Below are 72089 nucleotides of genomic sequence, written 5' to 3'. Positions count from 1 at the left end.
AACAGCACACAAAAGAAAAAAAAGAGGCAGTGGGCAGCCTAGCAGAAGAGCAGAGTTCTCCCACTAGACACAAGGGATGAGGCACAGGCAGAAGCCTGTGGGTGGAGGAGGGCCTTGAACTTCTGACCGAGGTCAGAGTTCAAGTCAGAATGGGCTTCCACTTACTGGTGGAGCTAAGCGGAGGCAGAGCAGTTCACTGACCAGGTCAGTGAGGTTGCTCTTCCTACTGCGCAGCAGCTGCTATTAAGTAGGGAGGGGGAGAGGAGAGGACAGCTGGGAGGCGGTAGCAGGAACGTCACAAAAAAGGGGGGCGGGGCCACAGGGGCAGCAGCGGCGGGGAGAATGAGAGCGAGGAGGAGGTGGGCCGTAGGGGCAGCAGCGGTGGGGAGAGTGAGAGAGAGGAGAGAGAGAGAGATGCGAGAATGAGAGGAGTGAGGAGAAAAACAAGGAAAAGATAGAAGAAAGCACCGAAAGCAAAAGGTACAAGCCTGCGGGTGGAGGAGGGCCTCGAACTTCTGACCTAGGTCAGAGTTCAAGTCAGAATGGGCTTCCACTTACTGGTGGAGCTATGTGGAGGCAGAGCAGTTCACTGACCAGGTCAGTGAGGTTGCTCTTACTACCGCGCAGCAGCTGCTATTAAGTAGGGAGGGGGAGAGGAGAGGACAGGTGGGAGGCGGGAGCAGGAACGTCACAAAAAAGGGGGGCGGGGCCACAGGGGTAGCAGCGGCGGGGAGAATGAGAGCGAGGAGGGGGTGGGCAGTAGGGGCAGCAGCGGTGGGGAGAGTGAGAGAGAGGAGAGAGAGAGAGATGCGAGAATGAGAGGAGTGAGGAGAAAAACAAGGTAAAGATAGAGGAAAGTGCCGAAAGCAAAAGGTACAAGCCTGTGGGTGGAGGAGGCCCTCGAACTTCTGACCTAGGTCAGAGTTCAAGTCAGAATGGGCTTCCACTTACTGGTGGAGCAATGTGAAGGCAGAGCAGGTCAGTGAGGATGCTCTGCACTGCACTCTGTGCCACTCAACTACACTCTCCACTGCACTCTATGCCACTCAACTCCACACAATGCCACTCTATGGCACTCTACATCACTTTAGTTTATGCCACTCTACGCCACTCCGCTTCACAACACTCTACTCTACAACACCTCACTTTATGCATTCCACTCTGCTCTATGCCTCCCAACACCGCTCTACTCCACGCCACTCTACTGCAGTCCACTCTATACCATTCTTCTCTACTCCACTTTACTCTACGCCACTCTACACCACTCCACTCTACAACACCTTACTCCATACCACTCTATTCCACTCTACGTCACTTTACCCCATGCCACTCTACTCTACACCACTCTACACCACTCCGCTTCACAACACTCTACTCTACAACACCTCACTCTATGCCATTCCACACTGCTCTATGCCTCTCAACACCGCTCTACTCCACGCCACTCTACTGCAGTCCACTCTATTCCATTCTTCTCTACTCCACTTTACTCTACACCACTCCACTCTACGTCACTTTACTCCATGCCACTCTTTTCCACTCTACGTCACTTTACCCCATGCCACTCCATTCCACTCTATGTCACTCAACACAACTCTACACCACTTTATGCCACTCTAGTCTATGCCATGCTACTCTATGCTACTTTACTCTACACTACTTCACTCTATGCCACTCCATTCCACTAAATGCCACTCTACACCAGCTGAGTCTTACATGACACTCTACGTCACTCCATTGAACTCTTTGCCACTCTACTCCACTCCACTCTTTGCCACTCTACTCTATGTCATTCCACCATACTTTACTCCATTCCACTTAATGCCACTCTACTCTATGCCACTCCAATGTACTCCACACCATTCCTTTCTACGCCACTACACTCTACATTACTCCACTCTACACAATTCCACTCTAGGCACTCTAAACCACTTTGCTTTATGCCTCTCTACTGTACACCACTCCACTCTACTCTATGCCACTCAACACTACGTCACTCCATCTACCCCAGTCCACTGTATGCCACCCCACTCTACGCTATGCCTCTCAACACCACTCTACTCTATGCCACTCTACTCCACAACACTTTACTCCACGTCACTCTATGCCACTCCACTATATGACACTTTACTCTATGCCACTCCATTCCGCTCTACGTCACTCTATGCCACTCTGTGCCGCTCTACTTTAAGGTGCTCCAGTCTATGCCACTCAATCTATTTCACTCTACTCTACTCAACTCTATGCCATTCTACTCTTTGCCACTTGTAAATGAGTGTGGGTGTACTTAACCAGGAGAGTATTGGCGCTCTGGGTAATAGGGAAAAGTAATATGTTGGTATTTAAACCAACTTAGGGTGCACCCTTGAAAAGCCCCCACCCCTGGGTCTTATGATGTGCTAAGCACTCGTGAAAGCCAACAACTACAAGAGGCACTCCATTGATATTTATATAACTGTGTTGCGATATTTTAGAAATGAAAATAACATACTCCTGAATAAAGAATCCTCATATACATAGATTGTAAGTTGCTAACAAAAAAAACAATACATGTATAATTTATATATCAATGTCCTTTTTTGATATTCTTTGCCACTCTACTGTACAGCACTTTACTGCATGCCACTCCACCCTACATAACTCCACTATATGCTACTCTACACCACTCCACTCCATGCCACTTTAAGCCACTCCACTCTATTTCACTCTACTCCAGTCTCCTCCACGCCACTCTCCTTTATGCCACTCCAATTCATGCCATGCCTTAACTTTTAGCCATGCTGAACAGCCACACTGCAATACAATATGGATAAAAGACTTTCGCAAAAGCAATAGCTCTCACATAGGTGAGTCCTAGTGGATTTGCCATTTCTTCTTTTATTTAAATTTTTTTTGCATTTTTTAGCTTAACACATATTTGTATTTTGAGGGAACTGATGCAAAAAGGTATGCCACCACCACAAGAAGCAAAAAAGGCTCACTCCCATCTGCTCAGTTGATAAGCATTGACTGTAGACATATGACTAACTAATGCAATCTAACTTGTGTAAGTAGATGCCAGTTAACCCCTAGAGCCTTCATTATGCAGAAAACTAATAGGAACTGTGTCTCATTTTCCATATAAATCTTCGGATCACAGCTACTCCAGCTAGGTGTTTATTTTTCTCAGCACAATGAAATTCAAATTTAATCAGTTTAGATTTTATCAGCACACAAATCAAATCTCTCTAGTGGATGCCTTGCTGTTCAACATTCCTGACAATGCCACTGTAAGAATCCTACCTTCCCTGCTAACCGGGTTGTAAAGTGCTTGTGCTTCCCCTTTAAACATGGTAGAATTTCTATATTTCTAGCTGGTATAGGTAACATATCTATAAAGCCCTAGAATATGGTACAAAGTGTATCAAGGACATGTAAGATAAATGCCACTAGTGGACTACAGCACCAATTGTGCCATTCACTACAGTGACAGTGTAAAACATGATTTCAGGCCAACCAGTGTAGCCTGACTGTAGCAGTGTAAACATTTGAATTCGACCTGTCAAAATAGAACTCTCATTTCCAAATTCCTTTGTTGTTTTTTTTCTCTCAGGATAAAAAAAATACATTATATATGATCCTCAAGTACAGTGCTGGAGCGGGACAAGGTCACAAGTTCAGGCCAACTGCGAAAGAGCGCGTGATGGATACAGGCTCATATTCCTCCTGCTGGGGGTTTAGGTCTGTGTGACGTTGCTGTGTAAGGCTTTGCATTACTCAGCTTCGGATCTGATGAAACTTTCAGCTGGGCAGCCGGGCTTTGCAAGGCTCTGTGTCACTCTGCAATGCTTTTGATGGAGCTTTTAGCTGGGCGACACGGTTTTGCGGGACTTCACGTCACTCAGCGTTGGATCTGATGTAGGCTTCAGGTGGGATCTGCATGGTGTGGCTCTGCAAGGCTTCACATTGCTAGGTGTCGGATCTGGAGAAGGTTGCTGCTGCTCGACGAGGTTCTGCAATGTGTTCCGTCGCTAGGCATCTGTTCTGGTGAAACTTTCAGTTCCGCATGGTATAGGGCCCTGTGTCACATCGATTTGAATCTGATTAAGCCTTCAGCTATGCAGGGAGGAGTACACTCCAATGCCAGGCAAAGGTCCAGGGGGCAACTCTTGGGGATCAGGACTCACTCCAGCAGAGACCAGCAGCACAGCCTAGGCAGGCCAAGTAGGAAAGCTGATAGGCAGTTGCAGGGAGGCCTCACTTGATGGTCAGTCGGGCAGTTGCAGGGAAACCTCTGGAAGCTTTATGGGTCCTAGTAGCTGAAGCAGGAAGTCAGCTGACTGACCATGGGAGTATCTGTCATATCAGAGCAGCTGTGTATAAGCCCTCTTATTACCAACTTTTTAAAATATAAATAACTTCAACTAAAGTGGTATTTCAATCTTGCCTCATACTATTGTCTGTTTTTTGCATCATTCCACTTTTTATGAAGTGTATGCATTGCAATTCATGAGGGAGTATATTATATATACTCATTTCATATTACATTATCTCATAGTTGCATTATATACAGAAAGCAATATTTTTTTGTTTTATTTCCTTTAATGCAGCAGACTTAGTTAGTGTTTAGTCAAGACCAAAAGCCCAGGCCAAACCTACTGGATTTGTCAATGCATGATGATTGTGTGATTTTGGTGGGACCCTAGTCACAAGCACATCATGGTGTGCTTATTTATTTTTCCTGGTAGACAATTTCATGGCGCCACATGTATGTGTTGTATGTGTTGTATGTGTTGTTTTCTTGGTCCCCTAGTTTATATTCCTAAGCAGACTTGGGGGGTCATTACAACCCTGGCGGACGGTGTTAAAGGTGCGGTAATACCGCAAACAGGCCGGCAGACAAAAAAAGGGAATTATGACCGTGGCGGAAACCGCCAACATAGACAGCCACTTTAACACTCCGACCGCCACAGCGGTACAGACAAGCAGCGCAGCGGTCACCACCAACAGACAGGTGGAGGACAATGTACCGCCCATAGTATCACAACCCGCCAATCCGCCACCTTTTCCGGGGCGGATTCTCCGTGGATAAAAACACGGTGGAAACAGTTACTGCTATGTGAAAACGCTCACCTGAACACATCCCACGAGAAAGGAGGATAGCATGGAGCCGGAACTCCAAATCCTACCGGCCCTTGTATTCCTACTCATTTACGAAGACCAACGCCTGCGCCGGCGACGACAACGGTGAGTACTGCACCTATGACATAGGGGAGGGGGGAGGCAAAAGTTAGGGGGACACACACGCAACACCCCCACCCCCACCCCACCCTCGCATATTACAACACACACACCAATGCATTCACAAAAATCACAGTAACAACCCACAACCCCCCCGGAAGAATGCAAAGACAAAACGAAATCAGTCCAAACATTGTAATGTAGCAATATACATGTCTCAAAAATATACAGATATATTAGAAAATCATACAAAAGTATATGCATTCCGAGAAGTAGTTCAGATATGCACATAGAAATGTCCGTGTACCACTAGTCCAAAAATGCATGGGCGAGGCCCACAATAGATACCTGTCCACAAACGGAGAGAACACTGCCGGGGCATCAGATCGAAATACTACAGGCACCTCAGGGGGAAGGGAAGGGGGGGCACCTCAGCAGGAGGAGTGCAAAGCCAGATCCACGACGGGGCTCCATGCCCATTGATGTATCCAGAGGAGTGCAAAGCCACAGTCTCTCAAGTCTCTACAGTGGGTGGCTTGCCCACTGTTCAATCCTGGGGAGTGCAAAGCCAATGTCTCTCAAGTCTCTATAGTGGGTGGGTTGCCCACTCTTCCATCCTGGGGAGTGCAAAGCCACAGTCTCTCAAGACTCTATAGTGGGTGGGTTGCCCACTGTTCCATCCTGGGGAGTGCAAAGCCACAGTCTCTCAAGTCTCTACAGTGGGTGGTTTGCCCACTGTTCCATCCTGGGGAGTGCAAAGCCACAGTCTCTCAAGTCTCTACAGTGGGTGGTTTGCCCACTGTTCCATCCTGGGGAGTGCAAAGCCGCAGTCTCTCAAGTCTCTACAGTGGGTGGGTTGCCCACTGTTCAATCCTGTGTAGTGCAAAGCCACAGTTTCCAAAGTAGATAACAGCCTTCACTGGTTCTGGAGGGGGACTGGTGCCCAGACTGGATTAGTCTCTCCGTGGAAGTTCCTGTCCCGTCACTGTCCCACCTGCACATGGGATAACGATGCTTGATGTGGCGGCCTTTTCATTCTTTCCCGGTGCATGCCCTGTTCAGCGGTGCTTTGCCATGGCGGTCTCTGGACTGTTCAGCGGTGCTTTGCCATGGCGGTTCTGGACTGTTCAGCGGTGCTTTGCCATGTCGGTTCTGGACTGTTCAGCGGTGCTTTGCCATGGCTGTGCATGCCCTGTTCACCAGTGCTTTGCCATGGCGGTCTCTGGACTGTTCAGCGGTGCTTTGCCATGGCGGTTCTGGACTGTTCAGCGGTGCTTTGCCATGGCGGTTCTGGACTCTTCAGCAGTGCTTTGCCATGGCGGTGCATGCCCTGTTCAGCGGTGCTTTGCCATGGCGGTCTCTGGACTGTTCAGCAGTGCTTAGCCATGGCGGTTCTGCACTGTTCAGCGGTGCTTTGCCATGGCGGTTCTGGACTGTGCATTGGTGTGTGGCATGACGTTCTCTGGACTGGGCATTGGTGTGTGGCATGACGTTCTCTGGACTGGGCATTGGTGTGTGGCATGACGTTCCCTCATTGCCCAGTGGGGCTGTGGCAGCTGGGGCCCTCCTGGGCACTGACTCCGGCGGTGGTCTCCTGACCAGTGACGATACTTGGGCCCTCCTGGGCACTGACTCCGGCGGTGGTCTCCTGACCAGTGACGATAATTGGTCCCTCCTGGGCACTGACTCCGGCGGTGGCGGTGGTCATCTGACCAGTGACGATACTTGGGCCCTCCTGGGCACTGACTCCGGCGGTGGCCTCCTGACCAGTGACGATACTTGGGCCCTCCTGGGCAATGACTCCGGCGGTGGCGGTGGTCTCCTGACCAGTGACAATACTTGGGCCCTCCTGGGCAATGACTCTGGCGGTGGTCTCCTGACCAGTGACGACGGTGCTGGCGGTGGCGTCCCGACCGCCGGGAAGGATGCCGCCCTTCTCCGCCGTGCTGCTCACACTAGGCTGTGCAGACTTCCTCTGGCCCTTCCCCACCTTTGGAGGAGTCACAGGTGACTCTGCAATCCCCCTGGAACCCCTGTGAGTTGTTTTGCCTCCAGGAGTCGTCACAGGGTCCCGTCGGCCATTTTCCAATTTCAGAGCCTTTACAGGGGGTGGGCTGTCAGTGCCTTGGCTCCGGGTCACACTGCCTGCCCTGGTGGCCGGTGCACTCCACACACCTTGAACAGGCACCACTGGTTTTGGAGGCTTTTTGGCTGAGGCGCTACGACGGGACTGATGAATTGGAGGGGGGGGGCAAAAATGTCAACTTTACACAGGGACAGTTTCTGACGAACACTGGGGTCGGTAGTTGGAGGGGGTCTGGGAGTGGAGGAAGAGGAGGTGGTTGTAGGAGGTGTCACTTTAGGTGTTTTGGGTGCAGGTACTGGAGGCTGTCGTGAGGTGGATGGATGTTGGGTGTGTGGGTGCCCGCGTTTGTGTACTTTGGGAGGGGGCGTCACAGACACACTGGGAGAGGACACAGGGGAAGTGTAAATGGGAGTGGAGGTGGTGAGTGCAGGTGAGCGGGGTGTGGTGCTGGGTGTACTGCTGCAAGTCCTAGTGCCTGTAGATGTAGTACATGCAGGTGAGAGTGTAGACGACACTGGGAGGGAGGAGGGAGACGACGAGGAGGGGGACACAGTGGAGGCAGTGGATGTTGCTGTGTCTGCACGTGGGTGATGCTTGCGTGTGTGCCTGTGGGTTGTGTGGTGCCTATGTTTGCCTGAGCTACTTTTGTGTGTTGAGGTGTGTGCATGCTGGTCTGTAGGTGTGCTTGGGATAGGCTGGGATACAGGGGATTGGGTCTGGGTGGAGGAGGTTGGAGGGGGGAGGCTAGACACAGGGACAATGTCTGCCATCAGTGCTGAGGCCAGAGATTGCAGGGTTCGCTGAAGGGCAGCCTGACCAGAATGAATGCCCTCCAGGAATGCATTACTGTGTTGCAACTCCCTTTCTACACCCTGGATGGCATTCACAATGGTAGACTGCCCAACAGTGAGTGACCTAAGGAGGTCAATGGCCTCCTCACTGAGGGCAGCAGGGGTGACTGGGGCAGGGCCTGGGGTGACTGGGGCAGGGCCTGAGGTGCCTGGGGCAAAGGTGATGCCCACCCTCCTGGGTGAGCGGGCACGGGGCGAACGCTGAGGGGCTGCTGGGAGGGCGGTGCTGGTAGGGGAGGTGGCGGCTGTACCTGTAGAAGTGGGGTGCACAGATGGTGCCGCCACCACAAGGGAGCTCCCATCGTCGGACGAGTCCGTGTCGCTGGTTGCTGATCCGGTGGCCGACGTGAAGCTCCTCTCGCCCTCCGTCCCACTGGTGCATTCTGAGTCCGTGGTGTGGCCCTCCATGGCCATGTGGGATGCAGCTCCCTCGTGCTCCGGTGCCACTGTACCTCCGCCTGATGATGCTGATGAACAAAAGAACAGGGAGAGCACAAAAGGGCGGGGGGACAGAAGAAAGACAGGTTGAGTGCATGGCATACCGCAACCGTTGGCGGACAATACAGACACAGCAGCCCCCTGCACTACGCCGTGCTCCTGGCCTCTACAGATGCAATTCCTGGGATCTGGCCTACATGGCTATGGTGGACATCTGCACACATGGATGCCACAGGGGCATCTATACCTGTACTTGGCACTCTACTGAGGTGGGATAGGGTGCCACATGGCCTGCATTACGGAGGGGCCTAGCCTACGTATTTCTGCCTGGCCTAGGTACACCCACAGGCCTCCTCCCCCACCCAGACCCCTCCACTGCGCGCAAAGTCAGCAGAATGAGAGTGTACTCACCCCCTTGTGTCTGCTGTGATGCCCTCAGCGCCCATCCAACTCAGGGTAGGCCACCGCCAGGATCCTGAACATCAGGGGGGTCATGGAGCGACGGGCACCTCTCCCACGTTGGGAGGCCATCCCCAGCTGAGCCTCCGCCGTCTTCTTGCTCCAGTGGCGAATGTCCTCCCATCGTTTACGGCAGTGGGTGCCCGTCTCTGGTGGACCCCCAGGGTCCGGACGTCCTTGGTGATGGCACGCCAAATGTCCTTCTTCTGGTGGGCGCTGACCTACATGACATGCACAAGGGAAGAAGAGAAGTCATTAACAACCGCACCGTCAATGTGCGTGGCCCCCCTCCCTACCCTAGCCATGTGGCACATACATTCACATGCATTAATGTTGCCTGAACTCGGCCCCCTTCCCTCTTCCAACCAGCCCTCTCCACCCAGGTCTAGCCCATACAACGTGCTCCCTGCGTACTAACCTGTTGGTCTGGAGGACCGTAGAGTAGCGTGTACTGGGGGAGGACGCCGTCTACCAGTTTCTCCAACTCCTGAGCAGTGAAGGCAGGGGCCCTTTCCCCAGACGCAGCAGCCATCGTCACTTCCAGACTGAGGTCACAGCAGCACTTGCAGTGTAAGTCCTCTCCTGTCGAAGATCAGGTATCTAGTGATTGAACAGATAGAAAATGGCGGTGACGTCCGCGGCGGTGACGTCCGCGGCGGCGCGTATCATCACCGCCGGCGCACTTCCTCATTGGCTCCTGGGACCCATAGGGTCCAATGTTAACCAATGCAGCATTGTGCCGCAGTCTACGACCGCCTACTGCGACGGTGTGCAACACCAACGCAGTTACCCCACAATCCCATTGTCCCAGTTTAGAGGTCAGGCAGCCGCCATTTCAGGGGCCCACATGGCTCCATTTACTTCTGCGTCACACATAGCTAGGCCTACACTCAACACACATACAGGAAGGGTTTTGCATTTGGTGTCGTGTTCTGTGTAACTGTGGGTACATACCTGGAAATTAGTTGACTCGATCCTCGCTGTTGTCCTTCCTAGGCGCCGTCAGCTGGGACATTTGAGAAGATGGCGGAATCCTCCGGTGTACCGACCGCTGGTGGACCTGTTGACAATGGAAGAGTGACATTTAATCGTCACCTACAGGTTTGACCGTGCCACCATCCCGGAACTATGTACCCAGTTGGAGCTAGACCTGATGTCACCAATCCGCCATCCCACTGGAATCCCCCCTGACGTTCAGGTGCTGTCAGTGCTCCATTTCCTTGCTAGTGGGTCTTTTCAGACAACAGTGGCCATGGCATCAGGGATGTCCCAGCCTATGTTTTCCAACGTGTTGTCCAGAGTGTTGGCTGCCCTGCTGAAACACGTAAGGAGATACATAATTTTCCCTGAGGTTGAAGATTTGGCTACAGTTAAAGGTGACTTCTATGCCCTTGGACATATCCCCAACGTCATAGGTGCTATTGATGGGACCCATGTAGCTCTGGTCCCCCCCCCCCCCACAGGAGTGAACAGGTGTACAGGAACCGGAAGAGTTATCATTCCATGAATGTACAGATGGTCTGTTTGGCAGACCAGTACATCTCGCAGGTAAATGCAATGTTCCCTGGCTCTGTGCATGACGCCTACATCCTGCGGAATAGCAGCATCCCTGATATGATGGGTCAACTCCAGAGGCACTGTGTGTAGCTATTAGGGGACTCTGGTTACCCCAACCTGTCCTAGCTATTGACCCCAGTGAGGAATCCCAGGACCAGGGCAGAGGAACGCTACAATGAGGCCCATGGGCGGACTAGGAGGGTGATCGAACGCACCTTCGGCCTCCTGAAGGCCAGGTTCAGGTGCCTCCATATGACAGGTGGTTCCCTATTCTACTCACCGAAGAAGGTGTGCCAGATCATCATCGCCTGCTCGATGCTTCACAATCTTGCTTTGCGACGCCAGGTGCCTTTTCTGCAGGAGGATGGTCCAGATGACGGTGTTGTGGCAGCTGTGGAGCCTGTGGACAGTGATGAGGAGGAAGCTGAGGAAGAAGACAACGACAACAGGGAGTCAGTCATACAGCAATATTTCCACTGATACACAGGTGAGAACATTTTCATTTTTAACATTACATTCACTGTCACACGTCTTACTCTATCCTGTGTGTAATTTACTGGGATTATTTGGTAACTGAGTTGTTCCTTTCCATTACGGTTTCACAGGTGTGGTTACCAATGTGTGTCATCTGCATGCATCCTTCAAGGACATGTGATGTGTGACATTGGTATGTTGCCTTAACAACTAAAAAAGCATTTTGACACTGTCATTGATAATACATTTGTACAAAATCATAGACTGACTCCAGATTGTTTTGTGGTTCAAGGGTGTTTATTTAAGTGCTCAAAAATGATAGGGGGGTAGTTAAATGGTGATGGGTGATGGTGGAGGAATGTCCATGGCAGAGTCCAGTCTATTAGTCTCACAGGTGCACAGCCCATCTGGGCATAGGAAGTGGAGCTGGGGCAGTTAAAGTATCAACAGGGTAACAAAGTGGGACGGTGGGGGGACAATCAGGCTGGTCTCATTTCCTGGCGGGGGTCTTGCCATCTTGCTCTGTCCTGTTCCTGGATCTCAGGGACCGCTTGCGTGGTGGTTGTCCGTCTGCAGGGGGTGGGGTGCTGGTGTGGTGGTCCTGTGGTGGGGCGTCCTGTCCACTAGCGCCGTCGGAGGTGGTGGGCACTTCATCGTCCTGGCTAGTGTCAGGGGCCCCTTGGAGTGCCACAGTGTCCCTCAAGGTCTGCTGTATGTCCTTCAGCACCCCTACGATGGTGCCCAAGGCGGAGCTGATGGTCCTGAGCTCCTCCCTGAAGCCCAAATACTGTTCCTCCTGCAGGCGCAGGGTCTCCTGAAACTTGACCAGGACCGTCGCCATCGTCTCCTCGGAGTGGTGGTATGCTCCCATGATGGAGGAGAGGGCCTCGTGGAGAGTGGGTTCCCTTGGCCTGTCCGCCCCCTGTCGCACAGCAGCCCTCCCAGTTCCCCTGTGTTCAAGTGCCTCCGTCCCCTGGACCGTGTGCCCACTACCACTGCCCCCAGGTCCCTGTTGTTGTTGGGGTGGTGGGTTATCCTGGGTTCCCTGTAGTGGTGGACACACAGCTGATTGACCTGTCCTGGGTAGGGAGGTTTGGGCCCGCTGGGTGGGTGCTGTGCTGGTGTTACCAGAGGGTGGAAGGTCAGTGTTGGTCTGTGCCTGTGCAAGGGGAACCAACTGTCCCGAGGCCCACGATGGTCCGGGCTGGTCATCAGGCTCCAGTAGGGCAGAGCTGCTATCGCAACTGTGGGCCTCTTCTGTGGGTGGAGTGGAGATGTCTGGACCCTCCGGTGTGGTGACGGTCCTTCGTGATCCTGCAGGGGCATAAGAGCATGATTATTGCATCTGTGTGTGTCATGGTGTGCAATGGGTGGGTGTTTGTGTACCCCAGTGCTAGCATTCCTGTGTGGGGGCTTGTGTGATGATGGTTAGGGGGTTGTTCTGGGTATGTGCAGTGAGCATGCTTTGATGAGTGGTGACCATGCTCAGTTGTGTCATGCAGGGCTTGGTGTTGGGATGTGTGGTTTGTGTTATTAGTACATTAGTGAGGAGTTGGAGTGATAGGGGAGGGTGTGAGGGTGGAGGTGTGTGATAGCATGCAGGTAGGGTGGGGGATATGATAGTTAAGATTTGACCTACCAGTGTCCATTCCTCCACCGACTCCTCCGAGGCCCTCTGGATGCATGATGGTCAAGACTTGCTCCTCCCATGTTGTTAGTTGTGGGGGAGGAGGTGGGGGTCCGTCGCCAGTCCGCTGTACCGCGATGTTGTGCCTGGAGACCGCTGAACGCACCTTCCCCCGTAGGTCGTTCCACCTCTTCCTGATGTCCTCCCGATTTCTTGGGTGTTGTCCCACAGCGTTGACCCTGTCCACGATTCTGCACCATAGCTCCATCTTCCTGGCTATGGATGTGTGCTGCACCTGTGAGCCAAATAGCTGTGGCTCTACCCGTACGATTTCCTCCACCATGACCCTGAGCTCCTCTTCGGAAAAGCGGGGGTGTCTTTGGCATGCCATGGGGTGGTGTGTGTGATGTGTGGGGTGGTGTATGTGGTGATGTGTAGTGGTGTGTGGTGTTTTGTGCGTGGATGTTGTGTGGGTGATGGTGTTGTGTGCCTCTGTGTGGTGGGATTGTCTAATCAGTGCTGTCTCTCTGGCCTTCTTTCAGAATTTTTGGTCGTAGGGGTTTGTGGGTGATGTGGGTGGGTGTTTTATATTGTGTTGGGTGTGTGGGAGTGGTGTTTGTATGTGTATCAGGTGTATGTATTTTGAATTGTCCAATGTGGCGGTGTTTTGGAGATGTGTGTGTATTTTGAGCGCGTACCGCCAATGGAATACCGCGGTTAAAAAGACCGCTGCGTGGATTCGTGGGTCATAATAGCATGGGCCTGTTTCTGTTGGTGTGGAGGTTTTGTTTTAGCCATTTTACCACTGACCTTTGGTGTGGCGGACTTGTGTGGGTGACTGAATTTCGGCGGGTTCCGAAATGTGGGTCATAATAGCTGTGGCGGACTTCCGCGGCGGTGTATTGGCGGTCTTCTTCACGGCGGTAAGTGGCTTTTACCGCCAATGTTGTAATGACCCCCTTAATGCCATTGACAGATCAATAAGAGTTTCCTTGAAGAGATATTATTTAAACATTCCATTGAGCTCTAGAACATTCTCACAAAAATTACATTTACAAATATATCAGATTAACTGTATGTCATGCCCATCATCTCATCATATATTTAAAAAGTATCCTTTCAAATTACTTCTTCCAATAAAAAGCTCCAAATCAGGAATATCCAATTTTATGATTTTTACATTTTCATTTAAAAATTTAAGATGTGCATGTGATTTGCAAAACCAGTGAAGATTAATTATCTTCCATTTTTATGAGGATACCAGGTCTTGAGAACAACCATATATATAGTAATTGTCTAAAGCCAACAAGTGTTTCGCAGGAACACTCTGTTTCTTCAGGGCCGCAACACAAATTAAAAAGACTACATAAACTTACAAACAATAAACATGTAAAAACTGATGAAGAAAAAATGAAACATGTAATGGGAAAAGTAAAAAATATGAACAAATCACAAAGCATACACAATTCAACATAGCACTTTCAAAGAAGTGCACATTTGACTGCAAGAAATCTCTGAATTTAATGTGGTTCTAACTCTTCTAGCCACATATTTGCCCTCTCAAATTGTTTCATTTTTAAAGTTTAATGTTACAAAATCATTTGAAGAACTATTCAATCTGCCATTAGCTCTAACTCTCTTAGCACTGAGAAAAGGAGCCACGCTTTAACATTATCTTAAATTAGCTGAGGATATCTAAATGTGACATCATTATTGTCTGAAGATAAAAAAAATAAATTTTGTCCTATTAAATGAAAAGACTCCACTTAACTTGTGTGTTTTCCATCTGTGAATATTTGGATAAACATACCAGCGAGTGGATCCCCCTCTTAAATCAAGGATGTTTATATTTTTAGCATTTCAGAAACACTGTAGACAATTAGAATATATGGCTGATCTCAGGGCCTGGTATCCTCATCAAAGTAGAAGATTATTAATCAAACTTCATGTATCTTGCACTTGGCAGTGGGATTTTCTGGTAATTTGGGTGAGAAATGTAAGGAAACCAATAAAATGCATGTATAATTAAAAGCCCACTTTAATCGTAAAGTCACACTTTTCTTCACAATTCTGAAAATGACACTTTTAGAAAGTTGGCATTTTCCCAACCGTTTAGAGCCTGCAGCCTGTTCCTGGGTCACATGACTAGGTGTAGCTGGCAGATAGTTCTTGTGTATTGCTCCCAGGTAGTGAGAAAAAGAGAAGCTGGGTTTGGCAGGATAGCCCTTTCTGACTTAATGAGGGGGTGCAGCTGTCACCTACCTCAAATGCACATCACAAAGGCTCTGCCTGAGCATTCTCACAAAGGGTTTGACACTGGTCTTCTGTGACCCCAGACAAGCTGGGGCCAGGGTGGGGAGGCAGGAAATTCCAAGCACCCCTGGGGGTGTAAGCCTCTAGAAGTTTCTCCTGCTTCAAAGTGGGCACCAGATAAAAACATTGAACCTCAGACCCCAGCTGTTCAGTACACATCTGGGCCAGTGGAAGACTCAGAAGGACTGCTGTGCTGCTATGCTGCAAGAAGGACTGCCATTCTGCTGCCCTGCTGCCCTGCTGCCCTCCTGCTTGACCGGGAATGCCTGATCCCAGGACAACCAGAGTGACTCCAAGGGCTAGTTGGATGGCCATGATACGAAGCCTCAGGGACAGTACACGCTTCTTCCATCTTCAATTCAGCACATGGACGCTGTCAGCTGTGATTTATCCCCTTTCCAGTGATGCCACCCTAGACCTGGACCTTTGGAAGTGGGCCTGAAGGTGCTCTGCTGGCCCAACTGTGGACCCAGCAGAACCAACGCATCGCCTCCATGAAACTTATCAGGGCACCTGCTCAACACATCAACTCATCAGACTCTGCAATACTATTGATGCGTGATGCTCCCCGGGTGCAGGGCTTCGCATCGCTGCCTGCAGCCTTCCAGGAACTGCCACTGCACAAAGCATCCTCACCTTAGGCCTAAGCATCGCAAGCCACTCATCTACAGCATCCTCAATTATGATGCAGGACTGCGAATAGCAATCCCTGCAGCTTCTTCGGAACCCAGCCAGTGCACAACGCAGCTAGGTGCAGGACTTTGCATCCCAAGCAACCCATCGTAGCATCCTCAACAGTGACCCAGGACCTCACATCGCAACTTTGCAGCGCCTAGGAATCACCTCTGCATGACACATGAATCACTTCTCCTTGGCATGGGACTCCACATTGCTCCACAACCAAGATTTAAGGTACTTTTGTTCAGAGGGCTTAGATTGGTCCCTGTAGCTAGCCAGCCCACACTCCATCATGGTCAGGCTGAACTTGTGACTTTATCCCGATCCGGTGTGACCAAATATCCCCAGCTGTCATTTTGTGCTTTTTGGTGCTATTTTCACTTAAATCTTGAAAATTGCATATGTCCGTTTTTACCATTTCTAATTAAGTTGTTTTGGTCTTAAATTATTTATTAAATTTTACACTATTTTTCTACATTGGTGTGGGATTTTTCTTGTGTTGTATTTTCACTTTATTACTGTTTGAAGTGCTGCATAAATACTTTACACATTGCCTCTAATTCATGCCTAATTGCTTTTGGTTAATTTAGAATATGCTTGTGTTTCACCCTGACAAACATTTTAGTCCCGGCCTGAGAAGGGTTTCAGCCTCCTCACCCAACAATACAGTTTCCTACAGTGCCTCCGCCATGCACATTGTTGTAATCAATGATACAATTTCAGATGTTGCAGTGATGTTATCAATGAATTCATAGAACATGTCATGAGCGATTAAATATGGGAGGTACTTAGCAGTGCATGGCAACGGTTTGAGCTATAGTTACATTAGGGCACAATTTATAGTTAATTGGGATAACTATGACTTGTGATTTTCAGTGGTTTTGTTCCTTCTAAATTGGAGTGTTTTAACTAACATTTTCACCTAACTATATAACCTTACATTAACCCACTAACCTTTGATTTTTTCAGCAAATTTCTACAGCTTATCTTGAAGTAAGTTACTGGCATTATATACAATGCAGGCCTGTTTATTTTGTCAATGAACCATTGCAATGTCTTACAATAAACATTTAAATAAAACATTTATTATCAAATCAGCATTAATGTTAATGTTTCTTTTATACTCCCTAAGCCACATAACGCAACCATAAAACCAATCACAAGGAGATCCTGCATTCCCAAACTGAAGCGCAACAGCTCTAGCCTTGGGAATGCTTAAAACAAATTTAAAACAAATTTAAAACTATTTAATGTAGCCAGTGTAAAGCCTAATCAAGCAGAATAGATTCCAACAAGCATCTGCATAGGGTGAAGTGGGTTGTGGATGAAGAACTGCTTGCCCTGTAGGGCCAGTGAGGTGGAGGCCGCTCAAGAAATGTAGCAGTTGTTGCTACATATACTTTGTTGTAAAAGCTGGGGAGCCAAGTAGGATCTGGAGTCGTGGGTCAGCTTTATAGAAGAAAATAAGTAAATGGGATAATGTGTGTGCCCAGTCCAGACTACATAAACAATTCCAAATGAACACTGATGGCCTATCCCCATTCCAGTGGATGTCTGGTGTGGAGGATTCCCTGGGCAAAACTCACAACATTCACAATGGCACAAAAGAGGAATGCAGTAGCTGCTTGCTCCTCAGGGTGTAGACGTGGGCCTACGCTCAGGCCATCTAATAGGTACGAGTTCTTAGTTTTGGCCCGCACACATGATTAGGAGTGCTCTGAGCCTGATCCAAAACAATCCGCTCCACTCCCATAAGCCCCATTCCAATCCTCTCCACTCCAATCCAATCTACCTCACCCCAGTCCATTCCATCAATCCCACTCCAATCCAACCCATTCCACTCCAATCCAATCCATCCCACTCCAGCCCACCACACCCCAATTCAATCCACCCCACCCCATTTCAATCCACCGAACTCCAATCCATCCCACACCAATCCAATTCACCCCACTCTAATCCAATTCACCCCACTTCAATCCAATCCACCCCAATCTAATCCACCCCACACCAGTCCAATCCACCCCACCCAATCCACACACCCTTATCCAATCATCCCCAATACAATACAATCCACCCCACTCAATCAATCCACCCCACTCAGTCCAGTCAACCAAACTCAATCCAATCCACCTCAACCCACTCCAATCCACCTCATTCTGGTCCAATGCACTCCAATCTGATCCACCCCAATCCAATACATCCCACTCCAGTCCACCCCAATCCAATCTACCCCACTCAATCCAATTCACAGTGTGCCAATTCATTCTAACACACCTCAATGGAATCCACTCCACTCCAATCATCCAAGAACAATCCACCCTACGCCAATCCAACCCACCACACTTCAATCTAATCAACATCACACCAATCTACCCCATGCCAATCCAATCCACTCAAATCCAATCAACTCACCCCACTACAATCCAATCCACCCAAATCCAATCAACCCACCCCACTACAATCCAATCCATCGCACCCCACTGCGATCTATCCATCTCCAGCCTGCCACATCACATCACAATTCAATCCACCCCACCCCATTGCAATCCATCATTCGCCAATCCAATCCACCCCACTCTAATCCATCCCACTCCACTTCAAGCCCATTCACTTCAACCCACCCCATTCCGCTCCACAACACTCAACTTCAATCCACCCACTCTACCCTAATCTACCCCACTCCAGTCCAGTTCACCCCACTCCAATCCAATACATCCAATCCACCCAGCTCCAATACAATCCACCCCATTCCAGTCCAATCAAATCCAATTCACTCCAATCCAATCCACCACACTGAAATCCAATCCAGCCCACTCTAATCCAATCCACCCCACCCAATCCAATCCACCTCACCCCAGTCCTACCACTCCACTCCAATCCAACTACCCCACACCTATCTAATCCACGTCACCCCACTCCACCCCAATCCAATCCACCCCACTTCCTCCAATCCAAACCGCCCCACTCTTTCAACCCACTTCAAACCACTCCACCCTATTGCACCCAACTCCACAACAAAACTCTAAAATACTCGAACAAATCCACTCGATGACACTCTAATCTCCACTCCACTCTATGGCACTCCAAGACACTAATTATTGATGATAGTACTTCCTTTGTGACAGAAAGCATCTGGTATTTCATGACCCATTTGGCAGTATTTAATTATCTATATTGGCAGCAGCTTTCAGAGACATGCTAACCACAATCTGTAAATGATCCAAGGACATTCCTGATTACAAGCCGAGATTATGTGAACCACTTAAAAAATTAATGAATGTGTAGCCAATTTCATAGGGAAATTGATATAAAACTGTTACTGTTTGACCTATTATTTTAAATCGTTCATGGGAGGGAAAGCACCCAATTACAACAGGAAAGGGTTATACTTTCTTGGCATGCCATAAAAATATTGAAAATGTCATACGCTTCACATTTATCTGAAAACAGTTCTTAGAAAATGAACTGCGTTGGTCCATTTTTTTAAACTTTTGGGGGACGCAGGATAAGGGCTAATAGTAAAAGGGAAGTATGGGGAAGTATGGAGCAGGCACAGACTGTGACTCCTTTCACTTCATACTTCCCGGTCCCAGATCCGGCTTTCTTTGTTCAATAAAGCTTCACAGACAAAGGCATACTTTAAAGGATCACTTGACTATGCTCGTGCTATGCAAGGCTGCCATGTATGGCCCACCACGTGCAAAGTACACCAGCCACCACTGGTTGACATCGACAAACTTGTGGTGATGCGGCCCTGACGTGCTAGGGGGCCAAACTAATAGATACAAGGACAAAACATTGATGGAGGATGAGGAAGATATGCTGATACTGAGAGATTTATCTTCAGAACAGTAACGTTTACCACACCAACTACACACCAAAAAAACGCTAAACACCGGGTAGTTGCTGTTGATGAGGTCAGGTCATGTACCATAACCAGTCATACTCCCCTTTAAGTGGCACAATATATACCCTATGGGCCTAATTCAGAAAAGTAAATCTATAGACAGCGACCTTATTAGACATAGATTTATGCCTATGCCTGTGCCTAACCTACACCTAAAGGCAATTCTTGGTGTAGATTTATGCCTACTAGTGATAGTATGGGCCAGATTCAGATATTGTCAGAGAGGTTACTCCGTCACAGCAGTGACAAATATTCCATCCACCAACGGTGACATATATTTCATCCGCCGCATTGGATATACTGAGATTTAGATTTCAGCAGACTGGATATCCGTCACCGTTGTGACGGAGTAACCCCTCCGCCAATATCTAAGTCAGGCCCAAAATGTGTCCCTAAACTCCTTATACAAGAGGGAGAGATCACATACAAGACAAAATATAATTGCAAAGATACTGCAGGTATCTTTAAAAGCATTTTTTAGTCGTTGAGCTGACAAATGTAGTTCTACATAGCATATCCAGATAGTGCCCCATATGCTATGAAAGAACAGGGAAATAGGCATAACTTGAGGAAAATTGGAACATTACACACACCTGCAAACATTACTATTGGGAGCACATAATTAGAACTATCTTCCCTTTGTCCTGTAAGACATTGTAGAGCAAGACACTGTGGGGGTCATTCTGACCCCCGCCGGCGGCGGTAGCCGCCGGCCTGTCTGGGACCGCCAGAAGACCGTCCCGCGGTCTGAAGACCGCGGCGGTCATTCTGGGTTTCCCACTGGGCTGGCGGGCGACCGCCAAAAGGCCGCCCGCCAGCCCAGTGGGAAACACCCTTCCACGAGGAAGCCGGCTCCGAATGGAGCCGGCGGAGTGGAAGGTGTGCGACGGGTGCAGTGGCACCCGTCGCGAATTTCAGTGTCTGCAAAGCAGACACTGAAATTCAAAGTGGGGCCCTCTTACGGGGGCCCCTGCAGTGCCCATGCCATTGGCCATTGGCATGGGCACTGAGGGGCCCCCAGGGGCCCCACGACACCCCTCACTGCCATCCTAGAACAGGATGGCGGTGAGGGGGTCGGAATCCCCCATGGCGGCGCAGCAAGCTGCGCCGCCATGGGGGATTCCCAGGGCAGCGCAAAACCGGCGGGACACCGCCGGTTTTCCTGTTCTGACCGCGGCCAAACCGCCGCGGTCAGAATGCCCTGCGGGGCACCGCCAGCCTGTTGGCGGTGCTCCCGCCGACCCCGGCCCCGGCAGTCCTTGACCGCCGGGGTCGGAATGACCCCCTGTGTCATTTAGGGGGTGATTAGGGAGTCATTAGGGAGCCGCCCGCCTGGAGGGAACCGCCAGAATACCGCTGCGCGGTCAAAAGACCGCTGCGGTTATTCTGGGTTTCCCACTGGGCTGGCGGGCGACCGCCAAAAGGCCGCCCGCCAGCCCAGTGGGAAACAGCCCTCCATGAGGATGCCGGCTCCGAATGGAGCCGGCGGAGTGGAGGATGTGCGACGGGTGCAGTAGCACCCGTCGCGAATTTCAGTGTCTGCTGAGCAGACAGTGAAATTCAAAGTGGGGCCCTCTTATGGGGGCCCCTGCAGTGCCCATGCCATTGGCATGGGCACTGCAGGGGCCCCCAGGGTCCCCACGACACCCCTCACCGCCATCCTGTTCCTGGCGGGCGGAACCGCCAGGAACAGGATGGCGGTGAGGGGGTCGGAATCCCCATGGCGGCGCAGCAGGCTGCGCCGCCATGGCGGATTCCCATGGGCAGCGGAAAGTCGGCGGTACACCGCCGACTTTCCGTTTCTGCCCGCGGCTGTACCGCCGCAGTCAGAATGCCCGGCGGAGCACCGCCAGCCTGTTGGCGGTGCTACCGCCGACCCCGGCCCCGGCGGTCCTTGACCGCCGGGGTCAGAATGACCCCCTTAGTGTGTGTGTGTGTTTGTGTGGGATATGCTAATGCGTTTTGATGTGTCTTTCAGTGTGAATAAAGTATGTGCATATTTTATATTTCCATACAATATGTGCATCTGCAATGCTTACATTTGTATAGAAATCTGCAATGTCTAAAGCAAAAAAAAGCAAGTTTCTTTCTATCACAACACTCTCCATATCTGATATACCTAAATGAACTATGTTTCTAGCTTATATGATAAAAGAGTTATTATATTTTAACATGTTATTTACTGTGTTGCTACATGCCTAAACCCTGCTAACCGATAGAGCATTTCCCACGACTGAAACTGTTTACTATTACTTTTTATTGCACTTTTGCATTCAGTTGCATAATTCTAGAACAAGAATCAGATCAAATCAAATGTATCTATAAATTAGAAATGACAAACCCATAACTTAAGCATTATCTATATAATAGGATTAAAATGAAATCATACGGTCATGAACTGTAACAAAATCCACCTTCTTTCTCTCAAATGCCCACTGTATAATACTAAGAAGAGGAAACCCAATAACCCTACCTGACCTGGGTTATATAGCAAAATATCACAAAAACAGTGGTCTGAAGGTAGGGATCAATTACATCGATATTTTTAAACACAGTGATCAATACTGTCTAAGACTGTCTAAGACAGTATTGATCACTGTGTTTAAAAATATCGATGTAATTGATCCCTACCTTCAGACCACTGTTTTTCTCGTATGCCCACTGAGCAGCATAATCTGAATTAAAGTGCTATGCTCACTCCAAGGGGGAAAGGCTAGTGATGCACTACGAACCCTGACAACACTTAGCAAAAGTCATTCTATTTTCAAGGACAAACTATGCATAAGCGCCTCAATGTAAACCAGAAATGACATTTCCCAAGAGGCAACAGAACTCTCACAATATTTGCATGTGATTATCTTGAAAATATCAAGAATATGTTTTTGCATGGTTCAGATCATCCTGGCAAGGCAATCGAGATATTGTTTTGCTCCAGCCAGGGCCTTGAGGTTGATTGGAAGCTAAAGATGAATACAGAGACATATTCTAAGGAACTTAATTGTATTTTGGAAATGAACTATAGTTACCCAAAAGTAAAAATTGCACTGTACCTTTGGTAGTTGTGGGCCATGTAACCAGAAAATGGGTCAGTAGGCCTCTTTACAAGGGTTATTCACTTCAAAAGAGTTAGCACAAATGTTTGTACACCACATCCTTCAACTACTAAAAATCCTACAAGTCTTGATTACTGACATAGGGCCCCTGCTGCTCAGGAGGTGCTTGCTCAAGAGGAGGGGGAAGAGGCAGCTACACCCCCAGTGCTTATAGCACCACAAACCCTCCCACAGCACGGGATGTTGTTTTTACTGGGGAATGCATGTCCCAGGACGCCGGGAAGAGGGGAGGCCACCCTTCCTTGGTTTTTATTTTGGGGGTTACTAATGTTTCCAGCTCAAGTTTATGGCAGTCGTTTGACTGTGCCTTTAGAGCCTGGTTGTGAGGGTCGGAAGGGCTGTGCAGGTCTATCTCCCAGTCTGGTGTTGAGGCGAGGGTAGCTGGGGTCAAATGGCGTGGAGACCATGGGGAAAAGGAAAGTGACCTCTGCCAAGGTTCCAACCCATTGGCAATGCCTCGTGTTTCCACCATTGAGGGTTTTGTAAATCGGGTGGTGAGTGTAGTATCGAAAGAAAGAGAGCCAGCTTATCCTAAGGGTTTAAGGATGTGAGGTGCAGTGAGCTAAGCCCAATGTTAAGGGGGGTACACCCCAGTGATGTGTCAATCCTTCATATGGGGTTAAGGATGTGGGGCAGTGTGTTAAGCCCAAAGTTAAGAGAAGTACATCCCAGTGATATATATCAGTCCTTCCTCTGGGGTTAAGGATGTGAGGGCAGTGTGTTAAGCCCAATGTTAAGGGGCGTACATCCCAGTGATATGTATAAATTATTCTTATGGGGTTAAGGATGTAGGAGCAGCGTGTTAAGCCCAATGTTAAGGGGGGTAAACCCCAGTGATATGTGTCAGTCCTTCCTATGGGGTTAAGAAGGTGGAGGCAGTGTATTAAACCCAATGTTACAGGGGTACACCCCAGGGATATGTATCAATCCTTCCAGTGTTTTAGGCCCAGTGTTAAGGGGGTAAGTGGTTACATCCCAATGCAGTAGAGGGTAGGTGAAACACTGGTCCCGTCTGAGTATAGGGTGATGGAAGTACATGGTTGCACTCCAATGCAGTAGAGGGCAGGTGAAACCCTGGTTCTGCTTAAGTGAATGGTGATGGGGGTACATGTTTGCACCCCAATGCAGTGGAGGGTAGGTGAGACCCTGGTTCTGTTTAGGTGTATGGTGATGGTGGTAGTGGTTGCACCCCAATGCAGAAGAGGTGGATAAACTAGACCTAGTAGAGTAGTCACCTATGCACGTAAATTGGACAATATAAAAATTGACAAGCAAGAAGGTACACATCAAATATTGACCTTCCCTCAGTTGCCTCAACTAGCAATACAGATAGATCCAGTATTTTGAGTATAACAAGTGGGGACTCTAATGGGTCAACTAGACAACAGATCGCCACTACCTCAAATAAATCTCCTTTTTTATTAGTGTTGGAAAGATATCGCAGGGGACACAAGCAACCTCACAAGAGGAAAGAACCACACACAAGAAAGTCAGAAGAGGTAAAAGAAAAAGCAAAGGATTCAGAGAAGGAACGAGAGGTGTCACCACGAGATCAACTACACGCAATCAGAGGAACTAAATAGTTGTTTACATGACCAGAGGGGTTCACAAAATGAAACACACAACATATAAAAATTCTTAGCAAAGGTTTGGGCTTCATACCTACTTCATTACCGAATTTCACAGAACTACACATCAATCTACACAAATTTATTTGTAAATGTAAACTTTACAAATTCTTCCAAGGGAAGAAATCAGTCTCCACTACCTATAACTACACTAATACTACACCTAGCAATATGGCCATTAAGAACATAAAAGATATACTAATTCTTCTTTCCATAGAGCAAACTTCGGATTTTTCTCATCCAGTTTTGGACATCCTAACGGATTTAAACATAGACTCAAATCTTGATCTTAACAGTGGGCTCAAAACATTCTCTAAGTTCACACCAGTTTTGTCGCCTGATAATGTTATTGACATCTTTTATAAACAAGTAACTTCAGATCTCTACAAACTGGAAGACACATATGTCACAGGACACAAAACCATAGAACATAACACCACTAGAGAGGAAAGAAAGGCACCCCACACGCTCTTGAAGGCACACAACATTATTATTAAAGAAGCAGACAAAGTTGGGAACATAGGGCCTGATTCTAACTTTGGAGGACGGTGTTAAACCGTCCCAAAAGTGGCGGATATACCACCTACCGTATTACGAGTCCATTATATCCTATGGAACTCGTAATACGGTAGGTGGTATATCCGCCACTTTTGGGACGGTTTAACACCGTCCTCCAACGTTAGAATCAGGCCCATAGTCTTGATGAATAAAGAGGACTACATTACAGAGATTGGCTGACAACTTACAGATATAACAGCATATTGCAGATTCACCCATAATCCTTTGAAAGAAGTGAACGAGATGATATACAAAATAGCTCAGCTACTGGAGAGACCAATGTCTCATTACTGACATGGAATACCATTATTTATACAACCCCACTCCTGTATCACCATGTATTTACATTCTTCCTAAGATACACAAGACAGATTCCCACAACCATTTGTATGTGACCTACTTTCATACATTAGAGACACAAAGGATTTACTATGTAGGATCAGTGACTTTGAGTGGACAGAAGGACATTTCCTGGTTACTTTGGATGTTACGTCACTATATACTAGCAATCCCAGGGCTAAGGGCATAACAGCCATTCAGCACTTTTTAGATAAAATAGATGCCACTCTGTTGGAACACACAGACATGCTAATGGATGTCATTGAAACGGCTTTGAACAACAACCTGTTCATATACAATGGGACATGGTATCGTCAAATACAGGGTGTGGCTATGGGGGCACAATTTTCCCCATCTTTTGCCAACCTGTATATGGGTTTTTCTGAAATCACACACCTATGGCAGAACTGTCCCCCTGAACTTATCCAACATGTCCTGTACTGGGGCAGATATATAGATGACATACTTTTGTTTTGGTCTGGTGATTCTGAATTCCCTTTACCAATTTATCCAACACTTAAATGGAAATACTTACAATATCAAATTTTCCAGTAAACATAGTACAACACAAGTTGATTACCTTATTTGCTAACGGCAACAAAATATGTTCTAAAATGGACCAAAAACCTACGGCTTTCAATTCTATATTGCACGCAAAAAGCTCTCATTCACATTCACAAATGAAGGTATTTCTTATGGAGAAGATACCCGCATCAGACGGAACTGTAGTCTGGATAGCGATTTCTCACGGGAATTACACTTGATGGAACAACTTTTTTTGAAAAGCGGTTATCTCAGGAGCCCTGTCATAGAAGCCAAGAATAGAATTCAAAAGGCAAAACGGGATACATTACTCACTGCACCAAACAAGAAGAAACATAGGGAACATAGAGAACATCGGAAACTATCTTTGATTACTCTTTATAGTGCTCTTAGTCCTCAAATCTACAAAAGTTTCTATAAACACTGGTCCTTCTTATTAGCCAAGAACACCCTAAAAGAAGATATCACTGCTAAACCAAGCGTCACACACAGTAGAGGTCGTACACTAGATGACCATTTGTGTCATAGTTTTTTACCACCTGACCCCAGCAAAACATGGTTACCGAAACCCTGTTGTGGCTCCTACAAGTGTGGGAACTGTACCAATGCAACTATGTCAGGGATGAGATTGCCACTTTTCAATACAATACTAAGGCCACATATAAGATATCAAAATTCATAAATTGTAACACTAGATATGTGGTTTATTGTTTATTATGCGTGTGTAACCGCATCTATGTTAGAAGCATTATAAGGCCTCTGAAAGAAAGGATCCAAGAACACATAAGGGTTATCCGTACCAACAACACAGACCATCCCCTCGCCACACACTATAATACCGCTCATGGACAGAGAGAGATTTTAGGTATCACTGTACATAGTATAGACGCTGTAGGTACGTCATCACGGGGAGGGGACAAAACATTGATCCTGAGACGTATGGAAAAAGTCAAGATGATGAAACATGTGTCAACTGATTTCTTTGGATATATCGTGGCTTGGAAAGAATAAACCCATAACATTTACAAGATGTGACTAAGACTCTTATTAACATACCACATGGTTTATTTGGGCTTGTACGGACTGCTTTGGTGTGCCCTGGCAACTCATAACAATTATCGTGTTTGATTGGTCTCCAGACAACACAACTTACACCCTTGGTGGGTGAGTGTAAACTACCAGTATGGCACCCTAGGAACAATTCTCATTGCAATCAAGACATCTTTATCCCGGGATATTGTATGGACACATCGGATGTGCGAACATGATAGCATAACCACCTTTATGTATATGAAACTCTAGTCCTTTGAATGTTGAGCTGTAGAAGGCAACAGGCTGGTCCTGTTATAGTGTGCGTCATATGGAGGGGAACAGGTAGTTAGTGTTCTCTGTTGGGTGAGCAGGGAAGTTTTGAGTTATTTGTACACTTGTATAGTAAATTTGTGGAACATATTGATTAACTGTGTTTTAACATCTTACATTCCTTTGGAGTACTGAAGTTATGCAGAGAGAATGTTTGTTCAACTTTTCTGTTTATTGCAGAGTGTTTGTTAACCCGTCCTGTTTATTTCGATGGGGTGGTACTCAATTTTGGTTTAGGGGGTGTTTTGCCATTTTACGTTCTGTTGAACATTTCATTTATTTCATAAGGGGGAAGATTTGTTGTGGCCCCTTTCTATCTTATGAATTCTCCCCACTACCTTAATGTTCCCTGCTGCTCAGCAAGTGAGTGAGGTGATTGTATGGTTGAAATGTTGACAGTGTTTATTACACAAGACTAAACTAGACAACTAACAACATATACATATTTTTATGTTAATACAATAACTATAATCATCCCAATTTTACCACTTCAATCAATAAATCTTTTAGTTAATCTTCTAACACGGACACTTCTTCTTGGATTTTCAACAGAATTTCAGTTTTGAGAGAACTCACTATTGGAACGACCATGTTTCTTCCCTCCAGAATTCCAATCAACCATTTTCTTAAAATCAGCGCTCATTTTAGCCACTCGAGATACATTCAACCATTGACCATTAGAATTCAGAATTGAATTTCCATACACTATTTTCACTTGAATAGGATATCGGAATTTAGATAAATTTTTCCTCAACAGCAAAGGATCCTTAATGCGAACCCAGTCACCAACTTGCACCCTTACATCATTCTTGAGTTTTCTCTTTACTTCCAAGGCTTCTTCAACTTTAAGCCAACTGCCCTGGACACCTGACAATCTTGCTTTTTCAGAAAACGTCTGTACATCAACACTCACACCAACTACCCCAGACACCCAATAAGGGCACAAACAAGATCTCACATTCCTCCCTCCCATTAGTTCAAAAGGTACTTGTCCTGTAACTGAGAGTGGAGTGGTGCCATATGCCCAAATGGTGTCTCTGACTGGGTCAACACAATCCTTCTTAGATTTAAGCGCACTCTGTACACATTCTACCAATACCTTGTTGAAACGTTCCACTTTTCCATTGAACTTTGGACAATAAAGAGGAATACGTACATGTCTAATTCCATATTTCTTAAAACATTCTGACATGGGTGCTGAAACAAACTGAACACCATTGGCAGATAGAATTTCAGCTGGAATACCCTCTCTGTAAAATACTTCCTTGAAAAATTTCCGAACACTTGCAGTATTGGGCTCAGCCACTCCTTTCACTTCCACCCATCTGGACAACTAATCTACCATAACAATAAAATATCTCATTTGCATTGGCAAAACATGAAATGGACCCAAAAAATCAATAGACACTTTTTGCCACACATTAGCTGAATCCAAAGCAATTCTGGGTTCTGGAACAGAAGTAACTAAATGTTTGTCACTCATGCAGCGTTGTTCACACTTCCGTACCAATTCATCAATTTCTCTGCCCATGGATGGACAATATTTTGTTCTTATTCTTCTTTTAGTAGCTGTCATGTCCAAGTGACCAGCATGTGCAGTTTCCATAATCCTTTTTCTGTAACATACAGGTGGAATAAATGTTTCTCCTCTGACCAACGTAGCACTTTCAATGGACAATTCTTCAGCAATCTTCCAATACGGATGTAGAGATAATTTAAAATTTCTGTCCTTTGGCCAAGCCTGCAACACACATTTTACTACTTCCCGTAAATCAACATCCTTGTTCATTGCATCACAGCACTCCTGTACACTTTTTCACACCACTTGATCTTCAACCACTGCAATCATACATTCTTCAATTTCTTCCTCTTCCCTTGAATTTTCTTGACTGATGATAGGTAACCTTGATAAACAATCTGCTTTACAATTCTTGCCCCCAGGTATATACATCACTACAGAGTTAAATTCCAGAATCTTTACAGACAATCTAGCCAGCCTTGCAGTAGAATCTTTATCTTTGTTCCTTTGAGAATTTCCACTAAAAGTCGATGATCTGTTTGAAGGCAAAATGATCTTCCCCACAAATACGGTTTAAATTTCTCAATTCCCCATGTGCAGCCAGCATTTCTTTTTTGATCACCAATACCTTGTTTCCTTCTCAAATAGTGTTCAAGAGGCAAATCCGAAGATGTTCTCTTTGATTCCATCCTTTTGTGAAAGTACAGCTCCAAACCTGTATGCACCAGTATCCACAGTTACAAATATTTTGCGTACTGCCACATACGATTGTAACGTAGGAGCAGATACCATATGTGTTTTGGTAAGATCAAAATGTTGTTGACATAGAGACATCCAATTAAAGTCTGTATTTTTCTTTAGTAGTATCCTAAAGCTTTCAGTTAAATCAGAATAATTTTGTACAAATTTGGAAAAAAACTTGCACATCCCCACATCTGAGTTGATCCTTATCTTTTGGATGTGGAGCTTTAACAATTGTCTCCACCAAGCCTGGTTTAGGTTTGACACCCTCAGCTGAGAGAACATGTCCAAGACACTTTACCTCCTTGACAGCAAAAAACACTTTTGTTTTCTCTGAACGTAACTCCATTTTCACACAAAGTATTCAGCACCAATCTTAATGTATAATCGTGTTCCTCTAATGTGTTAGCGAATACTAAAATATCATTTTGGAATGCCACAACATGTTTTATCCCTTTAGCATTTTAGTCATGACCTTTTGGAAAACTGATGCAGCACAGGCCAAACCAAATGGCATTCTACAAAACTGAATGTTACTGTTAGGTGTGACAAAAGCAGTTAAATGGTGTGACTCAGAATCCAGCACCACCTGATGATATGCTGCTTTCAAATCTAGCTTTGTATACCATTTGGCCTGACCCATAACTCTAATCAAATTTTCTATTCGAGGAAGTGGAATATTTTCCACCCATATTGCATCATTTACACTTCTCAAATCAATACAAAGTCGCAACTCTCCAGAGCTTTTTTTTGTAAGAACTATCGGAGACAACCACAAAGTGGCATCGACTGCTTCAATTATCCTATCATGTTGCATTTTTAACAACATATTTGTCAAATCATCCCTTACACTGAGCAGAACATTGCAAAGTTTGTGCTTAGTAGGAATACACCCATCGTTAACCTTAAAGACAGGTTTGAAATGTTTTATTTCACCCACCTCATCACTGAATACATTAGTAAACTCAGAAATCCACTGGACATTTTCATTACACACTGCATTAGACACCACTCTCCAACTGTCAAGAAAAGTTTCTATTGAGACAGGTGGTTCCTTTCCAGGGCTTATGATAATTCCCAAATCAGCCTGGTGCCACCAACCAAGTAGATTTATACCTTTCTTTGTCATATAAACCTTTCCTTTGATTGTTTTTATTAGAGAAACCAATGTTGGCCCAAAAATATTCTTGCAAAGCAACTCTGCTTCCTTAAATGCAGTGGTTATCACATCAGGAGGTAACAATACTTGATTTGACCATTTTTCATTAAATTAAGGGATGTCAATAATTGTTATTCTAGCCCCTGAATCGACAAGTAAAGGTAAATTGATGTCATTAATAGTCAATTCCACCAACGGATCTTTGTAACATTTAGTATTATTCACACCTTTTATCTCCACAACATTTACAGCTAAAGTTAGTTCTTCTAATCGATTCTCTGCAACTTGTAAATTTTTATCAGAATCTTGACTTTGTACTGTTCTAACAGGCATGCCCCTTGAACTACCTCTACCAGTATAGGTACTAGAACATCTACCAGCACTGCACACCATACCAAAATGGCCTAATTTGTTCCATTTTCAACATTCATGTGAAACTGAAGGCCAATTTTTAAATGAAGATACATGATACAATGAACCACATCTGAAGCACTGAAATCTATTGCTTCCATGACCTTTCTTTACTGAAGTAGAACCAGATTGTACACTGCTTGACAGTGGCCCTTTGTTATTTTGACTTTTACTAACAATATGAGTAACATTAACTACTTGTTGAGTTTTGGATTCTAATTGTTTGAGTCTTCTCAGGAAAACTCAGTACTTTAAGTGATATCAATAGCCTTGTCTATAGTAGGGCTTTTGCATTGTAATAACCTCTCTTGTATTTTTTTGGAACTGCATCTTGCCACTAACTAATCCCTGATTAGCTGTGAGGAAAAATGGTAAAACTCACAATATGAAGTTAACATCTTTAAGGACACTATGAATGTGTCAATAGATTCACCTGTTGCCTTTATTCTGGTTAGAAATTGATGCCTACGTACTACAAGATTAACTCTGCCCTCAAAATGAACTTCTAGCTGTTTAACCGCAATTTGATATTCATCTAACTCCTCAGCCTCTTCCGGATTTATATCTGGTACATGATCAAAAGTGTTTTGTCCCTCTACACCAAGATAATAATATAACAAGTTTCTCTTTCTGTCAGGGCGAAACGTTTGAGCATCAATTGCCCCTAGGTAAGTTAAATGACCTAAGCCACAACTTCCATTTCAGTGGGGGTTGTCCAGGCTCCATCATGTTGTAATTACACAGAATAAAGCAAAATTACTTTGAAAATATAACAAAAAACCTTAAAATACTACAACATAAAATACAAATTGTCTATGAAGTCCATAAATATAAAATTAACACTTAAAATAGTGTGCCAATCACTGAGAAAAATCACCATATCTGAGTTTGTTTCCACATCCACAAAAAGCGTGCTAATTGCTGTTAGCACTGACTTTTGCCACAGTGCGGCACCACTGCATAAGAAATGAGCGTGCTAATCGCTGTTAGCACTATAAGAAGAAAAGCCTGTGCAAATTGCTGCTGGCACGAAGAAACCCCACAAGGGGGCGCTGTAGGCATTTAAATACAGTGTATCCCAGGAAATAGTCTGTCCCTGAAGAAACCGAGAGAACGGATAAGTACTTTGGCATAAAACGCTGTATACTGAGTGCTGACATATAGTACACTAGGTATGTGTTTGTTTGATATTTATAATACAATTCAATACAAGTATAAAAAAGATTGCTTCATGCTCACTGCATTGTAATGTATAAATAAATCATCTTTCACAACTGAAACTGCCACCTCGAGCACTCAGTGTCACCTTGCAGTTGAAATTACTACCACGAGAGTTCGACTTTAAATGCTGGAGAGCTATCATTTAAAACTGACAGCCTCCACACCGTTCAGCACATACATAGTTACCGGAAAATTGCCACATCTTCAGAATTTTGCCAACACATAAAGAATCTACCAAGTAGTGAATGATGTTAGACAGGTAATCACCTCGACTCAATATAAAGCGTCAACACTTTCCTGAGACAAAATCCTTATCTTCTTAAGCCATCCTCTGTCGCCAAATATGATGTTGTAATAACAGAAATCCATGGTTTGTTGGTTCAGACTTCTTTATTGAAGAAGAGTTTTAACAGATAACATGTAGATGAGAATAAAGCCCAAGAGAAAGCACCTGTCCCAACAGCTCTCCAGTCTCAACCTCCCATTTCCTCCAGCCTCAGCTAGAAGTCTAGAACCCACTTATGTCATAGCTCGTGTGACACACCTATTGAACAAAAGACTAAGACACATACTAGACAACAGATTGCACCACAGGAGGCTATCCTTGACTAGAGATGGCCTTCCGGTACCCCCACTTGTCCCCTGTACCCAGTTGGGCTGCGGGATCCCCTATTGATCGGTCTACTGTTGGTGACCCAGTTTGTCCGGGGGAGATTGTGACCCCATTTTCCCCGGCAGTGAGCCCTAGGCGTAAGTGCAAAAGGCGCAGCCACTTGCAACTGAATGTATTGTCGGGGTCAATGCGCCCACCCAAACTGGCGATAGTACCACTGGGCTGGTGAGAGGTCATATTCCTTTTGCAGAGTTATTGCCTGAATTTAAGGGGCTTTTAGTTGCAAAACCTGATCCAATTTTGTCCAGGTTCATTCACCTTGAGGTGCGGGTGGTGAAGATCCTGGACCTTGCAAACCCAGGTAGGGGGAGGTTGCAAGAGCAGTCCACCCCAATAGTCCAGTCAAACTCAAGCATTTCTGCTCATTCTACCCCTGGTCCATGTTTCAGTGTGGTGTCCAGGGGGACGTCTTCAGACCCTAGAACCCCTAAGACCCAGGGCCCGTGTGGGGAGTCTCAAGTGGCTGGTTCCGCTTTAGCCTCAGGGAGAAAGGAGGTCAGCCCAGGTTCCTTGGTGTTTTCGACCTCGTGGAATCCTGGTGGGGTGCTTAACCTGCCCCCAGAGGGGACTCCGTATGTGGTGGTATGTTTTGCAGTGCCCCAATTCAGCATGTGAAACTTATTCAGAGTTAAAAAATAAGGTGGTGCACTGGTTTAATTTGCATTCTCATAGAGGGTGGGGGCCACCGGAATCTATCATAATGGCTCGGAGATTTGAATGGGTGGGCCCAGCCAGGAAACTGTGGGCAGGGGATAGAGTGGTGGTAAATTTTAACAATCCTTGGTCAGCCACAGCAGTTTTGTCTGCTTTGCCCCTGCAAGGATTTGTAATCCGCCTGGCTTAATTGCTCTTCTGTGAGGTTTTTTTCTACAAGCCAGCCCAGGTGAGGCTGGTCCTCTCCTCACATTGCAGGGCATTGTGGTTAAGGCCTCTATAGAGAGTGGATATTTTGCACCCAGGTTACCTTTACCCTTGAGCACGTATAATAATTTGCCCCGCTGGACAACTTAAAGCAGTGTAATTGACTAGGATCCTCTATTCCATCTTTGTCGCCTTCGTGGACTCGCTGTGCCCAAGCGGCTGTGCCATCTTTGTTCAATGAGTGGAATATTTTGTCATGGAGCATTGCGGGTCTTTCTTCCAAGTTTACTGATCCTAGTTGGGTGCAGTTTGTTAAAACTTACCAGATCATCTTCCTCCAAGAAATGTGGGATGTAAATAACATCTTCTTTCTGGAGGGCTACACTACCTTTTTTGCCCATCAGTGCCCTCAGTAAATGGGAGGGCTCAGTGGGTGGTTTGATTATTTTTATTGCAGTAGAGTTGAGTGGGTTATCTGCAACTTACATTGGGGGGGTCCTGATTCTGCAGGAGTTGTTGATCTTGTTGCAGGACTTCTCTACATTAGCTCTAGTTAATTTTTATAATGCTATGGGGGGCTTTGAATTGACCACCAGCATCTTGCATCTCATGCCAGAGCTCGACTTTGAATGGGTTGAGAGAGAAGGGTCTAGGGAGGGAATTATTGGCCCTTGTGGGGGACATTAATTGTCACTTATGTGTCTCTCCCCTTGTCTCAGATCTCTTGTCACCAAAGTGTTTGCTTGCTGAGGGGCTTCATTTTTCCTGTTTGAAGGAGGATTCTGAGCTTGGGGTAGTTTTGGATGCCCATAATTTGTTTTTTTACCATGGACAAACTGGCCTATTTCCCCAATCCCATTATTGTCCCCACCTTAAAGGGTAGGGGCTCTAGGCCTATAATTGATTTCATATTTGTGTCTGCACCGTTGTTTCTGTTTATTTCTAATTTTGTCATTACCCATAGCCCCTGTAGTGACCATAACCCCCTGAGTTTGACTTGGGAGGTCCTTAGGGCTATGTAGTCAGAGCAGAGGGTGGTTATTAGGGGGCTTTTAGCTGTAGATCAGAGGAGGTGGTTCATTTGGACTCAGGTAGACCCTCAGCACGTTATAGCCTCTATTTTTGTCAGGTGTAAGCAAGAGTTTGCCATTTGTCTTGATTGATTCTGCTGAAAGGAGGATTTTGCAAGCTTTTGATAGCATAGCTCAGGGTCCCCCTAATCTTCTGCCACAAGCTGTCTACAAGAAGGACCTTCAAAATCCAAGATGGTTTCATGGTGACTGTGCGTGACCCCTTCAGCAGCTAAAGGCTGCATTTAAACAGTCCGCTAGGAATAGGTGTCTAGTCCCAGAGTGTAGGGTGGTATACAAGAAAGCTTTTGACAGCCGTAAATACACTCTAAGGGAGCTGGCCTGGGAGGAGCTTTATCACGCTTGTGAGAGTGGGGAGAGCTTACTTTTTTGGGAAAGTGGTAAATAGGCCTTGCTTTGCAGATGGCTCTGGTCCAGCCTTGTGTCACCACATCCCAGAGCAACAGTGGATTAGCCACTTCAAAGGCATTTATAATCAGGGTGACTGGGTTGCTCGGGTTCCTGCTAGTGCCCAACTAGTATTTTCCCTGGGTGAGGTCCATTAGGGTATTGTTGCTCTATCTTGCAACAAGGCTCCTGGACGTGATGGAGTTCCTCTGGACCGGTTAAAGTCAGACTTGGAGTTGTGGGGGCCTCTTTTGACCCAAGTTTTGAATGCAGCTGCCTGGGAGGGGATTATCCCCTTATGGTCCACTGCCATGATAGTGCTGATCTGAAGGGCGATAAGGAGAATCCCCAATGTTACAGCCCCATTTCATTAACTGACGCAGTTCTAAAGGTTATGTGAAGGGTTATTCTTAATAGGCTGTTAGACTAACAGTGTTATGAGTGATGTTCAATTTGGTTTTAGGTTGGGTAAGTCTGCCTCTGACCAATGTCTAAAATTGCATTTGATCATCAACAAATACACAGTGGCACGCCCAAATCTTTGCACTTAGCATTCATGGACTTGACATCCGCTTTTGACAGGGGGAACTGTGTTAAACTGTGGACACTGCTCATCAAGACAGGAGTTGATCAAGGTTTTGTAGCCTTGTTAGTTGAATTGCACTCCAATACATTTGCCTCAGTGCGTTTGTTACAGGACTCAGCATGTGTCCGTCCCATTCCCACCAGTTGTGGCATCTGCCAGGGGTGTGTTCTTGCACCACTCCTTTGCAGCTTGTATGTGAATGGGCTAGAGGTGGCCCTTCTTTCCATTAATGAGGTTTGTCCTAAGGTTGGTGCGAGATTTCTCCCTGTTTTGCTATATGCAGACAATGTGGTGCTTATGGCTTGCACAGCCACGGGCTGGAACGTCTTTTAGATAAGTTTGTTTCTTTTATGGGGGGCTTGGATTTGGCTGGCAATTTTTCAAAATCTTACATTATGGTTGTTGGTCCCAGGTCCACCAGCTTGAAGACTTTTTCAGTGGCAGATTATCGTCTGGGCAAAGTTTCTGCCTTTTCTTACCTGGGGATTCTATTTCATGCAAAAAATAGCTGGAAGCCACTAATTGAGGGCAAAAGAGCCGGGTTTCCTAAAATTACAGGGACTGTTTTTAGCTTTGCACGTAGGCTGGGGACTTGTTCGTCTAGAGTATTCCTAAAGATCTACCAGGCAAAATGTGTTTCACAGTTGTGGTATGGTAGTGAGGTGTGTGGTTATGTAAATTTGGCTATGCTTCAAACTCTGGAAAATCAATTTCAGCGTCAAGTAGCACAGGTTCTCAGTGTACTTCTGCATTCTTAGTGCATGAGTAATTAGGTCTTGGGTATATGTCGGTTATTGTGGTCTTTAGACCTCTTCTGTGTTGATTCAAGGTCTGGACCAGGGAGGACTTAAAGTTGAATTGCTTGATCCTTACTGATTGTCTAGCCCTTGACCGGGCATATAAAGTCCCTCGGGTAGCTTATGTAAAGGCAGCATTTGCCTCCTTGGGGAGATTGGATATTTTTACTGACCCTAATCAGATGGCCTCCCATGACTTGAAATCCATTAAGAAGCTGTTTTTGGAGCGGGCACAGTTGGATAGAGAACAGAGGGAGCTGGTGAAGCCCTTGGTGGCGGGTCACATGCTTTTGAAGACCACCCAGGGCATGGAGCCTTATCTATCCCAGGTCCACCGACAGCAAGGTAGGTTTTTGTTGGCCAGGTTTAGGTTCAATCTGTTTTTATCATTTATTGGTTTCTCCACTTGGTTGGGCGCCATCAGATTGTAGCTTGCCCTGCGGTTGTGACAATAGGTCCCCACAGGACACCCTTCATTTTGTTATGTTTTGTGGTTATTTTATTCGACCAAGAAAGCAATTTTTAGTGCCTTTGCTGAAGGCGTTGAACTTTACTCAAGTTAGGCTGGCCATGGTTTATTTACAGATGCTCCCTAATGAATTTGTAATGTTCACTGTATCATGTTTTTTACGTGTTGCCTTGACTGCCAGGCATTTGTGACCTGACTAGTGTGGAATGGTTTTCATGCGTATGTTTTATGGCAATGGCTTTATTTCTTTTATGTATTGTATGCTTTTCTGGTTGATTTTGACATAGGGCCCCAATTCACCTCGAATAGTTTGTCTGCTTTGTGTAATGCTGCAGAAATAATCTAAAAGGAATAAACATTTACATTTATACTACACTTTTGGATTTTAAGCTATACCAGTAAATGGAAAGGTGTTAAGATAGTGATGTGTGCTTAGGAAAGTAACTCATTGATACCGGGGTGAACTATATAATTCTGATGAATTTTTACTTTTATTTTTAAGAAACTTCCTTGAATTTAACAAATCTCACTTTTGTCTAGAAAAGACAACTCCCCAGTCTTTATGGGTGCAAACTCTCTGATACTGAAGAATATAGTTTCTGCAAAGACAACCCCTCAGTCTTGAAGGGTACAAACTCTCTGGTACGGAGGTATATACTCCAGAGAGGTTGTACATCTGAAGACTGGGGAGTTGTTTTTACTAGGAAAGGGAGTAAGGGTTTTTAAAACTCAAGTAATACGAAGCACCTAGATACTTTTTTATTTCAGTTCCAGGAACTTCAGACTACCACCAGCATCCCAGATATTTGGAAATGTAGAAATATTCTGAAGGTATATCACTTAATACAGAAAGTGCTCAATGAGTGTACATATATATAATATAGTAAAGATATCAAGTGATCAAAGTAGACTTCAACACCCCACAGTGTGATGAGTCATGGTGGTGATAGCTTCTGTCCCCTCTCTTACTCCATTCCCATTTCCACCTATTTACTGCTACTAAGCAAATTCTAATTGCACTTCAGTAGCCATAGATTCGGAAAAGTATGGAACAATTCATCTCTCCAGTTGAAACCAGAATTTACTTTAATGCATTGCAAGACATACAAATTCAATAAATTAAGTTTCGGATTAAAATAACCTAACATCAATCATTGGAAACAATAAAAGCATTTTAAATTCATGTAGTTTACCATTCTGTCCACAGTCATTACATTTTCACCAGAGATAATAATTTTTTTTTTTTACATGTTCATACATTAAATTATGCTAGCTCTGACATTCTTTGCATTGTCTTCCTCCAATGTTAAGCCTTCAATCCTCCTGTTTAAGATCACTTAGTTTTTGCTGTCCCTAAAGAATGCGCAATTTACCACTGCTAACCAATGCTAAAATGCTTGTGCTTTCTCCTCTAAACATTGTAAAATTGGCTTACACCCAATTGACACCTCTAATTTACTGTAAGACACTAATAAAGTGGTATTGCATGTACCCACAGCCTGTAACCTAAATGCTATCTGCAGCACTTCTTGGGACACCCACTTAAGTAGCCTTTTCATCATGTCTCAGTCCTGCCCTTGTAACCTCTGCATGCAATTTTAAACTACAATTTTGACCTGGCAAAATAAACCTTTGGCTGGGCCTAAACTTTCCTTTTTAATATATATCTCAAGCTGGAGCCCGCACAGGAAGGAAGGAAATTCCTGATACCTCTGTAGTGGGAGGGCTCTAAAGGTTCTCCCATTTTAAAGTGGGCATCAGGTACAAATAATGGACTTAGATTAAACTTTTCACTTCACTATAGACCTGTGGGCTCTGTCAGGAAGGAGGACTGCCCAGCTGTGAAGTCTGCCCTGCTGACCAGAGACTGCTTTGCTGCCAAATGCCTGCTGATGCTGCACCAGAACTCTTCTGCTGCCGAAAGCAGCAAGATGAACCCAGTCTACCTGTAGGAACCCAGGACTCAAAGGACTCTCTAAGGATGTCAGCTGGCCCCTTGTTCAAGCCATAGAGACATAACAGATTTGTTTGACGTTGATTTATGTCTCCACATCTTGATGCAGTACAATGCAGCTCGCTATTGACCCTAGTCCAACTTGTCCTGGACACCGAACTATATCAGAATAAGTTCTCACAAGCACAGGCAGGTGCTTCAGTGCCGATGCAACCCACCACTGACACCAGCCAAGAGTGACACAACTTATTCCCAGCACCAGGCATTGAAGCTCAAGTCTCGGCAAGCCCTACCGGCTTCCTTGACAACAATGCAGGGCCTCGCATCATAGTTCTTTGTCAATGGCCATCAACGGCGGCATACACATCTCAACGTCTAGGACCACAATGTTCTTTTCTCCAGACTGAACTCAGTCCTGTATCTGACCTGTGCTCCATTGTGGCCATCCTGAATGTGAGACTTGGACCTGGTCTACTGTCACCAGATAACCGCGGTTGGCTCTTTTTGCTTCTTAGCGCTTGATATTCATGAAACCGTTAGAATTGCAGATCTCGAGTTTTTCTAATTGGATTTTTGTTGTTTTGTTGTAAAATAATGTATAAAATATTTCTCTATCTTTCTAAATTGGTGTGGACATTTTCTTGTGTCGCGTTTTCATTTATTACTGTTTCTGTGCTCTATAAATACATTACACATTGCCTCCATGTTAAGCCTCACTGCTTTTGTCCCAAACTACCAGATGGTTGAGCACTAGTTAAACTGGGGTTTGTTAGTGTTCGACCCTAACAAGAATTGATTGCTGCTTGAGTAGGGTTTCACCCACCATGAACCAGTAGCCCAATTTCCTATGAATCAGTACAAATGTCGGTTTCAGCCACTGTTACAGCTGTACTACTTGTTTCAAACAAATATAAAGGATACATTTCTTGAGGAATATTACATAATCTGCATCTGTCTTGTGATACACATATTGTCCAGCTAGATCTCAGCTCATGAATAGTACATAGCAGGAATCAAAGTTGGGTTAAGGACTTTTCGTGCTCTTATATTTTTGTGGTTCATTAATAACTAGCAGAATATATTTTCACACTTTAGTACAGTTGTATATACTAATACAAAACTACTGTCTTTGAAAGGATTTTCCTATGATGCGCAGAAGTGTGTTTTTCTGATTCTTGTCAAATAGGCTTCAATCTGGGCCTAATCACCAGGATTTTCTAAATGAATGTCACCCTTGTCACTCTTGTCCTGCCCCTGCACATCTCACTGCCTGATATTTCAGCAGCATGTAGTCAAGTAGAATATTATTTATTTCCATTGTAATTGTTCATGCTGTCTTCTGTTAATTTTCCCCTTCTCAGCTACAAAACTGCAACTCTTTTTTCAAGATCTTTCAGCTAGATCACTGTGCCCTTTGTATTCATATAACAAGTTGTTGTCTGTGTCTCTAGTTTGTTCCACCATCTCTACAGGCACTAGCATAGAGGGGGCAGAATAATTATCCATGTACTGGGATAGTGGTTAGGTGCTAAGACAATATGATCTTAAATATTTCTGTGTTCTTATTTGGTAATGAAATCATTCATGTGCTCACACCATGATGATTCTGCAGTTCTATTAATTTCATATGAGAAAATAATGTATCCAAACCCTCTATTTTGGGCTGAGACAGTTGACTTTCCTATTCTACTAGGGATGCTGTCCATTTCTCTCCTAATGTCACTGCACAATTGGGACTTAGACTAATTTATGATTTTGCATTTCTCTGTATTTCCCTATTTACTGAGAGCCTTTATGGAATTTACTCTGTATCACCATATTTCAGATTTGTTTTAATAGAACCCATAAACTATACCAGTAGAACTCAGTTCTTTAATGGGTCATTTACCTAATTGACTGTATTTCCTGTTTTTTTATGTGTTGAGAGGTGCCTTACCTAGCAGACACATTGACTCATGAAATTGAGGTTTAACATCATCTCTGATTCATGGAAACTATGGGTGTTTTGTTGAAGTAAATTTCGGGGTCTCAAAATTGCAGGATTCCCCATGTCCACTATTGGCAAAGGACCTAAATATTTAAAAAATCAAATAGGCACTCTCCTCCATCCAATAAGCTTTTTTATAAAGAGTGAGATGCCAAGTTTAGCTTTAAAAGTAACCACCGGATTAAAGGGCCTCAAATGATTGTTAATATCCAGACAAATTAGTTCGTTCAGTGAGACTGCCAGGGCAGTCTCCAAATTAAAATCAACCAATAACAAGTACAGCAATCCATTGTACATTTCTTTAAACTGGGTGGAAAAAAGTTGAATAATGAATACAACACAGAGCCCTGGGCCAAAGTCAACCAAGTGGACAACTTGTCAGCAAAAGCCCAATGACCATAAGACAAGGTAGGAAGGGTCTAGGCAGAGATGACAGGCAATATTGGAGGAAAAAAGCTAGTGATCCGAGTGCACAGTGCAAAGATTTGAGCTTTGCCTTTAATGCGTTCAAATGAGCCTTATAATGCCATCGTTTCTCAACCAATGCACCAGATGGTTGCATGAGGAGCCTAATTTTAGGTCAAGCGTAGAACCTTGTGTATACTTTAGTTTACATCTCTGTGAACTTAAAGCCACCACTGCTATTCATTTGTTTGTTTCAGTATCATTTAAAAATCCTTACTTGCTAGTGGTCAGTCCTGCCTCTTTGTCCCTCCTTTTTTAGGGTTGAGCCTGCACTAGCATGCCCTTGTGACACGCTTTAGTAGTTAGAAAAGGGCTTGGAGCCCCGTCCATGTCACGTCAGTGTCTTTCATTGGTTCGTGGGCTTGCCTTTTAAAATCTGCTTGCTTTCATTAGTGGAAAGCAGGCATATGTCATGCCTTTTCTGGTGGTTAGCCCTCCTCGAGCGCAGCGACCAAGTACTGAAAACATACGAGGCTCGCTGTTTTCCATCCAGTTTGTGGACTACTTTTTATCTTTTTTTCGCAGCGCGATCTCGCTTGGCAGAAGTCGAGCGCTTTGCATGACATCGACCCTGCTACATAGTTAATTGCACTTTTGCCAGTCACGTAGATGATTGCACTTTTGCCGATAGGTTTCACTACGAGTGAACTGTAGCAGCACAATTGCTCTCTTTTTTTCCATTTAATGTGGCAAGAAAAGTCCGATTGGGAGTTTACAACTGCTAATAGCTCTAACTCGGAGAAATGCGAGACCCGTTGCATTGCAAATGCTTGTCTTTTTTGTTCCTCCCACAGAGTTGGGATTAAGTACAGTATCATTACGCTTTGTTGTGTTTATCTGTTCATGAGGGGACTATTTTATTATTTTTTTTCCTGCCCTGCTCATGTTACACTGTGGGTGCTTCAGGCCCGTAGTTGCTTCCATTTTATTGCTGAATTTGTTCCGCCTACCCCCTCCCAAGCCAGAAAAGACCAGCTGTTATGCTCTGGAAGGAGCTGCTGAGATGTGGGGGTGCTCTTCTGCTTGTTTAGGCTGGTTGCCTAGTGCTGTCTCCGAGGAATGTGTTATTACTGATGCTCCATTAAGGGCCCTTTCGATCCCACTCACTGCTGGGGTAGGTCCTCCTCACTTTCTAATTTTCACATTTACAATCCACATTCCTCTGATTCTGTGCCTACATTCTTTGATGCCTCTATCTAATCTCTTCTGCTCAATGTAAGTTGCATTCACTGTGTGCAGACGTATTGGTCCATAAGGCCAGTGTGTGATTAGCCAACAATCAGCCATTAATCCTCACCAGTCATGCATTGTCAACATCAGGGCAGTGAGTGCTCTATGGGCAACAAGAATGCAAAAACCCAACAGTTTCAAGGTAACATAATTTATGCATTGTGATGATATGATGTTGCTTAACCTTTTGCATTGCAGAGTTTAATCTTAAAGACTTATGTTCAGCATGCATTTAAATACTGTTCACATGCTATGTACTGCTGTCCCCTTCCAGGGCCTTCTAGAAGCTTTCCCTGCAGCATACCTGGGTGTGGTTTGTGGGCTGGGCCAAAACTCTAAATAAGGGAGCCAGCCCAGCTCCACGTGCTCACTATTCAGAGGTCCCGGTGCAGAGCAGCAGCAACTTCCTGAGCTCCTGTTCCGGTGCCCTACTTTGATCTTCCAGGCCTCTGCCCTTCATTTACATTGGTGATCCTTAATCAGGGCAGTAAGACGGAGGTTGGGCTGGGCCCCCGACCCCGTTATGGAGAACGCTCGAGTTCTTGGGCCTAATTCTTGCATGATAAACCATTTAACTCTTGCACGTGTGAATGTGCGCTTGGGTGTTTCGTGACATTTGCATGCTGATACTCGAATCGGCAAGACGCGCAATTCATGTTCTTGTGATTTAACCCTTGATATTCATTGTGCGCTACCATTCCTTGACAGTTACATGGTGGCATTCGAATCGGCAAGACGCGCGATTCATGTTCCTGTGATTTAACCCTTGATATTCATTGTGCGCTACCATTCCTTGACAGTTACATGGTGGCATTCGAATCGGCAAGACGCGCGATTCACGTTCTTGTGATTTAACCCTTGATATTCATTGTGCGCTACCAATCCTGGGCAGTTACATGGTGGCATTCGAATCACCAAGACGTGCGATTCTTTCCTCATGCTTAATTCATGTTATTCATTGTACGCTACCATTCCTTGGCAGTTACATGGTGGCAAGACACGCAATTCTTTTCTTGTACTTAATTCATGTTATTCATTGTGCGCTACCATTCCTTGGCAGTTACATGGTGGCACTCAAATCGGCAAGCCGCGCAATTCTTTCCTCAAGCTTAATTCATGTTAGTCATTGTGCGCTATCATTCCTTGGCAGTTACATGGTGGCATTCGAATCGGCAAGACGCAAGATTCTTTCATCGTGCTTAATTCATGTTATTCATTGTGCGCTTCCATTCTAAGGCATTTACTTGGAAGTTTTCGAGTTGACAAGTCGCGTTTTTTATTCCTCGAATCTACGTGGTGTTATTCATGGTGCACAATCCTTCTATGGTGTTTGCTATCTATGTGAAAATATGCGCAATTCTTTTCTTGTGCTTAATTCATGTTATTCATTGTGCGCTACCATTCCTTGGCAGTTACATGGTGGCACTCGAATCGGCAAGCCGCGCAATTCTTTCCTCATGCTTAATTCATGTTAGTCATTGTGCGCTACCATTCCTTGGCAGTTACATGGTGGCATTCGAATCGGCAAGACGCGCGATTCTTTCATCGTGCTTAATTCATGTTATTCATTGTGCGCTTCCATTCTAAGGCATTTACTTGGAAGTTTTCGAGTTGACAAGTCGCGTGATTTATTCCTCGAATCTACGTGGTGTTATTCATGGTGCACAATCCTTCTATGGTGTTTGCTATCTATGTGAAAATCTGCAAAGTGCGCAAATTCATGTTCCGACAATTTGAGAAAACAAAAAGGCCAGAGTTCTAGATGTAATGTGGTGTGTTCCTAATATGTTTTCTCAGAAATTATTCATATGATGGTTTAGAAATTATTCAGATTGTTTCCTGATTCTCATGCAAAGGAAAGTACTTGAATTTGAAAGTTTCATTTAACCATTTCTTGATTCCCTCACAGGTATCCAGTCATCTTGAAGCCTAGTCATTTTAAGCCTATGTTTAGGTTGTTCATGCTTTCAGAATGCCGATGCTTAGAGTCATTACCTAGTATTGATTTCTTGTGATATAATTTTGATACAGTGTGTTTTAACTTTTGCTTCCTACAGGTCTCCTTCCCAGCTGCTCCCTTCCTAATCCCCTTTTCCCCACTTGGACTCTCTTAGACTCTGTGACAAATCTAATCAGAGTATTGGAGCTGTCTTGTGGTGGAAGTGTTGGGAACGTGCACAGACCCCGAGGATCTGGTGACTCAGACATGCATGGTATATTCTTGAGCATATTCCTTTGACAAGTAGCAGAGCTGAATGCCGCCATGATGTTGTGTGATTTCCAGGCATTCGCTGCTTGTGACATGTGTATACATTGTGGTCATCAATCCACTGAGGGGAATGTTTGTTTTTTGTTTGACGGAACCTGTATGTCTCCACATTCCATACATAGCTGACCCTCTTAAGTATGCTAACAAAATAACACCAGCCTGACAGGTGCAGGGTACATGCTGTTCAGGGCTTCCTATTTAAATAGATGTAACAAGAATCAGGCCCTAATCCCTTTCCCCTGGACCGTAAACTTGCCATCCCCATTCTCAGCCTGCTTCCGATCCAGCGCCCGCCTTTCTCTGCCTGTCCTCCTTTTTTTACACTGCTGCTCTGTGGAGGGTACTTTCAATCCCACTAACTGCCCAGGTAGCTCCTCTTGACCTCCTATTATTTGCATTTCCGGTCCACATATCTCTGATTCTGTGCCTACATTCTTTGCTGCCACTTTCTAATCTCCTCTGATGTGGAAGCCATATTCGCTGTGTGCAGAAGAATTTGGCTGTAAGGTCAGTGTGTGATTAGCCCTTGCCACCCTCATTCTCAGCCTGCTTCTACTCCATTCTCCCCTTTCTCTGCCTGTACCCCTTATTTTCTCTGCTGCTCCATGGAGGGCCCTGTGCAAAGATTACATTGTAATCTTTCAGTTGGTTATTGCTATATTTGGGAGTTTTAATGGTGCTAATGAGTTGAAACCATTGCCAAAAGAGTTTTAGCGCACAAAAATGACTCAATAATTAAATAATACTATCACAAAACCTGCCTCATTATCCTACATACATTTCCCTCTCTTGCTCTATAATTTAGTCAGGCCTGTTGTATAGTTCCATTGCCCTACTTTGCGAGAACACCTCCTTTCATGGGTATTCTTATTTAGGGAGATGTTTACTTCATTCAGTGCCCATGAGTTACAATGGGAGGTTGCATATGCTTATAAAATTCAAACGTGTGCCTGCAAGCATGATGTTCCAGTCACGTGAGTCCTTGTGCTGCAATAACACTAGGTTCACTCTGGTCTGAAGGATTCTAGAACTTGCCATATTGCTGTATATTTCATAGAGAGTGCTTAAGAATGAGAGTGCTCTGGAACCTGCAGTGCTGCCATTTATATGCTTGAGAGCACTAGATCAAAAGCACTCTAGAACCTGCAGTAGTGCTGCATGTTTCAGAAAGAGAGTGTGATAATCAGACCTCTGGAACCTACAGTACTGCTACCTGTGTGCTTTGGAGAGCTAGTGTTCATCCCACATTCTCTCCTCTCTTGCCTGTGCTTCATCACCACCTGTTTAGCTATATGCCATCTGCTTATACTTGTTTTCCAACATCAATACATTTTCCTCTTATGTCATGGCAGGAATTATTCTGTTGTCAACCGTCTTGTGTGCGCAGAGTGCCCACCATAACATGCCCTTTCTGCAGCAGGAAACAGCGTCCCTGGGTTAGCTTCATAGGAGGGAAACTGACTGCAACTTTTAAAATCGTTTACATATATGGCAGCAACAGAGTGTGGTACACATTATTCATTTGGCAGCTGGTAGACACAAATATTATCTGTTTTGTGCAATATCAGGTCTGATATCCTGTGTGTTTCTTCATTTAACCCACAAACCTCACCTCCTCAAGTGCCCCAGCCCCCACCATCTAGAATTGATTATATGTGAACAGACAAGCGGCAATGTTTCTGTCATCACCGCCTTGTGTGTTCGCTTTGCTGTTACTAAAGCGTCTCTGTCTGTCTGTCTGCCATTTAAATGGCCTACTTAAAGGTAAGTATCAAATAGCACAGAGCACTTATGTAAAATCCCTGTTTTTTTATTCTAGCAGTAGCTGCCACATTGGCTTTGAGAATGTGAATTCCACTTATAGAGATCTAAATTGCTTCATCTAAGGACAATAGTGAGTGAACAACATCAGGGAAGGCTGTCTGTTCCATACAAAAAAAAATCCCTAATTACCATACCCTATTTTAAGCAGGGCAGGCTGTAGCACTGCAATACATGCTGACTACGTGTTCTTACATTTGACTGCTATCTCCTTACTAGTAAACCATTCCTTCATCATTACACAAACCAAGATTGCCAAAATCTACAGAAACTTAAACTTCCAACTCAAGTCAGAGGGCTTTTTCAATGGCATACCTCCAAACACACAAATATTCCAAGGCTAATCACCTGGAATCACCTCCTCACTCAGGACTCTATCACCGTCATGAAACCCATCCACTCACTGCCCCATCTGACCTATGCCCCCACCACATCTTCGGCCTAGAAGCATCCAAGATCGAACTCAGACTTTCCACCCTATCCAACACCTCACTGGATTCCACCACCTTCCCAGAAGACTGGAAGCATGCAAAAATCAAACCCTTTCTGAAGAAACCTTCGGCAGATTCCATCAAATCTAGCAACTACAGACCTATTTCCCTGCTCCCTTTCCCAGCCAAAGTCATAAAAAAAGTAATCAACCAGCATCTACCTGGAACCCAATCACCTCCTGGACGACTCCCAATCTGGATTCTGCAGCAACTACAGCACCAACATAGCCCTGATCACACCCACATATGACATCTGGGTACTCCTGGACAAAGGAGACAGCCACTCTTATCCTCCTTGATCTCTCAGCGGCTTTCAACACTGTCTCCTGCCACATGCTTATGACCAGACTGCATGACATAGGCATTCAAAGAGCTGCCCTCTGACAGAACATGAGTCCACCTTCCACCCTACACCTCTGAACCCAAAACAATCATCTGTGGAATCCCTCAAGGCTCATCACTCAGCCCCACCCTCTTGAACATCTACATACCCCCATTACCAACATAGTAAGATCCCACAGACTCAACATTAAGGCCCTCATTACGACCCTGGCAGTCAGTGATAAATTGGCGGTAATACCGCCAAAAGGCTGGCGGTAATTACCACCAAATATGACCCAGTCGGTGTTATCTCTGATAGACAGCCAATGTACCACACCAACCACCAGGGTGAAAACAACAGTCCCCACAGCGGTAGCCACCTACAGCCAGGCAGAAGACAAAGTCCAGCCCACCATATTATGACACTACAATCCACCACCTTTTCAGGGCGGTACCAATGCCATCAAAAGCCTAGCGGACACACTGCACAGAAGTGAAAGGACTCACCATTGGAGACACAGGGAAGAACCACGCCGCCACGGAACCCGAACTGCAAGTGTTCCAGATGAGCTTCTACGTTATGTTCCACCTGGAACACCAACGCTGGCGAAGACGGCGGCGGTGAGTACAGCCGCCTAGCACAAAGGAAGGGAGGGAGGAAAACGACAGTGACACACACACGCACTACACACACCCGACATACACACACCATGCACACAACCCACTGCATTACATAAACAATCTGACCATGAAAATCTGCTGAATAATGCAAGGACAACAGGAATTGACGAAAATGATTGTGATCGGGCTCTTCCCACCTCTGCCTGCTGGTGCGGGCTTCTTCCACTTCTTTCCAGTTGCTGCAGGCTCCTTCTCCTTGTTAGCAGCTGGTGCAGGCTCCTTCTCCTTCTTGGCAGCTGCTGCTGGCTCCCTCTCCTTATTAGCAGCTGCCGCAGGCTCCTTCCCCTTCAGTATTGTTGGCCTGGAAATATTTCCACCAGTAGGTGGTGCAACCACTGAGCCTGTGGACTGTTTGGCTGAGGTGCTTGGCTGGGTCCTTGCTACCCTGCCCATACGTGCAGGATGGGGGAGGAGGAGGGAAGAGGTCAATTGTGTAAAGGAAAGACTTTTTAGGGACATTGGGGCGGGAAGAGGGAGGTGTAAGGGAGTGGAGGATGTGGGAGTGGTTGTTGGAGGTGTTTGCTGGATTTGGCTGCAGGTACATGGCTGTATGCTGTTGTAAGGTGGATAGTTGTTGGGTGTCTGAGTGCTTGCGTTTGTGTACTTTAGGATGGCGGACAGACACGGTGGGAGAGGACACAGGGGACGCCTGCATGGATGTTGTGGAGGTGTCTGCCAGTGAGGTGTGTGTTCTGCTTGGTGTGGTGATGATGCTGGGAGTGGATATTGATGTAGTGCATGCAGGTGTGAGTGTAGATGCAACTGGGTGGGAGGTGGAGGAGGAGAAGGAGGGGAGACAGTGGAGATAGTGGATGTTGTCGTGTCTGCAACTGAATGGTGTTTGTGTGAGTGCCTGTGGGATGAAGAGTGGTGCTTGTGTTTGCCTGTGACACTCTTGGGAGTTGTCTTGTTTGCATGCTCATCTGCATGTGTGCTTGAGATGGGTTGGGAGATTGGGACTGAGAAGTGGAGGTTGGAGATGGGACATTTGAAACATGGACAATGGCTGCCATCAGAGTGAAGGCCAGAGCCTGGATCGATCTCTGTTGGGCCGCCAATCCACCGTGAATGCCCTCCAGGAATACATTAGATTGCTGCATCTGGGCTGCCAGCCCCTGGATGGCATTCACAATGGTTGTTTGCTCTACAGAGATGGATCTCAGGAGGTCAAAAGCCTCCTCACTCAGGGCAGAGGGCTCACTGGGGCAGGGCCTGAGGTGCCTGGGGCGAAGGAGATGCCCACCCTCCTGGGTGAGTGGGCACAGACAACTCGCTGAGGGGCTACTGGGAGGGCAGTGCTGGTACGGGTGGCGGCTGTAACTGCAGCTGGGGTGGACACAGTGGTGTCCGACACCACCAGGGAGCTCCCATCGTATGAGGTATCTGAGTCTGTATTGTCCCCTCCAATCTCCGCCATGGTGCTCCCCTCGCCCTCCGTCCCACTGGTGCCCTCAGCATCGGTGGACTGTGCCACCAGGTTCCTGTGGGATGCAGCTCCCTCTGTCGCTGGTGCCTCTGCTCCACCGCCAGATTATGCTAATGCACATAAGGACAGGATGACAAAACAAGAAAGAGGTGGAGAGACAAAGGATACACTGGGTCAATGACTGCACCAACACCAGAGTTGGTGTACACAGCACCTTCACACACAGGGAACAGGCCTACTCACTATGCATTGCACTACCAGTGAAATGGCTAGTCACTAAGGAATGAGGAGAGGCACACACCGCAAACTGCAGCACACCTGGGACCCATGCAGCCCTGGCCAGGAGTGAATTCTAACAAGCTAGGTAAGAACTATTTCCCATTCAGACCCTTAGCCACCAGAGGACCTACGCTGCTATGTCCGGCCTGGCCTAGGGGCACCTAAGGACACACAACCACCACCCGGATACCACCCCACCAGCCGTAAATTGTAATAATATCCACTGTACTCACCCCCTTGTGGCTGCTGTGATGCCCTCAAGTGCCCATCTAGCTCAGGGTAGGCCAGTGCAAGTATGCGGGCCATCAGGGGGGTCAGGGTCCGACGGGCACCCCTTCCTCATTGGGAGGCCTTCCCCAGCTGGGCCTCCGCGGTCTTCCTTGCCCAGCGTCTCAGGTCCTCCCACTGTTTCCGACAGTGGGTGGTCCACCTGCCATAGACCCCCAGGGTCCCCACCTCCTTGGCGATGGCACCCCATATTCCCTTCTTTTGACGGGCGCTGACCTGCAGAGGCAATATAGACAGGAGAACAACATTAGGCAAACTGACCAGGCTGTCACACAAATGGCCTACCATATCCGCTTCCATCACCTTGGAACGCACATAGCGCAGCCAACAAATGGTACATCGCTAAGAGGACATTCACCCACCCCCCTAACACAAGGTCTTCACACACAACTCCAAGCATTCATGCCACATGCATTGTGCACAAGGTGTACTCACATGTTGGTCTGGAGGCCCATACAGCAGTCCGTACTGGGGTAGTACCCCATCCACCAGTCGCTCCAACTTCTTAGAAGTGAAGGCTGGGACCCTTTCCCTGGTCACACGGGCCATGGTAGGTTCCAGAGTCAGGTCACAGCAGCACATGCAGTGTAGGTTCTCTCCTATGGAAGGTCAGAAAACAGGTGAGGAATCATATAGAAAATGTCAGTCAAATACGCGGTGGTGCATACCGTCACTTCCGGTGTAGATCCACATTGGCCATTGTACCCCATAGGGTCCAATATTGCATAGCAGTTCACGACCACCTACCGCCATAGTGCACAACATCAGCGGCATTACCTCACTTCCACCTGTCCCTCCACACAGGACAGGCGGTCATCATTTCAGGGGGGGTGGACAGGCCTATCAATTATTGCTGCGTCACAGGATCAATAGCACATACTTCATTAATTACACTGTCCCATTACATATTTGCACATTGTGGAGTGCTGTTGTGGCTTCCATTGTTCAGTTTGTGACAGCCTATTCACTCTTGGGTCCCTTACATACCTACTGCTGTGGATGAATATGAGATGGAGGCATACCCTCGTGTAAAGACCCCTGATGGACCTGGCTACACTGGAGGACAGGCACATAATACTCATCTATAGACTGGACAGGGCCACAATCACAGAGCTGTGTGCCCAGTTCGAGCCTGACCTGATATCTGCTATCTGTCACCCCACTGGGATCCCCCCTCTTCTCCAAGTGCTATCAGTTCTCCATTTCCTGGCAACTGGTTCTTTCCAAGTGACAGTGGGCTTGGCAGCAGGAATGTCACAGCCAATGTTCTCAAACGTGCTAACCAGAATGTTGTCTGCCCTGATAAAACACATGTGCAGGTACATTGCATTCCCCGGGTTGAGGATTTGGCCACCTTGAAGGCCGGATTCTATGCAATGGGACATATCCCCAACATAATTGGTGTGATTGACGGAACACATATTGCATTTGTACCCCCCATCAGAATGAACAGGTGTTCAGGAATCGTAAGAGTTTCCACTCCATGAATGTGCAGATGGTGTGCTTGGCGGACCAGTACATCTCCCACGGCAATGCTAAGTATCCTGGGTCAGTGCATGATGCCTTTGTTCTGAGTAATAGCAGCATCCCAAATGTGATATCCCAATTACAAAGGCACAGGGTGTGGCTGATAAGTGAGCCCTGGTTCCCACCCAGTACATGTTGGTGTATGCCTATGGTGTGGGCCATATAGGATAGTGTGTGGCTAAATGTTGTCCCTCAAAATTTGCAGGTGACTCTGGTTACCCAAACCTGCCATGGCTGCTGACCCCTTTGAGGAATGTCAGGACAAGCACATAAGAAGGTTATAATGAGGCACATGGGCGAACCAGAAGGATCATAGAAAGGACCTTTGGCCTCCTGAAGGCCAGGTTCAGGTGCCTCCATCTGACAGGTGGATCCCTGTGCTACTTACCCAAGAAGGTCTGCCAGATAGTAGTGGCATGCTACATGTTGCACAACCTGGCTCTCAGATGCCATGTACCTTTTCTGCAGGAGGAGGAGACTGGAGATGCCCCTGTTGCAGCAGTGGACCCTGAGGATGAGGAGGCAGAGGATGAGGATGTGGACAACAGAACATCTGTGGTACGTCAGTATTTCCAATGACACACAGGTGAGACAGTGCAACTTTACATTTCTATGACTATTGGTGTATTCTGTGTGGCATTGCCATGCTGGCATTACCCACTTCTTTGCCCTACTTACTGTTACCTCTGGATATTAATTTTGCAGATGTTGGTGATATGGCACATTCTCCTGGTGTGATCACAACAGCCAGCTACAGGTAATTATTTCTATGCTCATTCTATGTACAGTTCATTTGCAATGATTGTAGCTGTTTCAATGAATACAAATTTGCAAAACATGAATTACTAAGAGTCGATTTTTATCCAAGGGTGTTTATTGTAGTGCTAATATCTAGAGGGGAATGTGCAATGGGATGGGGTGATGATGGAGGAAAGTCCAGGGTATTGTTCCAGTCTGTTTGTAGCACAGGAGCATTGTCCTTGGGGATATGGGAAGGGAAGCAATGGCAGTTCAAGGTGGACAAGGTGACTCAGTGGGACACAAGGGGGACAATCAGGAGAGTCCCATTTCCTGGCTGTGGTCTTGGAAAGTGTCTCTGGCTTCTGTCTGGTTAGCAGGGAACGTTTGCGGGGTGGTTCACATTCTGCAGGGGGAGGGGTGTTGGTGGCCTGTTGGTCCTCTGGTGGGGCCTCCTGGCCACTAGCGGCAGCGGAAGTGGAGGGCTGTTCAGATGACTGGCTAGTGGTAGGGGCCCGGTGGTGTGACACGACCTCCCTCATAATGTTGGCTATGTCTGCCAGCACCCCTGCTATGGAGATCAGGGTGTTGTTGATGGCCTGCAAGTCCTCCCTGATCCCCTGATACTGTCCCTCCTACAGCCGCCTGTTCTCCTGCACGTTGTCTAGGATCTGGCCCATCATGTCCTGGGAATGTTGGTAGGCTCCCAGGATCTCGAAGAGTGCCTCCTGGAGAGTGGGTTCCCTGGTCCTCCCCCTGGCACACAGCAGTCTTCCCAGTTTCTCTGTTGGCCTGTGCTGTGCCTCTGTCCCCTGAACCGTGTGCCCACTGCCACTGATCCCAAGTTCCTGATTGTCTTGGGTATGAGGTGTGGCCTGGGGTCCCTGTACAGGTGGGGACACTGCTGATTGACGTGTCCTGGGGACAGAGGTGTGGGTACGCTTGGTGGGTGCTGTGGTGTTGATTCCTGATGGGGGAGGCTCTGTTGTGGTCTGTGACTGGGCTTGGGTGACCAACTGTCCAGTGGTCCCTGATGGGCCAGTTAGATCGTCCAGATCCTGAAGTCCAGAGTTACTGTCATCACTGTGGGCCTCTTCTGTTGGGGTCTGGATAGTGGTGGCACCTCCTCTCCAGTGACATTGGCTGGGGTACCTGTAGGGATGTAAATGATGTATTATGCTTCAGGTGTCTGACATTTGTACTTCTGTAGCTTCCCCTCTATGGTTGTTGTTCCCCTGCCAGCTTTTGCTCGTGCATATTGGTGTATAGTGGTTATGTTAGTTTCCCTATGCTGTGCATGCTTTGGTGATGAGTGTCCATGCAGGGCTGGGAGGGGTGTCCATGCATTGGTACAGCATGCAGGGCTTGGCATTGGGATTAGTGTGATGTGATGGTGGAGTGTGTGGGATGGGGTGAAGTGATGGGACTGAGGGTGAGGGTGTGTGATGGCATGCGGGTATGGTGGGTGATAATTGTTAAAAGTGGACTTACCAGTGTCCAGTCCTCCTCCAACTCCGGCTAGGCCCTCAGGATGCAATATTGCCAGTACCTGCTCCTCCCATGCTGTGAGTGGTGGACACACTGCTGATTGACGTTTCCTGGGGACAGAGGTATGGGCCTGCTGGGTGGGTGCTGTGCTGTTATTTCCCGAGGGGGGGGGGCTCTGTGGTGGTGTGAGACTGTGCCTGGGTAACCAACTGTCTGGAGATCCCTGATGGGCCAGGTTGATCATCCAGATCCAGGCGTCCAGAGCTGCTGTCATCACTGTGGGCCTCTTCTGGGGGGAACTGGATTATGCTGGCACCTCCTCTCTGGTGACGTTAGGTGGGGGACCTGTGGATATGTAAATGCAGTGTTATTGTTTCTGTGTGTGACATCTTGTGCATGGGTGTGTTGCCCTGTCAGCTTTGCCTTTTGTGAGTAGTGATTTTGTGGGCTAGGTGATTCTATACAATGTGCATGCTTTAGTGACGGGTGTCCATGCAGGGCTGTGAGTGATGTCCATGCATTGGTGGTGCATGCAGGGCTTTGTATTGGGAGGTGGTGGGGTGATGGGGGAGAGGGTAGGGGTGGGGATATGTGATGGCATGCAGGTAGGGGGGGTGAAAGTAGTGAAGAGTTGACTTACCAGAGTCCAGTCCTCCTGCTACTCCTGCCAGGCCCTCAGGATGCAGTCAAGACTTGCCCCTCCCATGTTGTTAGTTGTGGGGGAGGATGTGGGGGTCCACCGCCCATCCTCTGTATAGCGAGCTGGTGTCTTGCTGCTATGGAACGTACCTTCCCCCGTAGGTCGTTCTACCTCTTCCGGTTGTCATCCCTTGTTCTTGGGTGCTGTCCTACGGCGTTGACCTTGTCCACGATTCTCAGCCATAGCTCCATCTTCCTTGCTATTGATATCTGCTGCATCTGTGCTCCAAAGAGCTGTGGCTCTACCCTTACGATATCCTCCACCATGACCCTTAACTCCTCCTCAGTGAAACGAGGGTGCCTTTGTGGTGCCATGGGTGTTATGTGATGTGTGCTGGTGAGGGTGTGTTGGGTAATGTGTCGAGGTGTGTGATGTGGAGTGCGTGAGGGGTGTATGGGTGTGAGTGGTGTGTGTGTCTAGTTGTGGCAGTGGTCTTAGTGTCTGTCTGGTGGCAATGCTTTGTATTCGTAAGGGGTTGTGGGTAATGTGGGTGTGTGTTTTTTAGTGGTGTGGGTGTGGTGTGTGTATGGGTGTCAGGTGTGTGTTGTTTGAATTGTCCAATGTAGTGTTGTTCTGTATGTGGGTGTCCATTGTGAGCGCGGCGGTATGTACCGCCAATGATTTACCATAGTTGAATGTCTGCCTTGGTGATTCGTGGGTCATAATGTGATGGGCGTTGTTCTGTTGGCATAACAGTGTGGGTTTTGGGACCGCCACTTTATCACAGACCTTTGGTCTGGTGGATTTATGTATGTGGCTGTATTCTGTCGGATTGGTGTGTGTGTGTCATAATATGGTGGACAGATGTTCGCCAGCACGGCTGTAAATTGGCGGCCGTCAGCACGGCAGTAAGCGGCATTTGCCACCAATGTCATTATGAGGGCCTAAATCCTTTGCTGATGACACACAACTCATCCTCTCCCTCTCTGAAAACTCCACCGCTGCCAGAGCCAACTTCATCAATGCATGACCAGCGTTGCCAACTGGATGAGGAATAACTGCCTCAGGTTAAACAGAGACCAGACAGAAGTTGTGATCTTCCACAGCTACATCTTTCCCTGGGACAACTCATGTTGGCTCACATAACTGGGGCCCCCTCCAACCGCAGCTGAGCATGCCAGGAACCTCTGTATCATCCTTGACAGTAAACTCATCATGAGGTCCCAAGTCAATGCAGTGTCATCCTCCTGCTTCTTCATCCTGTGCATATGCCAGAAGAGATGCCAGTTCAAGCTCCTCACTCACCAGGCCCTGCACAACTTTGAACCCACCTACATCAACCACTGCATGATATTCCACAAACCCTCCAGACACCTCTGCCTCTCTCGTGGTGACCCACAGCTCCTGCACATAATGCCTCACAGCAGGACAATGCTCATTGTCCTACCTCACAGCCAAAGCCTGGAATGGCTTTCCTCTGCACCACAGGACCTCTCAAAGTCTATAGGGGTTCCTGTAAGAAGCTTGAAAAAATACCTTTTCGACTGAGGATCCTGCCAGCACCAGGATTACCTCACGGGTGACAAGTCATGCTCTACAAGTTGACTGAATGATTGACTTATTAAAAGGTGGGGAGGGCTGCAATAGCTGGAAAATGCGCAATATGTACTACTAAAAGTGAAAGCGAGGGGAATAGGTAGGAGTAAGGAGAGGTTACGTAAGGGTTAAGGAGGGGGTTTCACATAAGACATGTATACACCCACAAAAGAGTAAGCCCATCCCTATTCTATAGCTGCCCTTCTAAAGTTGCTTCAGCCAGAAAAAGGAGCCAAACAACCATAAATTACTCAAGCTCAAAGCTGAAGTACGTCCAGCAATGCACATGGCCAACCACTGGTACTCCAACACTCTTATTGATATCAATAAGAATAATTCATATACATTTTTATGATTCAATGCTCAGACAAACATAAAAACAGCACATACTTTTTTAGTAATTATTAAATATTTTACTAACTTTTTTAAATTCAAATGTGTAACAATTAGTTTTATTAAATATAATAAAATTACTTGTAACTAATTATATACATTGCTTTTAACAGTTCTTCATTCACAATAAACAACTGGATTATTTTAGTTGCTGAGAATTTGTTTTTTAACTTTAACTTGGAAAATTTCATTTTTATTAGATTAATAATTATCAAAAGTTATTGCATTAATAATTGTTAAAGGTGTAGCACAGAATGAATTCAAAGTCATTTAATTACTGATTGTTACATGAACTTGCAAAAAAATGAAATCTTTTATCAATAAGTAAAGAATGACTACAGTTTTTTAAATATTTTGTTATATTAAATTATCTTTATATTTTTTACTATTTTAAATAATGTATTTAAATTAACATTATTTCCTCTGAGCTTTATATTTAGGTCCTGCCTCCATTATTTTCTCTTGGATATGTTGTAGTTACAGGGAGTAGCCATGTGAGATGCTAGATTTTCTCTTTTTTACATAGTAATTCACAACCCTTTTTGAGGCTAGAGATGTGTAAATCTATACTTCTACAATACCTTTGATTTACTTTTATAAATAGTCCTATCTATAGATTAGTCTGATTTTTTATGCTCCACTAACTAATGCTTTAAACAAATAAGACACTCTCCTTTTGATCTATGGTTTAGTATAATAACAAAGTCTCTTGCATTGTTATTTCATTCATACATACTAATTTATAGAACCTTTTTATTTAGAATACCACTGTTGCCTCCTTTTGCAATCTGGTAGGTCTACTCCATTACAAAGTGATGTATTTGAATTAATGAAAAAACAAAAACTGAGAAACCATATTGGAAGAAACTGAATCATAGATACCAATTTTAAATAAATATAATTTTAAAGAAATACATACCATTTGAAATTATAGGAAACATTTCAAAGGAAAGATCATTTTACAGAAAAGTCCAAAATTACACTAAACATATGTGAGGTTTAGAGACTTGGGGGGGGATTTTGGTTTCAGGGATAGGTGATGCTTAGGGATGATGAGGGTTTTTTAAGGCTCAGGGATGAGTGGAATTCAGGTGTAGAAAGGGAGTTTTAGGGTTCAGGGATGCCCAGGTATAAGGAATGGATGGAGTGGAAGGGTAGCGAGGTGTTTTTATGGTTCACGGATGATTGGAGTTTAAGGATGGTGAAGGGAATTTAGAGTTCCAGGATGGGTGGAGTGTAGGAGTGCTAAGGGGTGTTTAGGGCTTTTTGAATGGTAGAGGTTAAGACTGATGAGGATGTTTACGGTTCAGTGATAGAGATTAGGGGTGGTAAAGGGTAGTTAGGGTTCAGGAATTGGTGGAGTCTAACAGAGGAGGGGGCTTTAGTGGGCATGGATTAGAGACGCTTATGGGTGGTGAGGATTTTTGGGGATTCAGTGGTGGGTGGAGTTTTGGGGTGAGTATTTTAAGAATTCAGGGATGAGTAGGGTTTAGGCATAGAAAGTGTATTTTAGGGTTCATCAATGGGTGGACTTTATGGGTTCATGTATAACTGGAGTTTAGGGGTCAGGGATTGGTGTAGTTGAGGAGTAGTGGATGTTTTTAGGGGACAGGAATGGATGGTGTTTAGGTGATGTGAGATGTTCAGGGACGGATGCTGTTAAGGGCTCAATATGTTTAAAGCATTTGTTTGACAATGTAAAAAATATAAATCAGCAAGTAATGTCTCATGAAGCATTGCAAGAAAAAAAATACCGACAAACATGTTTAACAGTAAGACCTGCAACCATTGCATTTCCACCTTAAAAAATAAGCATGCAAAATCTAATTAAAAAAGGCATTCTATGAATTGGTTTCTTTGAAATGGTGCATGTCATTCTTCCTGTACCCTTCCATTAAAGATACAGATTAGGTGAAATATTTTCTCAGTAATGATATTCCATTGAATCATTTTTCTAATAAATCGCATACAATCCTTACGACCCTTGTTACCACTTAACTGCCTTTCTGACGTATATTTAATTGGTGCCCTCTGTCAGTCTTTAACACATAAACATAAATCATGGATACAAATGTCAAGTTAATATCCCCTGCAGTGTTCATATTGGATCTATATACTCATTGGCGAAACTGTCCACACACCCCATCAATGATGCGGTTGTCTTAAAATTGTGGCCTCATTGGTATTAAATGGACTCAAGTTGTGCAGAAGCGGATTCACTTGCCTAATCAGAAAGCACTAGATTCACAATACCCATCACAGACAAAGGCCCCCATTTTGACTTTGGAGGTCAATTTGCCTGACCACCAAAGCCAAACCCACCACTAGACCGCCGCGGTCTACAGTTTGCTACAATACGTCTGCTGGCAGCCGTCTGCCATAATTGAGGTAGAAAGTCGCCAGCAGTCATGCTGACGGTCGGCGATGCAGAGGCGGTTCCATCACCGGCACCGCCATGGCAGAGGGACTACCGCTTGGCAGAGTCCTGATGGCGTGGTGGTGCTGGTGATGCAAGACCACCAGGACCCATCCCTCCTTGACGTCCTCCTCGACGGAGAAGGTAAGTGGGAGTCTGAAAGTGGGCGGGAGGGTGTCTGTTTGTTTGGACACGTGTCTGTGGATGAGGAAGGAGGGTGGGGAATGAGTGTGTGTATGCGAGTGAATGTGAATGTGTGTGTGCGTGTAAGTGTGCATATATGGGTGTGTCTGTGTGGATGAGTGCGAGTGGGTGAGGGTGTCTATGTGGATGAATGCGAGCTAGTGGGGGTGTCTGTGTGGATGAATGCAAGTGGGTGTGGCATCTGTGTGGATGAATTCAAGAGAGTGGGGGTGTCATGTGGATGAATGCGAGTGAGTGTGGGTGTCAGTGTGGATGAATGCGAGTTAGTGGGGGTGTCTGTGTGGATGAATGTGAGTGAGTGGGGGTGTCTGAGTGCATGTTTGCGAGTGAGTGGGGGTGTCTGAGTGCATGTTTGCAAGTGAGTGAGGGTGTCTGCATGTATGCGTATGCTGAATGGGTATGTATGTGAATGCATGTGTGCGCAAAGGGGGGGTTGTTTGTGTTTGTGCAGAGGTGGGGGGGTGCATGTGAGGGGACTTGTGTGCATGTGTGTGCCAGTGATGGGAATAGAGATTCCTGTCACCGGGTGCGTAGCCACCTGGGTTTTCGTGGCGGGATGACCACCACAGAAAGCCTGGCAGTTTGCAGCATTGTAATCTGGCCGGCAGGCTGAGGCCTGCCTCTGGGTTGGAGGTGCTCTTCCAAGCCCCACAACTCTTAATGTGGCAGTCCTTACAGCTGGCTAATGAGGACCAAAGTGCTACAGATTGTGATACTGTACGTAGAACCCTTTAACACCATGCACTGATTCACAAAAGTGTTCATGAGTACGGGAGTAGTACAACAGGAGTAGTCTTCTACATACTTCTACATGCCTTAGTGAATAGCCTCCAAAACATTCAATTCTCTAATAATGAATGTGCAAAATGGGCACATTCCTTTATATGTTCTATTTTATGGTATTTTTATTTGTACAGCACACGTATGCTGAAGTTTTAATGCACTATAGACACATAGAAGCTCAAAGACTGTGGTTAGAACAGGCTTCTCCAACGACCAGATCATGAGTTACGGTAGCCCTTAAGCTACTTGTAGGTGGCTCTCTTATATACAGCCCAGCCTACTAACTTAGAAGTTTTTGCTTGGTTGCATTAATATATGTATACCAAATTGAAAGTCTTATGAAAATGTGTGTCTTTTCAGAATTCATAAGTTGATGTTTGGAGAAAAATGGTTGAATTTCAACATATATTTACATCTGATATGTGATACATCACTCAGTGTTTGGGAGATTTATTACTAATATTTTTAACCTGATGCCGTGGGCATTGCAGCTATGTCTCTTATGTGCTACCCATGTAGAGGCATTTTACAAGGATAAAACATTTTTTGCATCACTACTAGCAATCCTGCTTGATGTACCCAGGTGATCATGGTATCCTTCCATATGATCGTTGTTTTCCTGTCTGATGCGGTAATCATTAAACTGGAATATTATGAGTAGCTCGGGTTGAACTTAAGTAGCTCTTATAACAGTAAAACTCGGGTTGAACATTAGTAGCTCTTATAACAGTAAAGGTTGGAGACACGCATAATAAAGATGATTATGTACAGAGATAGTGGGAGAGAGTTCCAGAGGAGTGTTGCGGCAACAAAGAAGAAGCGCTCAACACATTTGACTGTTTTAGTTCTGGGAATGCACACAAGAGGAAAGGTAATTACATCTCAGATTATGAGGGGCAGTGTTTGAAATGGGGTCTCTAGTTGGCAGAGGCATACATCCTTGTCCAAGTAGGGACCACAATCCTAGTTAGGGTAAGTCACACACAATCCAAATTATCCTGTGCCCACCCTCTAGTAGCTTGGCACTGAGCAGTCAGGCTTAACTTAGAAGGCAATGTGTAAAGTATTTGTGCAATACATCATGCAATAACACAGTGAAAACACCACAAAAATACACCACACAGGTTTAGAAAAATATAAGATATTTATCTCAGTTAATTAAGGTCAAAATGATCAAGATTTGATAAGTATAGGTTGAAATATCACTTTTGCAATGATAAAAAGAGTTTTAAGTCTTTAAAAAGCAACAAATGTATCTTGCAAGAACAAAGTACCTGGTGTGCGTCAACATTACACGCACGGAGACCACAGAGGAGGGTATGCGAGGAAAACGAAGGGTGTGCGTCGGATTTGTGGAAGCACACAGGCGATGCGTCGATTATCTTCCATGCAGCAAGGACGTTGTGTTGAATTCTGGCGTGCAGGCTTGAATCCTCTTTTGCGATGCAGGGTCTTTTGATGTCCAGGGACGATGTGTGGAAATCCTGGGCATGCGGGAAAAAAGTCACAGGTGCTGCATCAATCCGGTGGGTGATGCACCGGAGTTTCTGTCGCACGGCAGGGGCTGCGTTGATTCCTCCCACAGGAAGTCGGGCTGTGTCTTTACGGATTGTCGATGTGTCGATCCAGTGGGCTGTGCATCAAAGTTCCGGTCACAACACTGGCGCTGCATCGATCTCCACTTGCGGAGCCATGCTTCATCATTCCGGTTCGGTGATGCAGTGATTCTTTCACTGCTAGGCAGGCTTGCGTCAATTCCGGCAGGATGAGCGTCAATTTTCGCCACAAAAGGAGTTCCTTTGCAGAGATGAAGTCTTTTTGGACCTGAGACCTCAGGAAACAGGAGGCAAGCCCAATCCAAACCCTTGGAGAGAACTTCTCAGCAAAGCCAGAGGCCAGCAAGGCAGCAGGCCACCAGCAAGGCAGCAGTCCTTTGGGCAGCCAGGCAGCTCCTCTTGGCAGGTTGCAGGATCTGGTTCAGAGTATCTGTCCCAGGAAGTGTCTGAGTTGGTAGGGTCAGGGACCCAGTTTATATACCCAAAAGTGTCTTTGAAGTGAGGGAGACTTCAAAGAGTGCTTTTGAAGTGCACAAGTACAACCCTGTCTGCCAGGGTCCCAGTAGGGGGTTTGGCAGTCCATTGCGTGAGGGTAGGCCACTGTCCTTTGAAATGTAAGTGTCAGGCCCTCTACCCTTCCAACCCAGGAAGACCCATTCAGTATGCAGATGTGTGCAGGTGTGACTGAGCATCCTGTGTTTTTGGTTGTCTGGGTGAAATGCAAAAGGGAGCTGTCAGCCAGCCCAGCCCATACGTGGATTGGAGACAGGTTGTAAGGCACAAAAGGATTTTAAGTGCAGAGAAATGATCAGTTTCTAAAAGTAGCATTTCTAAAATAGTAATATAAAATCCAACCTCACCAGTCAGCAGGATTTTGTATTACCATTCTGGCTATACTAAATATGACCTGTCTACTCCTTTATGATCAGGATCTACCTCTCAAACAGTATATGAGGGTAGCCCTAATGTTAGCATATGAAAGGAGCAGACCTCACAGGTGTGGAAAATGAATTTAGGAGTTGACCACTACCAGGACATATAAAACATACTTGTATTTGCCCTGCCTTTTGCCTACTCAGCACCCTACCCTATGGGTTATCTAGGGCCTACCTTAGGGGTGACTTATGTGCAGAAAAAGGGGAGTTTAAGGATTGGCAAGTACTTTTAAATGCCAAGTCAAAGTGGCAGTGAAACCTTTCGTTCAGCACCCCGACCCGACAGCTCCGCTCCGCCGACCTCGCCCTCGCAAACGTCCCTCGCATCCGCAGAACTACAACTGGCGGCAGATCATTCTCGCACCTCACTGCAAAGACATGGAACACTCTTCCAACCCACCTGCATCAGACCAAGGACCTCCTCACCTTCAGGAAACTCCTCAAGACCTGGCTGTTCCAGCAGTAGCAGCACCCCTCCATCCCCAGTGCCTTGAGACCCACACTGGTGAGTAGTGCGCTTTAAAAATTCCTTGATTGATTGACACAGGCCCTGCAATGGCTGCCGAATGAATGCCCTCCAGGTATGCATTGCTCCGATGCACCTCCCTCTCTACCTCCTGGATGGCATTCAAAAGGGTAGACTGCCCAACAATGATGGTCTGTAGGAGGTCAATGACCTCCTCACTGAGGGAAGCAGGGGTAACTGGGGCAGGGCCTGAGGTGCCTGGGGCGAAGGAGATGCCCGCCTTCTTGGGCGAGCGGGCACGGAGCGAAGGCTGAGGGGCTGCTGGGAGGGCGGAGCTGGTGCGCTGGGTGGCGGCTGTACCTGTTGAGGCGGGGAGCACGGATGTTGCCGCCACCGCTAGGGAGCTCCCTTCCGAGGACGTGTCAGTGTCGCTGGTGTCACCACGGGTCCCCGTTGTGGAGCTCCCCTCGCCCTCTGTATCACTGGTGACCTCGGTGTCTGTAGCATGGCCCACCGGGGCCTTGTGAGTTGCAGCTCCCTCGTGCTCCGATGCCAATTCTCCTCCGCCTGATGATGCTAATGCACACATGCACAAGAAGATAAAGAAAAAGGGTGGGGGGAGAAATAAAGACAGGTTGAGTGCATGCATTGTCAACACCGTTGTCGGAGAGGACAGACACAGGAGCCTCCAGCACTACGCCGCGCAATCGGGGTACACTACTCAGAACTTGTGACTAGGCCTACAGGTCTATGGACAACAAATGCACACATGGGTGATGCTGGACCATGGATTGCTGTACTTGGCACCCTACAGAGGTGGGGGGCGGAGGCACAGGGCCATGCCTAAAGGAGGGGACTACACTACAGAAAGCGCCCTGGCCTAATGTCACCCACAGCCCTTCTCCCCCACCCAGGCACCTCCACTGCGCGTAAAGATAGCAGAATGTGCTGGTACTCACCCCCTTGTGTCTGCTGTGATGTCCTCACGCGCCCATCCAAATCGGGGTAGGCCACCGCCAGGATCCGGGACATCAGGGGGGTCAAGGTACGACTGGCACCCCTCCTACGTTGGGAGGCCATCCCCAGCAGTGATTCGGCGGTCTTCCTGGTCCCGCGGCGGATGTCCTCCCACCTCTTTCGGCAGTGGGTGCCCCGTCTGTTGTGGACCCCTAGGGCCCGGACTTCCTTGGCGATGGCACGCCAAATGTCGACTTTCTGATGGGCGCTGACCTATTTGACATGTACAGGGTGGGAAAGGAAATTTCAACATTTTTCTGCATGTTAGATGTGATTGCCCCCCCCTCCCCAACCCTGCCATGTGGCACATGCTCTCATCTGTCGTGCCTTGCACTCCTCATTCGCTCCCCACCCCACCATCTTACATCCACCATACACAACCCAGGCATAGCCCATTCAACGTGCACCCAGTGTACTTACCTGTTGGTCTGGAGGACCGTAGAGTAGCGCATACTGGGGCAGGACCCCATCCACAAGTTTCTCCAACTCTTCTGAAGTGAAGGCAGGGGCCCTTTCCCCAGTCGCAGCAGCCATTGTCTCTTCCAGACCGAGGTCACAGCAGCATTTGCAGTATAGGTCCTCTCCTGTGGATGATCAGGTCTCGAGTGATTAAGCAGATAGAAAATGGCGGTCACGCCCGCGGCGGTGCGTACCGCGACCGCCGGCGCACATCGTCATTGGCTCCTGAGACCCATAGGGTGCAATGTTAACCAATGCGCCTTCGCACTGCGGTCTTCAACCGCCTACCGCCACGGTGTGCCACGCCAGCGCGTTGACCTCACATCCCACTGTCACACTTCTCAGGTCAGGCAGCCGCCATTACAAGGGCCCACATGGCTTAATTGCTACTGCGTCACACAGGCCTAGGCCTTGCATTGCCACTCATACAAGCCTTTCAATGCATAGCGATTCGTGTACTGTGCAAGCTGGGTGAACGTACCTGTGGGTTGCTTGACTCTGTGCTCCATGTTGTCCTTCCTAGGCACCGTCCGCTGGGACTTGCGAGGAGAAGGATGAATCCTCCCGTGTACCGACCGCTGGTGGACCTGTCGACAATGGAAGAACGACATATTATACTTCGATACCGACTTGACCGAGCCACTATACATGAACTGTGTGCCCAGCTGGAGCCAGACCTGATGTCCCCCATCCGCCAACCCACAGGGTTCCCCCTCTGGTGCAGGTTCTGTCAGTACTCCATTTTTTGGCAAGTGGTTCTTTTCAGACAACAGTGGCCATGTCATCAGGGATGTCTCAGCCTATGTTTTCTAAGGTTTTGTCCAGAGTGTTGTCTGCCCTGATGAAATACATGCAGAGATACATTGTTTTCCCTGAGGAGGGTGATTTGGCCACTGTGAAGGGTGATTTCTATTCCCTTGGACATATCCCCAGCATCATTGGTGCCATTGATGGGACCCATGTGGCTTTAGTACCCCCAAAAGACAATGAGCAGGTGTACAGAAATAGAAAAAATTACCATTCGATGAATGTCCAGGTGGTCTGTTTGGCTGACCAGTACATCTCCCATCTAAATGCCAAGTTCCCTGGGTCAGTGCATGACGCGTATGTCATGCGAAATAGCAGCATCCCTTATGTGATGGAACAGCTACAGAGACACCGTGTGTTGCTAATAGGTGACTCTGGTTACCCCAACCTGCCTTGGCTATTGACCCCAGTGAGGAATCCCCGGACCAGGGCAGAGGAACGGTACAATGAGGCACATGGGCGAACTAGGAGGATTATAGAACGGACCTTCGGGGTCCTGAAGGCCAGGTTTAGGTGCCTGCATATGACAGGTGGATCCCTAATGTACTCACCAAAGAAGGTGTGTCATATCATCGTGGCCTGCTGTATGCTTCACAATCTTGCATTGCGACGCCAGGTGCCTTTCCTGCAGGAGGATGGTCCAGATGGTGGTGTTGTAGCAGCTGTGGAGCCTGTGGAGAGGAAGAGGAGGAAGACGACGGGGACGACACGGACAACAGGGACACAGTTATACAACAGTATTTTCAGTAGCACACAGGTAAGAATCACCCACGCCATTTTACATTTACTTCTGGCCTCCTGCATCTCTACTTTCTGTGTTTCCCCCAGTTCCTTTTAACTGAATTTTGACTTTCCCTTCATATTTCAGAGCTGTATGACCCACAGCGTGGCTTCTGCTTTGTTTGCCCATGGACTAATGCTTATTGACATTGGTATGTTGTCATCACAATGTAACTGAACATTATTGCACCGTTATGTGTAATACATTTGTAAAGAATACAAGCAGACTCCTGAAATTTGAAGTGCAATTGGTGATTTATTTTAAGTGCTGCATATAGGTCCATGATAGTAAAACGGTGATGGGTGGGGGTGGAGTAATGTCCATGGCAGAGTCCAGTTCTCAGTAGCACAGGTGCATTGTCCATATGCCTGTGGAAGGATGGAGCAGGGGCAGTTCAAGGTTGGACAGGGTGACAATGTGGGACAGTGGGATGACATCAGGGGGTATCTTATGCTGGCGGGGGTCTTGGCATCCTACTCTGTCTTCTTGTGTGATCTCAGGTTCCGCTTGCAGGGTGGTTGATCTTCAGCAGGAGGTGGGGTTCTGGTGGCCTGTCGTTGTGTGGGGGCCTCCTGTCCACTAGCGCCGGCGGAGGTGGTAGGCTGTTCGTCGTCCGGCCTAGTGACAGGGGCCCTTTGGGGTGCCACATGGTCCCGCAATGTGGTGACTATCTGGTTGAGGGCCTGGACGATGGTCCCCATTGCGGAACCGATGTTCCTGAGTTCGTCTCTGAACCCCATGTACCGTTCCTCCTGCTGTGCCTGGATCTCCTGGAACCTGGCCAGTACCGTCGCCATCGTCTCTTGGGAGTGGTGGTATGCTCCCATGATGGTGGTGAGGGCCTCTTGGAGAGTGGGTTCCCTGGGCCGGTCAACCCCCTCTCGCACAGCAGCCCTCCCAGTTCCCCTGTTTCCCCGGGCCTCTGTCCCCTGGACGGTGTGCCCACTGCCACTGCCCCCAGGTCCCTGTTGTTGTTGGGGTGGTGGGTCAGCCTGGGTGCCCTGTAGTGGCGGACACACCGCTGATTGACGCGTCCTGGAGACAGAGGCATGGGCCCGCTGGGTGGGAGCTGTGATGGTATTCTCAGAGGGGGTTGGGTCTGCTGTGGCCTGTGTCTGTGTGTGGGGAACCGACTGTTCAGAGGTCCCCGATGGTCCGGGCTGGTCATCAGGTTCTAGGTCGACAGAGCTGCTGTCATCACTGGGGGCCTGTTCTGGGGGCGGGATGGACAAATCTGGACCCTCCTGGCCGGTGTGTTGGCGTTCGGGCCCTGCAGGGGTAAAAGAGTATGGTTATTGCTTCTGTGTGTGCCATGGCGTGCGATTTGTGGGTGCCCTTGTTCCCCAGTGCTGGCATTCCCTTGTGGGAGGAGTTGTGAGGGTGGTTTGTGGGGGGGGATGGGTATGTGCAGTGGTCATGCTTAGGTGATGGGTGTCCATGGTTTGTGTTGGCATTCAGGGATTAGTGTTGTGTTGGGTGGGTTGTGCTGGTGAGACATTGGCAGGGAGGATGTGTGCTGGGGGGTTGGGGTGAGGGTGGGGGTGTGGGTTGGCATGCTGGTGGTTGGGGAGGGTGAAGTAGTTGAGATTAGACTTACCAGAGTCCATTCCTCCGCCTACTCCAGCGAGGCCCTCAGGATGCAGGATGTTCAAGACCTCTTGCTCCCATGCTGTGAATTCGGGTGGAGTGGGTGGGGGTCAGCCGCCAGTCTTCTGCACAGCGATGTTGTGTCTTGACACCATCGACCGCACCTTCCCCCGTAGGTCGTTCCAGCGCTTTCGGATGTCTTCCCGGTTTCTGGGATGCTGTCCCACAGCGTTGACCCTGTCGACGATCCTTTGCCATAGCTCCGCCTTCCTGGCTATTGTGGTGTGCTGCACCTGTGTGCCGAATAGCTGGGGCTCTACCCTAATTATTTCCTCCACCATGACCCTGAGTTCTTGGTCCGAGAACCTGGGGTGTCTTTGGGGTGCCATGGGGTGGTGTGGGGTGGTGTTTGTGGTGATGAGTGTGGTGTGTGTGGTGGTGTGTGGTGTTTTGTGCGTGGATGTAGTGTGGGTGATGATGTTGTGTTCCTCTGTGTGTTGGGGTTTTCGATAGCTGTGCTCTCTCTCTCTCTCTCGCCTTCTCTCCGAATTTCTAGTAGTGGGGGTTTGTGGGTGATGTGGGTGTGTGTTTTATAGTTGATTGGATGTGTGGGATTGGTGTTTGTATGTGTATCAGGTGTGTGTATTTCAAATTGTCCAATGTGGCTGTGTTTTGGAGCTGGGTGTGTATTTTGACCGCGGCGGTGTGTAACGCCAATGGAATACCGCGGTTAAATGACCGCCGCGTGGATTGGTGGGTCGTAATGGCATGGGCGTGTTTGTGTTTACGTGACGGTGGAGGTTTGGTCATATCCAGTTTATCGCTGACCGCTGATGAGGCGGCCTTCTGTGGATGTCGGGTTTTTGGCGGTTTGGCAGTTGTGGGTCAGAATGACCGTGGCGGTTTGCCGCGGCGGTAGAATATCGGTCTTCTGACCGGCGGTAAGAGCCTTTTACCGCCGAGGTCCGAATGACCCCCTAAGGGTCTGATTCACAAAAGATAAACGTACTCTTTCGGTGTAAGTTTACTATTTTATACTATTCACAAAGGTAAGTTATGAGTAACATATTTACAAGGGCCGAGCCTCTGTACTCTGCAGTCTCTGCCCCAAGTTCAGAGACTCTCCCCGAGTGCAGGGACTCCACTGTCGTAAATATACTGCTCATTGGCTTATGACTTCATCTTATCAACAGCAGTCCACCATCATCCTCACAGGCACAGATAAAAGCAGAATTGTGAGGGAAGATCTATTGAGCTTTGAAAACTCATGCCAGCACTCCTAGATTACAAGGTGTAGTGCTGAGAGTTGAAGGGCTGAACAACCATATAGCATTCACACCAGTCCCTCTAGATTGTTGATGAAGACCTAGTGGACTTCAGACACTCACGTCAGACCCCCTAAATAACAAAGTACAATGTTAGATTGTGCATGAGGGCAGGACGACTCTCTGGTGCTCAACCCCAGGATACACCAATTGCAGGGTGCAGTGCTGAACTATGAACAGAGGACTAAGAGTTCTTCGGGCACACACCTTATTATCCCTGGAAAAGCAGGAGTGCAGCTTAAAACAATATGAACATACACAATACAAAGGACACATAGGGAACATTTTGTCAGACAAGGGCATTGACTCCTGTTAGACCTGACATGCCTTAGGGTGGACACCCCTAACTTTTTGCCTGCCTCCCTCCACTTTTTGGACCCTGTTTTGCTGGCTTTTAGACTGCGCACTTTACCACTGCTAACCAGTGCTAAAGTGCATGTTCTCTCTCCCTTTTTAAACATGGTAACTTTGGATCATACCTGATTGGACTATTTAATGTACTTATAAGTCCCTAGTAATGTGCACTATATGTGCCTAGGGCCTGTAGATTAAATGCTACTAGTGGACCTGCAGCACTGGTTGTGCCACCCACTTAAGTAGCCCCCTTAACCTTGTCTCAGGCTTCCCATTGCAGGGCCTGTGTGTGCAGTTTCACTGCCACTTCGACTTGGCATTTAAAAGTACTTGCCAAGCCTAGAACTCCCCTTTTTCTACATATAAGTCACCCTTAATGTGTGCCCTAGGTAACCCCTAGAGCAGGGTGCTGTGTAGGTAAAAGGCAGGACATGTACCTGTGTAGTTATATGTCCTGGTAGTGTAAAACTCCTAAATTCGTTTTTACACTACTGTGAGGCCTGCTCCCTTCATAGGCTAACATTGGGGCTGTCCTCATACATTGTTGAAGTGGGAGCTGCTGATCTGAAAGGAGCAGGAAGGTCATATTTAATATGGCCAGAATGGTAATACAAAATCCTGCTGACTGGTGAAGTCGGATTTAATATTACTGTTCTAGAAATGCCACTTTTAGAAAGTGAGCATTTCTTTGCACTTAAATCTTTCTGTGCCTTACAATCCACGTCTGGCTGGGTTTGGTTGACAGCTCCTTGTGCATTCACTCAGACACACCCCAAACACAGGGTACTCAGCCTCACTTGCATACATCTGCATTTTGAATGGGTCTTCCTGGGCTGGGAGGGTGGAGGGCCTGCTCTCACACAAAGGACTGCCACACCCCCTACTGGGACCCTGGCAGACAGGATTGAACTGAAAGGGGACCTGGTGCACTTCTTAGCCACTCTTTGAAGTCTCCCCCACTTCAAAGCCACATTTGGGTATAAAACAGGGCCTCTGCCCTACCTCATCAGACACTTGCTGGAGAAGAAACCTGAACCAGAAACTACATCCTGACAAGAAGAACTGCCTGGCTGCTCAAAGGACTCACCTGTCTGCTTTCTACAAAGGCATGCTGCCTTGCTGTTGGCCTGCTGCCTTGCTGAATTCTTGACTGGCTGTGAAAGTGCTCTCCAAGGGCTTGGATAGAGCTTGCCTCCTGTTCCCTGAAGTCTCAGGACCAAAAAGACTTCTCTTTTTCACTTGGACGCTTCGTGCGCCAAAATTTTCGACGCACAGCTTGTTCCGTGGCGAGAAAAATGCCGCACACCGACGCTGATCGACGCGACGCCTTCGGGACGACCGGAACTTCGATGCACGGCCTCGCAAGGACAACGCCGCCCGACCTCCAGAGGAGAAATCGACGCGACACCTGCCGTGAGAGCGAAACTTCGACGCGCAGCCCCGCAGAACGACGCGCAGCCGGAAAACCAGCAGGAGAATCCACGCACAGACCCGGGACATCTGGTAATCCCCGCGATCCACAGAAAGAGACTGTCCGCGTGCCGATTTCCCCACGTGAAAAATAACGACGCAAGTCCGTGTGTGCTAGGGAGAAATCGACGCACACACCATTTTTCCACGTATCTCTTCTTCTGTGGCCCTCAGAGGGGATTTTCCACTCCAAACCAGGTACTTTGTGCTTGAAAGAGACTTTGTTTGCTTTTTAAAGACTTAAGACACTATGGGGGTCGACCGCCAGGGCCAACGACCGCGGAAGCACCGCCAACAGGCATTCTGACCGCGGCGGTACCGCAGCGGTCATAAACGGGAAACCGGCGGTGTCCCGCCGGTTTCCCGCTGCCCCAAAGAATCCTCCATGGCGGCGCTGCTCGCAGCACCGCCATGGGGATTCCGACCCCCTTACCGCCATCCTGTTCCTGGCGGTTTTCGCCACCAGGAACAGGATGGCGGTAAGGGGTGTCGTGGGGCCCCCTAACAGGGCGGAGCGGGCGGAGTGGAAGGGGGTTTCCCGCTGGGCTGGCGGGCGGCCTTCTGGCGGTCGCCCGCCAGCCCAGCGGGAAACACAGAATTACCGCGGCGGTCTTTTGACCGCGCAGCGGTATTCTCACGGCGGGACTTTGGCGGGCGGCCTCCGCCGCCCGCCGAAGTCAGAATGGCCCCTAATATATCACTTTTCAGTGATATCTCTACAAATTCACTTTGCAACTTTATTCGTTTTGACCTACAAATATCCTGATAAATATTATATATTTTTCTAAACACTGTGTGGTGTATTTTTGTGGTGCTATATGGTGGTATTGTATGATTTATTGCACAAATACTTTACACATTGCCTTCTAAGTTAAGCCTGACTGCTCGTGCCAAGCTACCAGAGGGTGGGCACAGGCTAATTTTGGATTGTGTGTGATTTACCCTGACTAGAGTGAGGGTTCTTGCTTGGACAGAGGGTAACCTGACTGCCAACCAAAAAACCCATTTCTAACATTGGTGGCTGGTGTCAACAGAGCAGATAGTCCCTAATACATTCCACCAGGTCATAGTCGCTGACAATCGTGAGAGTCACCTACTGGTGGCTCTGGTTCCCTTTGAGTGGGGGGGGTCTCTGGTTCCCTGAAAGTAGCTGTGAGTCCTGCCATGCCTGTAGATTGTCTGTTAGGCAATGATCTTGAGCAAACTACTTGGAAAGAAGTAGAGCTCAGATCTCACCTGGAGATGTTAGGGTTACCTGAGTGGGTCT

The sequence above is a fragment of the Pleurodeles waltl genome, chromosome 8 (assembly GCF_031143425.1).
Source record: "Pleurodeles waltl isolate 20211129_DDA chromosome 8, aPleWal1.hap1.20221129, whole genome shotgun sequence".
Lineage (NCBI taxonomy): Eukaryota > Metazoa > Chordata > Amphibia > Caudata > Salamandridae > Pleurodeles > Pleurodeles waltl.
Note: the sequence above shows the minus strand (reverse complement) of the source record.